We start from the raw sequence: 68,607 nt of genomic DNA, 5'->3' as shown, positions 1-68,607 counted from the left end.
CCAGGGTTTTTCAGTATTTGTACTATATACTACATTGTAGAATAATAGTGAAGACATCACAACTATGAAATAACACATCATGTAGTAACCAAAAAAAGTGTTAAACAATTTAACAAACATTTTATATTTGAGATTCTTCAAAGTAGCAAACCATTTGCCTTGATAAATAAAGGTTCCTTTTTAAAAAGTTAAAACAATTGATTTGCTTTGCACACTCTTGCATTCTCTCAACCAGCTTCATGAGGTAGTCACCTGGAATGCATTTCAATTAACAGTTGTTCATTAATTTGTGGAACGTATTTCCTTCTTAGTGTGTTTGAGCCAATCAGTTGTGTTGTGACAAGGTAGGGTGGTATACAGAAGACAGCCCTATTTGGTAAAAGACCAAGTCCATATTTTGGCAAGAACAGCTCAAATAGGCAAAGAGAAATGATAGTCCATCATTACTTTAAGACATGAAGGTCAGTCAATACGGAAAATTTCAAGAACCTTAAAAGTTTCTTCAGTTGCAGTCACAAAAACCATCAAGCGCTATGATGAAACTGGCTCTCATGAGGACCGCCACAGGAAAGAAAGACCCAGAGTTACCTCTGCTGCAGAGGATATGTTCATTAGAGTTAATTGCACCTCAGATTGCAGCCCAAATAAATGCTTCACAGAGTTCAAGTAACAGACACATCTCAACATCAACTGTTTAGAGGAGACTGAGTGAATCAGGCCTTCATGGTTGAATTGCTGCAAAGAAATCACTACTAAAGGACACCAATAATAAGAAGAGACTTGCTTGGGCCAAGAAACACGGGCAATGGACATTAGACCGGGGGAAATGTGTACTTGGTCTGATGAGTCCAAATTGGAGATTTTTGGTTCCAACCACAGTGTCTTTGTGAGACGCAGAGTATGATCTCCGCATGTGTGGTTCCCACCGTGAAGCATGGAGGAGGAGGTGTGATGGTATGGGGGTGTTTTGCTGGTGACACTGTCTGTGATTTATTTATAATTCAAGGCACATTTAACCAGCATAGCTACCACAGCATTCTGCAGCGATACGAGATCCCATCTGGTTTGAGCTTAGTGGGACTGTCATTTTGTTTTTCAACAAGAAATAAAAAACTGGAAGCTTCAAAAGGAGGATCATTGTTCTTCCTCTGTCAATCATGGTTACCTGCAAGGAAACATGTGCCGTCATCAATGCTTTGCACAAAAAGGGCTTCACAGGCAAGGAGTGTGGTTAGATTTTCGATTCCATTAGTCATGATAATTAGGCTTCTCCAAGTTCTGATGCTGCTGATGGCAATCAGAGCTTGGAGAAGCCTAATTACCACGACTAAATGGTCACATGGAATTTGACTGCCTTCGTGACTTGTGACCGTCAGTGTGGCTGAAATACGTTCACCGCAACAGCCTTGCTTGTGCCCATAGAAAAATAGACTTGGTGTGTGCGCGCGTAGTGGCGACGCGGGGATGTTCCCCAATGCTGCACCATACGATATCCAACAATTGCTGGCATCACCATATATTTTTTAGATGTTGTTTATGGGTTTAGAAAGCAGTTACCAAAGACCAATGCGTTGATTTAAAAAATAAAAACAAACCTGGTGATCAAGTCCCTATATGAAACAGCTGCTCTGTTCGACCGTCGAACTTGCTAATTATGAAGTGATATTGACGGTGGTAGCCAATCAGCTGGCTTCCTACATTAATTCAGCTGTTGATTCAACCGGCCACCATGGACTTGGAGTGGCTATGTCTTTTGCCAAGGAAGCTCCTCCCTCCTCTCCCCTTAACCCTGTCATCCCTCCACCCTCATTCAATAACCACACAATAGGCTCCAGCTGTGAGGTTGAAATCAGCTGCGCTGTGGTCAGCTAAAAAAAATAATAATCCAATCTCTCTTTCTCTCTCTCTGCTCTCTACATAGGCAACGATTTAATCTAGACATTTTGTCTCACCTTAGACTTGAGGAAAATACTTTATTTTATTGGTTTAATTATTTGTTTTATCCCCTTTTTACCATACCATTGCAAAAAAAGCATGCCAAGTATGCTGTGAAATGGTGCGACCACCATTTGCCTCTTGCAGCACGACACATCTCCTTTAGAGCGTTGGGCCAGTAACGTTGCAAGAGCAGGACCCCCGAGCTGACAATTTAAAAATCTGTCGTTCTGCCCCCTGAACAAGGCAGTTAACCCACTGTTCCTAGGCTGTCAATGAAAATAAGAGTTAATAACTGACTTGCCTTGTTAAATAAAGGTTAAATAAAACATTAAAAAAAAGGTTGCTTGTGAGCTTCAACTGTCAGTGAAGGAAAGTGTAAATATGGTCTTAAACACCCTGTCATGATGGAGTGTGCAGTGTAATTATATATTGATTAGAGAGCCGACCATTGATTGATTTAATCATATCTGCCCCACTTCAGTCAAAGCTCAAGACTAATGGTCAGGATAACGCTGTCCGATCATCTCTTTAGTATTCATTCATTTACAAATATGCTCTGTTTCAATTTAAAGGTTTCGTAATGCAGGTGAAATCAGTACAGGACCATCTGTTAAGGTTTGAATCAGAACCTCAACATCTCTACATGATGCTTTAATGCTGTGTAGAAACAGTTAAAGGGGTATTTGACTTTTAAAAATATAATAATGTCATTTTCAAAAGGAGTGCCTACATTATCCACCACCCTGTACAGTCCCTGGTGAAATCATTAAGACCTAACGGTGCTGTAACTCACACAGTCCAATACTGAGCTGCTGTTTATATATCTGTTTATAGTATTGTATCATCCACATTCATTCCCTGGTCAAATCTGGCTACTTATGTGCCCTGAATGTTAGTGTTGGGGAGACTAATCTGAAAATATAGTTTACTAAGCTACCCGTTACCTCACACCAGAAGAATTTAAGCTACACTAAAGCTACCCTTAAGAAAAATATAGTTTACTTAACTAAAGTTACTTTGATAAAGTAATTTACAAAATCCAAAGTACTTTGTGAAAAAGTATCGTATCCCAATCTGAAACGTCATAGAATACAAAATTAAAAGAACAGATCTGGAGTCAGATGTTAGCAGAATGTGTTATTGAGCTTAATAGAGAAAGGGAAAGGCGAGGATACCTAGTTAGTTGTCCAACTGAATGTATTCAACTGAAATGTGTCTTCCGCATAATCCATAATCGACACCCACGTAGTTAGCTACACCGCTACATGGTAAAACAGTAGTGTGTGTAGTTCCAGTAGTTAGCTACACCGCTACATGGTAAAACAGTAGTGTGTGTAGTTCCAGTAGTTAGCTACATGGTAAAACAGTAGTGTGTGTAGTTCCAGTAGTTAGCTACACCGCTACATGGTAAAACAGTAGTGTGTGTAGTTCCAGTAGTTAGCTACATGGTAAAACAGTAGTGTGTGTAGTTCCAGTAGTTAGCTACACCACTACATGGTAAAACAGTAGTGTGTAGTTCCAGTAGTTAGCTACACCACTACATGGTAAAACAGTAGTGTGTAGTTCCAGTAGTTAGCTACACCGCTACATGGTAAAACAGTAGCGTGTAGTTCCAGTAGTTAGCTACACCGCTACATGGTAAAACAGTAGTGTGTAGTTCCAGTAGTTAGCTACATGGTAAAACAGTAGTGTGTAGTTCCAGTAGTTAGCTACACCGCTACATGGTAAAACAGCAGTGTGTAGTTCCAGTAGTTAGCTACACCGCTACACCGCTACATGGTAAAACAGTAGTGTGTAGTTCCAGTAGTTAGCTACACCGCTACATGGTAAAACAGTAGTGTGTAGTTCCAGTAGTTAGCTACATGGTAAAACAGTAGTGTGTAGTTCCAGTAGTTAGCTACACCGCTACATGGTAAAACAGTAGTGTGTAGTTCCAGTAGTTAGCTACATGGTAAAACAGTAGTGTGTAGTTCCAGTAGTTAGCTACACCGCTACATGGTAAAACAGTAGTGTGTAGTTCCAGTAGTTAGCTACAGCGCTACATGGTAAAACAGTAGTGTGTAGTTCCAGTAGTTAGCTACATGGTAAAACAGTAGTGTGTAGTCCCAGTAGTTAGCTACATCGCTACATGGTAACACAGTAGTGTGTAGTTCCAGTAGTTAGCTACACCGCTACATGGTAAAACAGTAGTGTGTAGTTCCAGTAGTTAGCTACACCGCTACATGGTAAAACAGTAGTGTGTAGTTCCAGTAGTTAGCTACACCGCTACATGGTAAAACAGTAGCGTGTAGTTCCAGTAGTTAGCTACACCGCTACATGGCAAAACCGTAGCGTGTAGTTCCAGTAGTTAGCTACACCGCTACATGGTAAAACAGTAGCGTGTAGTTCCAGTAGTTAGCTACACCGCTACATGGTAAAACAGTAGCGTGTAGTTCCAGTAGTTAGCTACAGCGCTACATGGTAAAACAGTAGTGTGTAGTTCCAGTAGTTAGCTACATGGTAAAACAGTAGTGTGTAGTTCCAGTAGTTAGCTACATGGTAAAACAGTAGCGTGTAGTTCCAGTAGTTAGCTACATGGTAAAACAGTAGTGTGTAGTTCCAGTAGTTAGCTACATGGTAAAACAGTAGCGTGTAGTTCCAGTAGTTAGCTACACCGCTACATGGTAAAACAGTAGTGTATAGTTCCAGTAGTTAGCTACACCACTACATGGTCATTTAAAAAAAATAACTATTTGAAAACACGACCTAGATTTGAATTCAGTTCAACTACCACCAAGCTACATCAAAACAAAATTCAATTACTAGTTGAACTTTATGTAGATCACTACTCCCCAACACTGCTAAATGTTTTGTAAATTTGATCTTTATTTAACTAGGCAAGTCAGTTAAGAACAAATTCTTATTTTCAATGACGGCCCTAGGAAACAGTGGGTTAACTGCCTTGTTCAGGGGACAGAACGACAGATTTGTACCTTGTCAGCTCGGGGATTTGAACTTGCAACCTTTTGGTTACTAGTCCAACAATGCTCTAACCACTAGGATACCCTGCCAAATGGCACTGTGTGGAATTCATATAGAATTGACCAATATCGAGAGCAAAAGGAGAGATGAGTGTGCAACTTTTTTCTTTGTGTGTATAGTTTATTTTCCTTTAGTCAGCATCTCAGGGAAGGGGTGTGTTCTTTATTGCTCTATGTCATTGATTGGACCACATACTGCTAAAACAACACTGTCACTGTGTGGAGGCACAGCACAGTGACAAGGCTCCTTCCTCACTCTCAGGGTCAAGAGTCAGAGGTCAGGGGGTCAGGCTGGGCAAGGTCATGATCAATAGGAGTAAAGGTCATTAACATGTTATAAATACGGTGGAGGGCCTGGGAACGGAGAGACAAGACCAACAGACTTCTTCCTGATTGGTCGAGGGGATTTGTGTGGGGGAAGAGGGAGGCTCCTCCTCCCCAGTTACCCCAGGAGCAATCCAATGGGCTGACTTGACCTTTAACCTTTTGATGTGTAGGGGCTTGAGGTTGACCCCCAGCTCTGCCATATTGTCAACGCAAAAGAACAATCGGATACAACATCTACAGAGCATTCGAGAGTATTCAGACCCCTTGACTTTTTCCAGATTTTGTTACATTACAGCCTTATTCTAAAATGTATTTAAAGAAAAATGTTTCCTCATCAATCTACTCACAATACCCCATAGTGACATCACAATACCCCATAGTGACATCACAATACCCCATAATGACATCACAATACCCCATCATAACAAAGCACATTTTTGCAAATGTATGAAAAATAAAAAACTGAAATATCTTATTTACATAAGTATTCAGACCCTTTGCTATGAGACTCAAAACTGAGCTCAGGTGCATCCTGTTTCCATTGATCATCCTTGAGATGTTTTTACAGCTTGATTGGAGTCCACCTGTGGTAAATTCAATTGATTGGACATGATTTGGAAAGGCAGACACCTGTCTATAGAAGGTCCCACAGTTGAAAGTGCATGTCAGAGCAAAAACCAAAGCCATGAGGTCGAAGGTATTGTCAGTAGAGCTCCAAGACAGGATTGTGTCGAGGCACAGATCTGGGGAAGGGTACCAAAACATTTCTGCAGCATTGAAGGTCCCCAAGAACACAGTGGCCTCCATCATTCTTAAATGGAAGACGTTTGGAACCACCAAGACTCTCCTTAGAGCTGGCCGCCCGGTCAAACTGAGCAATCAGAGGAGAAGGGCCTTGGTCAGGGAGCTGACCAAGAACCCGATGGTCACTCTGACAGAGCTCCAGAGTTCCTCTGTGGAGATGGGAGAACCTTCCGGAAGGACAACCATCTCTGCATCATTTCACCAATCAGGCCTTTATGGTAGAGTAGCCAGACGGAAGACATTCCTCAGTAAAAGGCACATGACAGCCCTCTTGGAGTCTCAGACCATGAGAAACAAGATTCTCTGGACTGATGAAACCAAGATTGAACTCTTTGACCTGAATACCAAGTGTCACGTCTGGAGGAAACCTGGTACCATCCCTACGGTGAAGCATGGTGGTGGCAGCATCCCTACGGTGAAGCATGGTGGTGACAGCATCATGCTGTGGGTAGTTTTTCAGCAGCAGGGACAGGGATACTATTCAGGATCAAGGGAAAGATGGAAGGAGCAAAGTACAGAGAGATCCTTGATGAAAACCTGCTCCAGAGCGCTCAGGACCTCAGACTGGGGTGAAGGTTCACCTTCCAACAGGTCAACGACCCTAAGCACACAGCCAAGACTCCTCCTGCGTAGGAGTGGCGTCAGGACAAGTCTCTGAATGTCTTTGCGTGGCCCAGCCAGAGCTCGGACTTGAACCCAACTGAACATCTCTGGAGAGACCTGAAAATATCTGTGCAGCAACACTCTCCATCCAACCTGACAGAGCTTGAGAGGATCTGCAGTAAAGAATGGGAGAAACTCCCCAAATACAGGTGTGCCAAGCTTGTAGCATCATACCCAAGAAGACTCAAGGCTGTAATCACTACCAAAGGTGCTTCAACAAAGTACTGAGTAAAGGGCTTGAATACTTTTTAAAATAAAAAAAATAAAAAAATTGGCCAAATTTCTAAAAAAACTGTTTTTCCTTTGTCATTATCGGGTATTGTGTGTAGATTGATCGTGGGGGAAAAAACGATTTAATCCATTTGGGAATAAGTCTGTAACGTAACAAAATGTGGAAAGGGTCAAGGGTTATGAATACTTTACAAATGCTCTGTATAAAGAAAAACATTTAATACTTTGGATAAAATTCATTGCAAAAAAGACAAGGTATTTCTGTTAGTTCCTGTTCATCGTAGGGGACACTGAAAACCTTCTCAGTAGGCTATCATCAATAGTGTTGCCACTTGAGGCCAGTTGTTCATCAGTACCATATCTATGCGTTTGAAATAGAATACAGTGGATCTGTGTAGATCAACGTTACCATTTAGAAACGAAGCAAACACAATCAAGAGCAACATTCTATAAAAAAGTTTATTGGCTTTTAAAACCACTTTAAAAATCTCACCAGTGAGCACTTTCCATTGAAAAAGAAACATTACCGTTTTTGTTTTGGCCATATTAACAAGCTACTGTACATATGACACAGTACTCCAGACAACAACAGAGGGAGGGAGGGAGCTTCTTCTACTGGTAGGAATGAACAGGATAGATACGAGTCAAACTGAGTTGGTACTGGCTCAGGGTCAGTCGGAACTCACAGCGAGTCACTGCTAGACGGAACCTTAGAATCATAACAAGTCATTCTAATTCTATAGTTGGAACTTGTGTAAATCTAAAGATGGAGATGCATTTTCCTTCATTCAAAGATTAAATTCAAATATCAGTGCCTTATAGTATAATGCCACAAAAATCAATACATTTTTGTTAACAACTTCTTTCTTTTACAAATGCAAAAATAAAAAGAAGTATGCAAAAAAATAAAAAATAACAGTCAGTCATTAACGAAACATAGAGAATTATCTTAGCTTATATTAAGTAAACAGCCCACAATGTAAAGTAATGTAAATTACTGTAATTAAATTAACTACAGTAGCAACAACTGTAATTAAATTAACTACAGTAGCACTACACAGAACCTGCCCAACTTACTGTAATTCAGTTAACTACAGTAACACTGCCAGTGAGGTACACAGAACCTGCCCAACTTACTATAATTCAGTTAACTACAGTAACACTGCCAGTCAGGTACACAGAAGCCGCCCAACTTACTGTAATTAAGTTAACTACAGTAACACTGCCAGTCAGGTACACAGAACTTGCCCAACTTACTGTAATTAAGTTAACTACAGTAACACTGCCAGTCAGGTACACAGAACCTGCCCAACTTACTGTAATTAAGTTAACTACAGTAGCACTGCCAGTCAGGTACACAGAACCTGCCCAACTTACTGTAATTGAGTTAACTACAGTAACACTGCCAGTCAGGTACACAGAACTTGCCCAACTTACTGTAATTAAGTTAACTACAGTAACACTGCCAGTCAGGTACACAGAACCTGCCCAACTTACTGTAATTGAGTTAACTACAGTAACACTGCCAGGGAGGTACACAGAAGCCGCCCAACTTACTGTAATTAAGTTAACTACAGTAACACTGCCAGTCAGGTACACAGAACCTGCCCAACTTACTGTAATTAAGTTAACTACAGTAGCACTGCCAGTGAGGTACACAGAACCTGCCCAACTTACTGTAATTAAGTTAACTACAGTAACACTGCCAGTGAGGTACACAGAAGCCACCCTTACCATAACAGACAGTGGTTGCGCCCGAAATGGCACCCTATTCTCTATGTAGTGCACCGTATAGGGAATAAAATGCCATTTTGGTAAGCACTTAAGAATACAAAGTAGTAAAATAGAAATGATCAACACAGTCATTACAGTCATTCATCAACATAATGAAGCATGTCGGTTTTTAAAAGGGTTTTTAAACATGACATTTTTCCTCAAAATGTAAGATTATATTCTCGTGGATGAGAATGATTAAATCTCACTGAGATTATTATTATTATTATTAATGCACATGTTTGCTACAAGATAATTATAGTAGAGTCATTATCTACATGACATTTCATAAAATGTTCACTTTCTTTCTTATCTTAGATCATAAAAAATATTCTGTGTATTTTTTTGTTGTTGTTGTTACCGGGGCCTTCGTTCGTCATTCCATCGTTACATTTGTCCATTATAAGGTTTATGTGACAAAGCTGTGTTTCATATCATAAACATGTAGTGAAATCAAAGGGAACTTACAAAGTTTGTCTGTTGAGAACAGGGAACCTCATTGTCATGTCTTCCCTCATTGACATGTCTTCCCTCATTGTCATGTCTTCCCTCATTGACATGTCTTCCCTCATTCACATGTCTTCCCTCATTGCCATGTCTTCCCTCATTGACATGTCTTCCCTCATTCACATGTCTTCCCTCATTGACATGTCTTCCCTCATTGACATGTCTTCCCTCATTGACATGTCTTCCCTCATTCACATGTCTTCCCTCATTGTCATGTCTTCCCTCATTGACATGTCTTCCCTCATTGATATGTCTTCCCTCATTGACATGTCTTCCCTCATTGACATGTCTTCCCTCATTCACATGTCTTCCCTCATTGTCATGTCTTCCCTCATTGACATGTCTTCCCTCATTGACGTCTTCCCTCATTCACATGTCTTCCCTCATTGTCATGTCTTCCCTCATTGACATGTCTTCCCTCATTCACATGTCTTCCCTCATTGTCATGTCTTCCCTCATTGTCATGTCTTCCCTCATTGACATGTCTTCCCTCATTGTCATGTCTTCCCTCATTGACATGTCTTCACTCATTGATATGTCTTCCCTCATTGACATGTCTTCCCTCATTGACATGTCTTCCCTCATTCACATGTCTTCCCTCATTGTCATGTCTTCCCTCATTAACATGTCTTCCCTCATTGTCATGTCTTCCCTCATTGACATGTCTTTTCTCATTGTCATGTCTTCCCTCATTGTCATGTCTTCCCTCATTGACATGTCTTCCCTCATTGTCATGTCTTCCCTCATTGACATGTCTTCCCTCATTGTCATGTCTTCCCTCATTGACATGTCTTCCCTCATTGTCATGTCTTCCCTCATTGACATGTCTTCCCTCATTGATATGTCTTCCCTCATTGACATGTCTTCCCTCATTGACATGTCTTCCCTCATTCACATGTCTTCCCTCATTGTCATGTCTTCCCTCATTGACATGTCTTCCCTCATTCACATGTCTTCCCTCATTGTCATGTCTTCCCTCATTGACATGTCTTCCCTCATTGACATGTCTTCCCTCATTGACATGTCTTCCCTCATTCACATGTCTTCCCTCATTCACATGTCTTCCCTCATTGTCATGTCTTCCCTCATTGTCATGTCTTCCCTCATTGACATGTCTTCCCTCATTGACATGTCTTCCCTCATTGACATGTCTTCCCTCATTCACATGTCTTCCCTCATTGACATGTCTTCCCTCATTGACATGTCTTCCCTCATTAACATGTCTTCCCTCATTAACATGTCTTCCCTCATTAACATGTCTTCCCTCATTGTCATGTCTTCCCTCATTGACATGTCTTCCCTCATTGACATGTCTTCCCTCATTGTCATGTCTTCCCTCATTAACATGTCTTCCCTCATTGACATGTCTTCCCTCATTGACATGTCTTCCCTCATTAACATGTCTTCCCTCATTAACATGTCTTCCCTCATTGACATGTCTTCCCTCATTGTCATGTCTTCCCTCATTAACATGTCTTCCCTCATTAACATGTCTTCCCTCATTAACATGTCTTCCCTCATTGACATGTCTTCCCTCATTGACATGTCTTCCCTCATTGACATGTCTTCCCTCATTGACATGTTTTAACCAGTGTTTCCTCTTAAAAGGTTCTGAGCACAACGCCTGTAGAATCGATGACGGTCACAGAAATGTATGCAACCGGGCTAATATTTCCTACCACTACTCATCTGTTTTGTTCTTGTCAGTAAAACCATCCATGTTTTGTTGTCGTTCAAAGCACACATCAGAGACCTATTATTATAATTATCTTTTTGAAAAGAAAAGTCAAACGCAGCAGCAAACCGGAGACCAAACGGACAGCATTACTTTTACAAATACAGCGATGAGACTTACATTCCAACACACAATATCTTACCCATTATCTTCACTATTATAAATCTGCTTAGCTTTCTTTTCTCTTTTTTTTCTCAAATGGAACATAGATATTTATTAACTAGAATGATGGATATAATATAGCAAGTAGAGCCTTTTTCATCGTGACACAACACATTTCTATGTATCTATCCAAATGAATGAAGCTTTAGTTTGACTATGACTTTTACAACAATAGCCAAAGCAAATCCTCCGAACTGTTATAAATTGCATTCGGGAAAGTATTCAGACCCCTTGACTTTTTTTCACATTTTGTTTTACGTTACAGCTGTATACAAAAATGTATTTAATAGTCCCCCCCCCCACCCTCATCAATCTACCCACAATACCCCATAATGACATCACAATACCCCATAATGACATCACAATACCCCATAATGACATCACAATACCCCATAATGACATCACAATACCCCATAATGACATCACAATACCCCATAATGACAAAGCAAAAACAGTTTTTTTTTTTAGAAATGTTTGCTAATTTATACAAATAAAAAAACTGAAATATCACATTTACATAAGTATTCAGACCTTTTACCCAGTACTTTGTTGAAGTTCCTTTGACAGCGATTACAGCATTTCTGCAGCATTGTAGTGTCATACATGGGTATGACGCTACAAGCTTGGCACGCCTGTATTTGGGAAGGTTTTCCCATTGTTCTCTGCAGATTCTCTCAAGCTCTGTCAGGATGGATGGGGAGCGTTGCTGCACAGCTATTTTCAGCTCTCTCCAGAGATGGTTGATTGTGTTCAAGTCCGGGGTCTGGCTGGGTCACTCAAGGACATTCAGAGACTTGTCCCGAAGCCACTCCTGCGTTGTGTTGGAAGGTGAACCTTCGCCCCCAGTCTGAGGTCTTCAGCGCTCTGGAGAAGGTTTTCACCAATGATCTCTCTATACTTTTCTCCGTTCAACTTTTCCTCGATCCTGAATAGTCTCTCAGTTGTTGAGCAACTTCGAGGGTCTGAATACTTATGTAAATACTTGCAAGAAATTCTAAAAACCTGTTTTTGCTTTGCCATTATGGAGTATTGTGATGTCATTATGGGGTATTGTGATGTCATTATGGGGTATTGTGATGTCATTATGGGGTATTGTAATGTCATTATGGGGTATTGTGATGTCATTATGGGGTATTGTGATGTCATTATGGGGTATTGTGATGTCATTATGGGGTATTGTAATGTCATTATGGGGTATTGTGATGTCATTATGGGGTATTGTGATGTCATTATGGAGTATTGTGATGTCATTATGGAGTATTGTGTGTAGATTGCTTGTGGATGTGTTTAAAAATAATAATAATCTATTTTAGAATAAGGCTGTAATGTAACAAAATGTGGAAAAAGTCAAGGGGTCTGAATACTTTCCGAAGGCACTGTAACTGGCTGGCTGTGATTGTTTCAACAACATGCTCTCTGGCCCAGTGTTGCCTAAGCAACAACCTCAGCCATTTACATACTTTACATAGATTTTTGCAGCTTTTTGTCTTTTAAATTCATGCGTCCCAAATTGTATTCTATAATCAGTGGTTCCCAACTGCAGTATCCCCGCCAGGACATCTATCTGTTGTGGCCCCCAGGACAAGCCAAACTAAATCATCAAGCCCCTTGACAAGTTGAATCAGGTGGATTTTTGTCCTGGGCTACAATAACAATGTGTTGATGTTGGGAGTGCTGGAGGACCGGAGTTGGGTCACACTGGGCTATATAGTGCACTACTTTAGACCAGAGACCTATAGAACCCTATATAGTGCACTACTTTAGACCAGAGCCCTATAGAACCCTATTCCCTATATAGTGCACTACTTTAGACCAGAGCCCTATAGAACCCTATTCCCTATATAGTGCACTACTTTAGACCAGAGCCCTATAGAACCCTATTCCCTATATAGTGCACTACTTTAGACCAGAGACCTATAGAACCCTATTCCCTATATAGTGCACTACTTTAGACCAGAGCCCTATAGAACCCTATTCCCTATATAGTGCACTTCTTTAGACCAGAGCCCTATAGAACCCTATTCCCTATATAGTGCACTACTTTAGACCAGAGACCTATAGAACCCTATTCCCTATATAGTGCACTACTTTAGACCAGAGCCCTATAGAACCCTATTCCCTATATAGTGCACTACTTTAGACCAGAGCCCTATGGAACCCTATTCCCTATATAGTGCACTTCTTTAGACCAGAGACCTATAGAACCCTATTCCCTATATAGTGCACTACTTTAGACCAGAGACCTATAGAACCCTATTCCCTATATAGTGCACTACTTTAGACCAGAGCCCTATAGAACCCTATTCCCTATATAGTGCACTACTTTAGATCAGGGCCCTATAGAACCCTATTCCCTATATATAGTGCACTACTTTAGACCAGAGACCTATAGAACCCTATTCCCTATATAGTGCACTACTTTAGACCAGAGACCTATAGAACCCTATTCCCTATATAGTGCACTTCTTTAGACCAGAGCCCTATAGAACCCTATTCCCTATATAGTGCACTGCTTTAGACCAGAGACCTATAGAACCCTATTCCCTACATAGTGCACTGCCTTGGCTTGTTTTTATACAGGATGGATGCCTCAAGTGACACTGCAAATAAAAAGAGAATCATAATGAAAAAAGTATTGAAAACATTATCAGAGTTTAAACAGCTGCCTTGATATGAATGGTGAAGCTCTGGATGGTTCTAGAATTATAGCATCGGTTCTAGAATGTGCAGATTCTATGTACTACTATATAGTATTATATACAGTCTGTAGGGATGGCGTAAGGCCTTGGAAGATTGGAAAATAAGGCAGCCATGTTTGTTGTTGCTTCCCTTCCTAGGAGTGTCATATTGGTTCTTCACCAGATAAGACTACCAGCACTAGCGAATCCAGCTCCTCTTCCTCATCTTCAAAATCCCTCTCCATCTCTTCCTAATTGAACAGTACAAGTAGCATATATAGACTGACATTTAAACTGTTCAGATATGAACCAGTATGCCATTGATTTGGTTTCAATATGATGCATGATGGAGATGTCTTAAATTCAGCACCTGGTAGCTTGTGGACGCTACCCTTTCAGTGTTCGGACATGGCAGGCACATTTACTGCTCAAATGTCACGCGCTCGTTATTAAGTTGTCTTGAAATGTTGTATGTTTCTGTTTTGGATTCACTTTTGAAACACACTAAAACAGGATACTACATCCTACAGCAAACGCGTGATTGTGTGATCGTGTGATTATGTGATTATGTGATCGTGCGATCGTGTGATTATGTGAGTGTGATTATGTGATCGTGTGATTGTGTGATTATGTGAGTGTGATTATGTGATCGTGTGATCGTGTGATTGTGTGATTGTGTGATTATGTGAGTGTGATTATGTGATCGTGTGATTATGTGATCGTGTGATTGTGTGAGTGTGATTATGTGATCGTGTGATTATGTGATCGTGTGATTGTGTGATTATGTGAGTGTGATTATGTGATCGTGTGATTATGTGATCGTGTGATTGTGTGATTATGTGAGTGTGATTATGTGATTATGTGAGTGTGATTATGTGATTGTGTGATTATGTGAGTGTGATTATGTGATTATGTGATTGTGTGATTTTGCGCCAGATGTCCTATGTGTTAGATGATTTCTGAATAAAACTATTGCATTATTGAATGAGTACACACAACATGGGAAGATATGGTTTAACTGTGTGATGTTCATTATACTGTATCTTGGGAAATCTACCCCCTATAACAAGTCTGACACTGAAATGGACCCCTACTCCATATAGTGCAGTACTCTTGATCAGAACCCTAGGGTGGCATTTCAGACACAGAACATGTCTCACAGACCACGTCTCCCAGACCACGTCTCGCTGACCACGTCTCGCAGATCACGTCTCTCGGACCACGTCTCCCGGACCACGTCTCGCGGACCACGTCTCCCTGTCCACGTCTCGCGGACCACGTCTCGCGGACCACGTCTCGCGGACCACGTCTCCCGGACCACGTCTCCCAGACCACGTCTCCCGGACCACGTCTCCCGGACCACGTCTCCCAGACCACGTCTCACGGACCACGTCTCACAGACCACTTCTCCCAGACCACGTCTCACGGACCACGTCTCACGGACCACGTCTCCCGGACCACGTCTCCCGGACCACGCCTACTAGACCACGTCTCCCAGACCACGTCTCCCGGACCACGTCTCCCAGACCACGTCTCCCAGACCACGTCTCACGGACCACGTCTCCCAGACCACGTCTCCCGGACCACGTCTCACGGACCACGTCTCCCAGACCACGTCTCCCGGACCACGTCTCCCAGACCACGTCTCACGGACCACGTCTCCCAGACCACGTCTCCCGGACCACGTCTCACGGACCACGTCTCCCAGACCACGTCTCCCGGACCACGTCTCACGGACCACGTCTCCCAGACCACGTCTCCCGGACCACGTTTCCCAGACCACGTCTCACGGACCACGTCTCCCAGACCACGTCTCCCAGACCACGTCTCCCAGACCACGTCTCCCGGACCACGTCTTCCGGACCACGTCTCCCAGACCATATCTTCACTCACTTGAACTATACTCATTGATGATTTCATCGGAAGGTGAAATTAAGTGGTAATGTATTGTGACTCAGATATCTTAACAATAAAATAGATTTCCAGGTTAGGCTGGCACTTTTCCCTGGACAAACGGCCGAGAGTCCAGAAGTTTCTTTCTTCCCCTGACAAAACAATTAAAAAAACAAAAACCCATAAATATACGTATTTATTTTCAAGCCAGTCTGTATCTGAATTGACACACCCTAGTCCCTATATTGTACACTGCTTCTGACTAGGGCCAATAGGCAAAGACCCATAGTAAACTATATAAGGGAATGAGCTTCAATTCGTTCACACACACAATAACATCATTAGCCCAACATCTCTACGGTAGTAGGCTGGTCTTTGCACTCCAGCCAGTCGAACGAGGAGTTCACAGTATCACTACATATCTGCTGAAACAGAGGATCGTTCTTCAGCTCTTCCAGTGTGGCGTCTTCGTACTGTTCTTGCTGCTGATTGGACGGATCGAACAGGAGGTCGGCGTCCAATGTGTTCAGGTCTGTGATGCTACTGGAGAGGTCGGAGGTCAGCCTGATGTCGTCGGTGAAGTCGGACGCCACAGCGGCGTTGAGTTCCGAGGTCACCTGACCAACCAGCTGAGAGCTAGGGTTGAGGCCTTCAGCGTGGACGTTGAGGCCGTCGTCACCTAACAGGTCTTTGACAGTGCTGTTGAAGTCTAGCTGTTGTTGTGCCTTGTCTTCTTCATCCTGTTGTTGTTGCTGTTGCTGGGTGGTGATGGGCTGGAGGAGTTGGAACCCGGCCTGGGGACTCTGGAGCTGGGGACTCTGGAGCTGGGTGTGGGGAATCTGGAGCTGGGGACTCTGGAGCTGGGGAATCTGGAGCTGGGGACTCTGGAGCTGGGGGTGGGGACTCTGGAGCTGGGGGTGGGGAATCTGGAGCTGGGGACTCTGGAGCTGGGTGTGGGGACTCTGGAGCTGGGGAATCTGGAGCTGGGGACTCTGGAGCTGGGGGTGGGGACTCTGGAGCTGGGGGTGGGGAATCTGGAGCTGGGGACTCTGGAGCTGGGTGTGGGGACTCTGGAGCTGGGTGTGTGGACTCTGGAGCTGGGGACTCTGGAGCTGGGTGTGTGGACTCTGGAGCTGGGCCTGGGGAATGTGGAGCTGGGGGTGGGGACTCTGGAGCTGGGTGTGGGGACTCTGGAGCTGGGCACTCTGGAGCTGGGGACTCTGGAGCTGGGGACTCTGGAGCTGGGAACTCTGGAGCTGGGAACTCTGGAGCTGGGTGTGGGGACTCTGGAGCTGGGGACTCTGGAGCTGGGTGTGTGGACTCTGGAGCTGGGCCTGGGGAATGTGGAGCTGGGGGTGGGGACTCTGGAGCTGGGTGTGGGGAATGTGGAGCTGGGGACTCTTGAGCTGGGGACTCTGGAGCTGGGTGTGGGGAATCTGGAGCTGGTGCCTCTGGAGCTGGGGAATCTGGAGCTGGGGACTCTGGAGCTGGGGGTGGGGAATCTGGAGCTGGGGACTCTGGAGCTGGGTGTGGGGACTCTGGAGCTGGGTGTGGGGACTCTGGAGCTGGGGTCTTTGGAGCTGGGTGTGGGGACTCTGGAGCTGGGGACTCTGGAGCTGGGGACTCTGGAGCTGGGTGTGGGGACTCTGGAGCTGGGGACTCTGGAGCTGGGTGTGTGGACTCTGGAGCTGGGCCTGGGGAATGTGGAGCTGGGGGTGGGGACTCTGGAGCTGGGTGTGGGGAATGTGGAGCTGGGGCTGAGGACTCTGGAGTTGGGCCTGGGGAGTGTGGAGCTGGGGACTCAGGAGCTGGGGACTCAGGAGCACCCTAGCCTGGGTTTGTAGTAGCTGGAGATGGAGCTGTCCTGAGGCCTCCTGAAGCTCCTGGATCTGCTGTAGCTCCAGGTCCACATCCTCACCACCAGGGCCTGATTGTGCTTGGTTGAAGCTCATCTCCCCACCGCCTCCTCCGGTACTGGTGGAATAACCCCCGTGCTGCTGGAGCTCGAAAGAGGCAGGGCTTGAGATGACAGTCTGCAGCTGAGACTGGTGGGCGTTCCCCCCTCCTCCTCCATCTCCTCCAGTGGTGAAGCCCCCAGGGGCAGTCTGACTCTGAGACTGGGTCTCCAGCATCTGGGTGAGGTTCATGCGGGCGGTATAGTTGGAAGGGAGGTTGTTGATGCCCAGGCCCCTCACAGTGTCGTTCACGTCAGAGTCCATCTTACTCAGGAGGACGTTGGTGATCTTAGTGGCATTACTCTGGTTTTGCCCCTGGATGCCCTGCATCTCCACAACGCTCTGCATCATGATGTTTAAGGGCACCGATTGGCTGCGCTGGGCCATGCTGTGGAGGTTGCCGCCCACCGATTGGCTGTTGGACAGAATTATGAGTATTTCCTGTGAGGTCATGGGGGAACTAAACTGCGAGACAACCAATCGAGTGGTAGTGCCAGTGTCGGGGGTTGTGTCGGTACCAATGGTTGTGTCGGTACCGCTGAAGGTCATCTGACTCACGGCGGGGCTGACGCTGCGGCAACGGAACGCCCCGCCCCCTGATGACAAGGCTCCACCCTTGCTGTCCAAAGGGGCGGGCACAGCGAAGCTCTCGTCCTGTTTGATTGCCGTGTTGGTGGGTGTGGTCGATACGCTGGTCAACTGCTGTTGCGCCGGAGAGATGGGGGTGAGATGTCCAAAATGGCTGCCGTCCCGCTGTCTGGACTGGGCCTGGAAAGACTGGCCACTGTGGCCCGGGACAGCGAAGGCATGTGGCTTACGAAAATGGTCATCCACTAGATCCTGGTAACTAGGCAGGAGTCCACCAAGGCTGTGGTTAGAGATGGATAACCCGGACCCGGAACCTGCTCCGACTCCTCCAGTAGCTTCAGTACCACTACTGTTGTAGCGGTTGTTGATCCACTCGAGTTTAGCCTTATCAGGGTGCGTGGCCATGGGTCTCTGCATGGGCTTGATGGGACTGGAGGAGACAGACACCACAGAGGCATTGTGGTAACCCCCTGCCATGCTGGAGTTGATAGGGGTGAAGGCAAACGGGTTCCTGCACTCCACCGGGCTGGCAGGGATGCCGCTAGAACAGTTAGACAGAGCGCTTATAGGGGTGTGTCGGCCTCCTAGAGGCGTGATAGGGGCCATGCTGTGATGGCAACAGGGGCTCTCTCTGGTCAGCTCGTCCCCACCGAGAGTCATCTCCGTGGGGGTAGGGGTTGGAGTCAGGGTAGGGGTCTGGATGGGGGTAATGCTGCTATGGGCAGACTGGTAGAAAGAGGAACTATCCTCCTGGTGGTGAGGGTTGAGGATGGGCCCCTGGGGGCCCCCAGGCTGGCCCTGGAGAGAGATATTATCCACACAGCTACTGAACAACGGCTGGAGGCCCTTCAGCTTCATCTGTTCTTCCATCTGAACCAGTTCCTCCACTATGCTGTCCTGGGTCATATCGTCATCATTAAAGGAGAAGTAGTCCATGGTGGAGCCGTGCTGGGAGGCTGAGGAGGCAAAGTCCACCATCTCCTGGTGAAGGCCAGATAACTGATCAGAGGAGTCTGAGGTCTGGGACATGATGTTTGGGAGTTGGTGTTGGTTCATGGTGGAGCCGTGCTGGGAGGCTGAGGAGGCAAAGTCCACCATCTCCTGGTAAAGACCAGATAACTGATCAGAGGAGTCTGAGGTCTGGGACATGATGTTGGAGAGTTGGTGTTGGTCGGTAGAACCCAGGGCCTGCTGCTTGGTGTGGTCTGCTGCGATCTAGAACAGAATGAAATAGAACATAACTTTATTGACAATCAAAAGGAGGAGGGACAATGTTTTATTGGTATTACCCAACAAGGATGATTTCAAAAAACATCAAATGACATTTTAATAAGAAATGTGTCCGGTCAATTGTTATAATATCGTGGAATGACACTTTAACAAACGATGGTAAACTACACAAATGAAAAATAGTTAGCCTGATATACTGTACTAGAGACCCATAGAGACCCATGTACTAGAGACCCATAGAGACCCAATGTACTAGAGACCCATAGAGACCCATGTACTAGAGACCCATAGAGACCCATAGAGACCCATGTACTAGAGACCCATAGAGACCCATAGAGACCCATGTACTAGAGACCCATAGAGACCCATGTACTAGAGACCCATAGAGACCCATAGAGACCCATAGAGACCCATGTACTAGAGACCCATAGAGACCCATGTACTAGAGACCCATAGAGACCCATGTACTAGAGACCCATAGAGACCCATGTACTAGAGACCCATAGAGACCCATAGAGACCCATGTACTAGAGACCCATAGAGACCCATGTACTAGAGACCCATAGAGACCCATGTACTAGAGACCCATAGAGACCCATAGTAGGTCATAATAAGCACTCACGGTCTGAGTGAAGGCCTGTTTCTGCAGCTCCTCCACATATCCTGCGGCTGACTCTTCCAACATTGTGCTTTTCATGCTCCCCATCGCAGAGACAGAGTGTTGTTGTGCTTCTACTGCCATCACAGAGACAGAGTGTTGCTGTGCTCCTACTGCCATCACAGAGACAGAGTGTTGCTGTGCTCCTACTGCCATCACAGAGACAGAGTGTTGCTGTGCTTCTACTGCCATCGCAGAGACAGAGTGTTGCTGTGCTCCTACTGTCCCTGCTGTGATCTGCTGTAGTAAGGCCTGTTGCTGTTGTTGCTGTTGTTGCTGTTGTTGTTTCTGCTGTTGTTGCTGTTGTTGCTGCTGCTGCTGCTCAGACACTGCGGTGGTGGTTGTACCAGAGGCTTCAGTGCTGCTGGTGTGACTGCTGACAGTGCTGAGACGTAGAGTTAGAGAGGACTGGTCTTCCTGTTTAACTAGCAGCAACAAGGAGGACTGGGGCTTCACACTGACAGTCTGAGAGGAGAAGGAGGAGATCTCTGCGTTCGCGACGGGCGAGTCAGACGGCGCCAGGATCTGCGTGGGCACTAGGCGTTGTTTCACCGTCACTCGACAGGGGGCGCTCTCCGGTCGGGCCGGCGTGCTTTGTCTGGCTGGGACCCTCTTGACAGCGGCGGTAACCACTGATTTGGGGTCAAAGGTCACACCTAAAGGTTGCTGGGAGATGAAGACACGCTTCACAGGGATCACGTGGGAGGAGTCCAGACCAGGGCCGGTTCGCTTCTGGGGACTCATAGAACGTGACGCACAGGAGGAGGAGTCTCTAGCAGACAATAGGCTAACAGCCGATAAGCCATTGGACGAGGAGGACTTTCCGCTGATGCTAGGAGTGTTCCGATTGGCCGAGGGTACAACAGTCAGATAAAAAGGACTTTCTTGGTGACAGTTGGCGGTGCTGCTGTTGTTATTGCTGTCCTGCTTGGTCTCTACCCTAATAGTCGCTGCATTGGTGGCAGAGGTGGGAGGGGAGCTAGAGGAAGGGTAGCTTTTGCTCCTGGCGGCAACTCTTTCAGGTCCTGGGGAGCATATGACCAGGAGCGAGGGTTCGCTGGACGCTCGGTACTTAGTGGCCCTCTCTGGACGATTGGACCCACCGGGGGTCTTCTGTATGGTGCTCAGTTTATCAGAGTTAACGCCCGGGTTATTGTCAGTGATGATGGCCTCAGGAGCCACTGTGGAGACTGGGGCCCCAGGCCGTACTGCAGGGCATTGTGGGGTGGCTGTGGGGCGTCCCTGGCTCTGTCCCTGTTGCTGGACCTCCTCTAGGGCAGTGATGGTGGTAAAGGTGGTGGTGGTTCCCACCCCGGCCGAGGCTGAAGCTGGCCTGAGGACCATACTTTTACAGCTGGTACTGTTAGTGTTGCTCGGGGTCAGGGAGATGGCGGTCATCTTGACCACGTTGACGTGGGAGCTGAGCTGGGGCTGGATCACGTGGTGGGTTTTCATGGGGCTGTTGGTGATGAGCAGGGTGGGGGGCGAACGCAGGGTGATGGCCCCCGTGGCAGAGGGCTTGGGGAGGATCTGGGGGTACCTGTGGCGTCAGGAGATGGAAAGAATTTATTAACACAAACAAAGGCAACTGAACTTTATAGGGCTGGTTTCTTGGACTAAAAAACACGCTCAATGGAGAATGTTCATTGAATTAGCTTTTTAGCTACAAGGGCTATGATTGAGGGATGCTACTGCATCTAGAACCTGAAAGGGTTCTTCGGCTGTCCACATAGGAGAACCTTTTGAAGAACCTTTTTTGGTTGAAGTTAGAACCTCCAGTTAGAACTCTTTTGGTTCCAGTTAGAACCTCCAGTTAGAACCCTTTTGGTTCAAGTTAGAACCCTTTTGGTTCCAGTTAGAACCCTTTTGGTTCCAGTTAGAACCTCCAGTTAGAACCCTTTTGGTTCAAGTTAGAACCCTTTTGGTTCCAGTTAGAACCCTTTTGGTTCCAGTTAGAACCCTTTTGGTTCCAGTTAGAACCTCCAGTTAGAACCCTTTTGGTTCAAGTTAGAACCCTTTTGGTTCCAGTTAGAACCCTTTTGGTTCCAGTTAGAACCCTTTCCACAGAGGGTTGTAAGAATATTCTGAAGATAAATACACAACGCAGAGGACCAGAGGTCAATAGGGTACTAAAGGTCAAGAGGACCAGAGGTCAATAGGGTACTAAAGGTCAAGAGGACCAGAGGTCAATACAGTACTAAAGGTCAAGAGGACCAGAGGTCAATAGGGTACTAAAGGTCAAGAGGACCAGAGGTCAATAGGGTACTAAAGGTCAAGAGGACCAGAGGTCAATACAGTACTAAAGGTCAAGAGGACCAGAGGTCAATACAGTACTAAAGGTCAAGAGGACCAGAGGTCAATACAGTACTAAAGGTCAAGAGGACCAGAGGTCAATAGGGTACTAAAGGTCAAGAGGACCAGAGGTCAATACAGTACTAAAGGTCAAGAGGACCAGAGGTCAATACAGTACTAAAGGTCAAGAGGACCAGAGGTCAATACAGTACTAAAGGTCAAGAGGACCAGAGGTCAATACAGTACTAAAGGTCAAGAGGACCAGAGGTCAATACAGTACTAAAGGTCAAGAGGACCAGAGGTCAATACAGTACTAAAGGTCAAGAGGACCAGAGGTCAATACAGTACTAAAGGTCAAGAGGACCAGAGGTCAATACAGTACTAAAGGTCAAGAGGACCAGAGGTCAATAGGGTACTAAAGGTCAAGAGGACCAGAGGTCAATAGGGTACTAAAGGTCAAGAGGACCAGAGGTCAATACAGTACTAAAGGTCAAGAGGACCAGAGGTCAATACAGTACTAAAGGTCAAGAGGACCAGAGGTCAATACAGTACTAAAGGTCAAGAGGACCAGAGGTCAATACAGTACTAAAGGTCAAGAGGACCAGAGGTCAATACAGTACTAAAGGTCAAGAGGACCAGAGGTCAATACAGTACTAAAGGTCAAGAGGACCAGAGGTCAATACAGTACTAAAGGTCAAGAGGACCAGAGGTCAATACAGTACTAAAGGTCAAGAGGACCAGAGGTCAATACAGTACTAAAGGTCAAGAGGACCAGAGGTCAATACAGTACTAAAGGTCAAGAGGACCAGAGGTCAATACAGTACTAAAGGTCAAGAGGACCAGAGGTCAATACAGTACTAAAGGTCAAGAGGACCAGAGGTCAATACAGTACTAAAGGTCAAGAGGACCAGAGGTCAATACAGTACTAAAGGTCAAGAGGACCAGAGGTCAATACAGTACTAAAGGTCAAGAGGACCAGAGGTCAATACAGTACTAAAGGTCAAGAGGACCAGAGGTCAATACAGTACTAAAGGTCAAGAGGACCAGAGGTCAATACAGTACTAAAGGTCAAGAGGACCAGAGGTCAATACGGTACTAAAGGTCAAGAGGACCAGAGGTCAATACGGTACTAAAGGTCAAGAGGACCAGAGGTCAATACAGTACTAAAGGTCAAGAGGACCAGAGGTCAATAGGGTACTAAAGGTCAAGAGGACCAGAGGTCAATACAGTACTAAAGGTCAAGAGGACCAGAGGTCAATACGGTACTAAAGGTCAAGAGGACCAGAGGTCAATACAGTACTAAAGGTCAAGAGGACCAGAGGTCAATAGGGTACTAAAGGTCAAGAGGACCAGAGGTCAATACAGTACTAAAGGTCAAGAGGACCAGAGGTCAATACAGTACTAAAGGTCAAGAGGACCAGAGGTCAATACAGTACTAAAGGTCAAGAGGACCAGAGGTCAATACAGTACTAAAGGTCAAGAGGACCAGAGGTCAATACAGTACTAAAGGTCAAGAGGACCAGAGGTCAATACAGTACTAAAGGTCAAGAGGACCAGAGGTCAATACAGTACTAAAGGTCAAGAGGACCAGAGGTCAATACAGTACTAAAGGTCAAGAGGACCAGAGGTCAATACAGTACTAAAGGTCAAGAGGACGAGAGGTCAATACAGTACTAAAGGTCAAGAGGACCAGAGGTCAATACAGTACTAAAGGTCAAGAGGACCAGAGGTCAATACAGTACTAAAGGTCAAGAGGACGAGAGGTCAATACAGTACTAAAGGTCAAGAGGACCAGAGGTCAATACAGTACTAAAGGTCAAGAGGACCAGAGGTCAATACAGTACTAAAGGTCAAGAGGACGAGAGGTCAATACAGTACTAAAGGTCAAGAGGACCAGAGGTCAATACAGTACTAAAGGTCAAGAGGACCAGAGGTCAATAGGGTACTAAAGGTCAAGAGGACCAGAGGTCAATAGGGTACTAAAGGTCAAGAGGACGAGAGGTCAATACAGTACTAAAGGTCATTGGAAATAGTGTTGTTTTTTTATGTAATAGGGGATTAATGATCAATGGGTCAGAGACATGAGAGGAATTTCAGTCCGGGACTCATAGCTACATGGTAAGTTCTCATTGGTATACATTGAGCCTGAAATAGGATACTTGTTATTTGGCCATTGGCCCAGTTTTATTGCAAGGAATTCTAATTGGTCAACCACAGGCTGGGGTTGGGTTATAAAACTAGATCCTGTCACTTTGTTCACTGGAGATAGTCACTGAGAGAGAATCACTGAGAGGGAATCACTGTGGAAAGAATCACTGAAGAGAATCACTGAGAGAGAATCACTGAGGAGAGAATCACTGAGGAGAGAATCACTGTGGAAAGAATCACTGTGGAAAGAATCACTGAAGAGAATCACTGAGAGAGAATCACTGAGGAGAGAATCACTGAGGAGAGAATCACTGTGGAAAGAATCACTGAGAGAGAATCACTGTGGAAAGAATCACTGAAGAGAATCACTGAGAGAGAATCACTGTGGAAAGAATCACTGAGAGAGAATCACTGTGGAAAGAATCACTGAAGAGAGAATCACTGAGAGAGAATCACTGAGAGAGAATCACTGAGAGAGAATCACTGAGAGAGAATCACTGAGAGAGAATCACTGAGAGAGAATCACTGAGAGAGAATCACTGAGAGAGAATCACTGAGGAAAGAATCACTGAGAGAGAATCACTGAGAGAGAATCACTGAGGAGAGAATCACTGAGGAGAGAATCACTGTGGAAAGAATCACTGAGAGAGAATCACTGAGGAGAGAATCACTGAGGAGAGAATCACTGTGGAAAGAATCACTGAGAGAGAATCACTGTGGAGAGAATCACTGAGGAGAGAATCACTGTGGAAAGAATCACTGTGGAAAGAATCACTGAGGAGAGAATCACTGTGGAGAGAATCACTGAGAGAGAATCACTGTGGAAAGAATCACTGAAGAGAATCACTGAGAGAGAATCACTGTGGAGAGAATCACTGTGGAAAGAATCACTGTGGAAAGAATCACTGTGGAGAGAATCACTGAGGAGAGAATCACTGTGGAAAGAATCACTGAAGAGAGAATCACTGAGAGAGAATCCCTGAGGAGAGAATCACTGTGGAAAGAATCACTGTGGAAAGAATCACTGAGGAGAGAATCACTGTGGAAAGAATCACTGAAGAGAGAATCACTGAGAGAGAATCCCTGAGGAGAGAATCACTGTGGAAAGAATCACTGAAGAGAATCACTGAGGACAGGGGAGAATTAATACCTACCTTTCAGGATAACATCCATGATTTGTCTTCTTTGAATAATTGTTTTTTTTTCTCCCCTGATTTGCTTTGGGGTCTGTGTCCTTGAAGAGTAACATCAACTGCTAACAGGGTTCTACATGGAACCCAAAAGGGTTCTACCAGGAACCAAAAAGGGTTATCATATGGGGACAGCTGAGGAACCCTTTTGGAATCCTTTTTACTAAGAGTGTAGGGTGGGCTTAATCTGTGTCCGGAAAACCATAAATGGTGATGATGATTCTCATTATTACCTGTGCCTAGCCAGGCGGTCTCCCACGGGGCTGGCTGAGATGTTCTGGGGCGTTTTAGGGGACTGTCTGTGGGTCAGAGACTGGGTGTGGGTGACCACCTGGAAGTTAACCGTTGGTATGACCTTCCCCTCGGCGGACCCCACCGGGCTAGGGGATGTCATCAGCTGCCTGCTCCTCTGGACCTGCCGGGAGAAACACACAGTGGGAACATGTTAGACGACGGCCGCTTGTAAATGCCAAGGGTCAGGGGTTCGATTCCCGAGGCCACCCATACGTAAAATGTATTCAGTGTGACTGTAAGCATCTGTTAAAAGATCTAGATGACTTATTATTATTATTACTGGTGAAGGAGGAAGTAACACTCCTCAGGCATAGAATATGGGCCCAAGGTCATGTAGATCTGGGCCCAAGGTCATGTAGATCTGGGCCCAAGGTCATGTAGATCTGGGCCCAAGGTCATGTAGATCTGACCAAATAGCAGAATTGTTCAGGAGCTATCCATCGCAGCGACATTCTTGACATTCAATAAATTGTTGCCTTATCTTTCCTTTTAAAACTGAGCATGTCGTCTAAAACCAGTATCAATCTGGTCTGATCTGTGTGTGTGTGTATCTGTGCGTGTGTATCTGTGCGTGTATCTGTGTGTGTGTGTGTATATGTGTGTGTGTGTATCTGTGTGTGTGTGTGTGTGTATCTGTGTGTGTGTGTGTGTGTGTATCTGTGTGTGTGTATCTGTGCGTGTGTATCTGTGCGTGTATCTGTGTATGTGTGTGTATCTGTGTGTGTGTGTATCTGTGTGTGTGTGTGTATCTGTGTGTGTGTGTGTGTGTGTATCTGTGTGTGTGTATCTGTGTGTGTGTGTATCTGTGTGTGTGTGTGTTTCTGTGTGTGTGTGTGTGTATCTGTGTGTGTGTGTGTGTATCTGTGTGTGTGTGTATCTGTGTGTGTGTATCTGTGTGTGTATCTGTGTGTGTGTGTCTGTGCATACATTAGTTATCCCATCGTACCGTGATGGGGCTGGGGACGGCTGCCACCACAATACCAATGGTAGGTTGTGGTGAAAGCAAAGCAGGACTTCCACAGGGGATAGCTGGCCCTGGGGTGATGGCCTCGGTCCTCCTGGCCTGGTTCTGTCCCTGGGCCTCTCCAGGCAGGGGGGACTGGAGCTTCTGCTCCTGCTGTTTCTTCTGGATCTTCCTCTGGAGCTGCTGCTTGGCGTCTACCGAGGGAGAGGCCAGCGTCTTCACCTGCGGCTGGAAGGAAGAGGCCTCGGACGTGGGCACGAACGCAGAGGTTGGCGTGGGAGTCTTCAGACCTGGTGAGATATACAGATGAGAAAAGAGATTTCTCAACACGCCTGAGAAATGGGTTTTAAAAAATGTGTTGAACCAACTACAGCTTGACACACGAGCAAGACACAACTTTGTTCCCATCAACAGCCCGACACCTAGCCCCGTTACCTGTGGTTGTCTGCTTAGCGTTGCCACGGACTTGGTGCCAATGTAGTGACCGTTGAGTGACTATTGACTGAGCCCCCTGTTGACTGTGGCCATCAACAACACCCAATACCGTCTCTACCACCATCCCCATTAGCCATGCCTATCTGTACCTTCCATACCACCATCCCCATTAGTCATGCTTACCTCTACCTTCCATACCACCATCCCCATTAGCCATGCCTACCTGTACCTTCCAACCCACCATCCCAATTAGCCGTGCCTACCTGTACCTTCCAACCCACCATCCCCATTAGTCATGCTTACCTCTACCTTCCATACCACCATCCCCATTAGCCATGCCTACCTGTACCTTCCAACCCACCATCCCCATTAGCCATGCCTACCTGTACCTTCCATACCACCATCCCAATTAGCCATGCCTACCTGTACCTTCCATACCACCATCCCCATTAGCCATGCCTACCTCCCATACCACCATCCCCATTAGCCATGCCTACCTGTACCTTCCAACCCACAATCCCCATTAGCCGTGCCTACCTGTACCTTCCATACCACCATCCCCATTAGTCATGCCTACCTCCCATACCACCATCCCCATTAGCCATGCCTACCTGTACCTTCCATACCACCATCCCCATTAGCCATGCCTACCTGTACCTCCCATACCACCATCCCCATTAGCCATGACTACCTGTACCTTCCATACCACTATCCCCATTAGCCATGCCTACCTGTACCTTCCATACCACCATCCCCATTAGCCATGCCTACCTGTACCTTCCATACCACCATCCCCATTAGTCATGGCTACCTGTACCTTCCAACCCACCATCCCCATTAGCCATGCCTACCTGTACCTTCCAACCCAACATCCCCATTAGCCATGCCTACCTGTACCTTCCAACCCACCATCCCCATTAGCCATGCCTACCTGTACCTTCCATACCACCATCCCCATTAGTCATGCCTACCTCCCATACCACCATCCCCATTAGCCATGCCTACCTGTACCTTCCATACCACAATCCCCATTAGCCATGCCTACCTGTACCTTCCAACCCACCATCCCCATTAGCCATGCCTACCTGTACCTTCCATACCACCATCCCCATTAGTCATGCCTACCTGTACCTTCCAACCCAACATCCCCATTAGCCATGCCTACCTGTACCTTCCAACCCACCATCCCCATTAGCCATGCCTACCTGTACCTTCCAACCCACCATCCCCATTAGCCATGCCTACCTGTACCTTCCATACCACCATCCCCATTAGTCATGCCTACCTCCCATACCACCATCCCCATTAGCCATGCCTACCTGTACCTTCCATACCACCATCCCCATTAGCCATGCCTACCTCCCATACCACCATCCCCATTAGCCATGCCTACCTGTACCTTCCAACCCACCATCCCCATTAGCCATGCCTACCTCCCATACCACCATCCCCATTAGCCATGCCTACCTGTACCCTCCAACCCACCATCCCCATTAGCCATGCCTACCTCCCATACCACCATCACCATTAGCCATGCCTACCTGTACCTTCCAACCCACAATCGCCATTAGCCATGCATACCTGTACCTTCCAACCCACCATCCCCATTAGCCGTGCCAACCTGTACCTTCCATACCACCATCCCCATTAGTCATGCCTACCTCCCATACCACCATCCCCATTAGCCATGCCTACCTGTACCTTCCATACCACCATCCCCATTAGCCATACCTACCTGTACCTTCCATACCACCATCCCCATTAGCCATGCCTACCTGTACCTTCCAACCCACCATCCCCATTAGCCATGCCTACCTCCCATACCACCATCCCCATTAGCCATGCCTACCTGTACCTTCCAACCCACAATCCCCATTAGCCATGCCTACCTGTACCTTCCAACCCACCATCCCCATTAGCCGTGCCTACCTGTACCTTCCATACCACCATCCCCATTAGTCATGCCTACCTCCCATACCACCATCCCCATTAGCCATGCCTACCTGTACCTTCCATACCACCATCCCCATTAGCCATGCCTACCTGTACCTTCCATACCACCATCCCCATTAGCCATGCCTACCTGTACCTTCCAACCCACCATCCCCATTAGCCATGCCTACCTGTACCTTCCATACCACCATCCCCATTAGCCATGCCTACCTGTACCTTCCATACCACCATCCCCATTAGCCATGCCTACCTGTACCTTCCATACCACTATCCCCATTAGCCATGCCTACCTCCCATACCACCATCCCCATTAGCCATGCCTACCTGTACCTTCCAACCCACAATCGCCATTAGCCATGCCTACCTGTACCTTCCATACCACCATCCCCATTAGCCATGCCTACCTGTACCTTCCATACCACCATCCCCATTAGCCATGCCTACCTCCCATACCACCATCCCCATTAGCCATGCCTACCTGTACCTTCCAACCCACCATCCCCATTAGCCATGCCTACCTCCCATACCACCATCCCCATTAGCCATGCCTACCTGTACCTTCCATACCACCATCCCCATTAGCCATGCCTACCTCCCATACCACCATCCCCATTAGCCATGCCTACCTGTACCTTCCAACCCACAATCCCCATTAGCCATGCCTACCTGTACCTTCCAACCCACCAGCCCCATTAGCCGTGCCTACCTGTACCTTCCATACCACCATTTCCATTAGTCATGCCTACCTCCCATACCACCATCCCCATTAGCCATGCCTACCTCCCATACCACCATCCCCATTAGCCATGCCTACCTGTACCTTCCAACCCACAATCCCCATTAGCCATGCCTACCTGTACCTTCCAACCCACCATCCCCATTAGCCGTGCCTACCTGTACCTTCCATACCACCATCCCCATTAGCCATGCCTACCTGTACCTTCCATACCACCATCCCCATTAGCCGTGCCTACCTGTACCTTCCATACCACCATTAGCCATGCCTACCTGTACCTTCCATACCACCATCCCCATTAGCCATGCCTACCTGTACCTTCCATACCACCATCCCCATTAGCCATGCCTACCTGTGGGAGCCCCAGTCATGACGGTGAGGGCAGCCATAGACTTGGTTCCTATGTAGTGACTGTTGAGCAGGAAGCGAGCCAGGTCCTCCACGGCATCAAACTGTCTGCTGAGGACCTTCTGAGCCCACTCACACACCAAGCCACAGGCCGCTGAGCGCATCTCATCCTCCGCACTGGGAGACTGGCCCGACGACGGCTCCATCGGCTCACACTGGGAAGAAGAGGGTTAATTAAGTAGGGGAAGAGTTCAGATATGATATCATGTCTGGAGTTTGGGGAAGAGGTCATTCAGATATGATATCCTGTCTGGAATTTAGGGAAGAGGTCATTCAGATATGATATCCTGTCTGGAGTTTGGGGAAGAGGTCATTCAGATATGATATCCTGTCTGGAGTTTAGGGAAGAGTTCATTCAGATATGATATCCTGTCTGGAGTTTATGGAAGAGGTCATTCAAACTTGATATCCTGTCTGGAGTTTAGGGAAGAGGGTCATTCAGATATGATATCGTCTGGAGTTTGGGTGGATTTACTAGGAATGAGGTCAATTCCATTTAAATTCAGATCTAAACTGAAATTCAAATTTTCCTCAACTTGCTTCTCAGTGAGATTTGGAATTGGATTATCAGTTTACTTCCTCAATTGAAATGGAACTGACCCCAACCCTGATGAAATGGAACTTAACCCAACCCCGATGAAATGGAACTGACCCCAACCCTGATGAAATGGAACTGACCCCAACCCCGATGAAATGGAACTGACCCCAACCCTGATGAAATGGAACTGACCCCAACCCTGATGAAATGGAACTGACCCCAACCCCGATGAAATGGAACTGACCCCAACCCTGATGAAATGGAACTGACCCCAACCCTGACGAAATGGAACTGACCCCAACCCTGACGAAATGGAACTGACCCCAACCCTGATGAAATGGAACTGACCCCAACCCCGACGAAATGGAACTGACCCCAACCCTGACGAAATGGAACTGACCCCAACCCCGATGAAATGGAACTGACCCCAACCATGATGAAATGGAACTGACCCCAACCCCGATGAAATGGAACTGACCCCAACCATGATGAAATGGAACTGACCACAACCCTGATGAAATAGAACTGACCCCAACCTTGATGAAATGGAACTGACCCCAACCCTGATGAAATGCAACTGACCCCAACCTTGACGAAATGGTACTGACCCCAACCCTGACGAAATGGAACTGACCCCAACCCTGACGAAATGGAACTGACCCCAACCCTGACGAAATGGAACTGACCCCAACCCTGATGAAAGGGGAACTGACCCCAACTCTGATGAAATGGAACTGACCCCAACCCCGACGAAATGGAACTGACCCCAACTCTGACTAAATGGAACTGACCCCAACCCTGACGAAATGGAACTGACCCAAACCCTGACGAAATGGAACTGACCCCAACCCTGACGAAATGGAACTGACCCCAACCATGATGAAAGGGGAACTGACCCCAACCCTGATGAAATGGAACTGACCCCAACTCTGACGAAATGGAACTGACCCCAACTCTGACGAAATGGAACTGACCCCAACTCTGATGAAATGGAACTGACCCCAACTCTGATGAAATGGAACTGACCCCAACCCTGATGAAATGGAACTGACCCCAACCCTGATGAAATGGAACTGACCCCAACCCTGATGAAATGGAACTGACCCCAACCCTGATGAAATGGAACTGACCCCAACCCCGACGAAATGGAACTGACCCCAACTCTGACTAAATGGAACTGACCCCAACCCTGACGAAATGGAACTGACCCCAACCCTGACGAAATGGAACTGACCCCAACCCTGACGAAATGGAACTGACCCCAACCATGATGAAAGGGGAACTGACCCCAACCCTGATGAAATGGAACTGACCCCAACTCTGACGAAATGGAACTGACCCCAACTCTGACGAAATGGAACTGACCCCAACTCTGATGAAATGGAACTGACCCAAACTCTGATGAAATGGAACTGACCCCAACCCTGATGAAATGGAACTGACCCCAACCCTGATGAAATGGAACTGACCCCAACCCTGATGAAATGGAACTGACCCCAACCCTGATGAAATGGAACTGACCCCAACCCTGATGAAATGGAACTGACCCCAACCCTGAAGAAATGGGAACTGACCCCAACCCTGATGAAATGGGAACTGACCCCAACCCTGATGAAATGGAACCGACCCCAACCCTGACGAAATGGAAACAACCCCAACCCTGACGAAATGGAACTGACCCCAACCCTGATGAAAGGGGAACTGACCCCAACTCTGATGAAATGGAACTGACCCCACCCCGATGAAATGGAACTGACCCCAACCCCGACGAAATGGAACTGACCCCAACTCTGACGAAATGGAACTGACCCCAACCCTGACGAAATGGAACTGACCCCAACCCTGACGAAATGGAACTGACCCCAACCCTGACGAAATGGAACTGACCCCAACCCTGACGAAATGGAACTGACCCCAACCCTGACGAAATGGAACTGACCCCAACCCTGACGAAATGGAACTGACCCCAACCCTGACGAAATGGAACTGACCCCAACCCTGATGAAAGGGGAACTGACCCCAACTCTGATGAAATGGAACTGACCCCACCCCGATGAAATGGAACTGACCCCAACCCCGACGAAATGGAACTGACCCCAACTCTGACGAAATGGAACTGACCCCAACCCTGACGAAATGGAACTGACCCCAACCCTGACGAAATGGAACTGACCCCAACCCTGACGAAATGGAACTGACCCCAACCCTGACGAAATGGAACTGACCCCAACCCTGATGAAAGGGGAACTGACCCCAACTCTGATGAAATGGAACTGACCCCACCCCGATGAAATGGAACTGACCCCAACCCCGACGAAATGGAACTGACCCCAACTCTGACGAAATGGAACTGACCACAACCCTGACGAAATGGAACTGACCCCAACCCTGACGAAATGGAACTGACCCCAACCCTGACGAAATGGAACTGACCCCAACCCTGACGAAATGGAACTGAACCCCAACCCTGACGAAAGGGGAACTGACCCCAACTCTGATGAAATGGAACTTACCCCAACCCTGATGAAATGGAACTGACCCCAACTCTTGACGAAATGGAACTGACCCCAACTCTGACGAAATGGAACTGACCCCAACTCTGACGAAATGGAACTGACCCCAACTCTGACGAAATGGAACTGACCCCAACTCTGATGAAATGGAACTGACCCCAACCCTGATGAAATGGAACTGACCCCAACCCTGATGAAATGGAACTGACCCCAACCCTGATGAAATGGGAACTGACCCCAACCCTGATGAAATGGGAACTGACCCCAACCCTGATGAAATGGAACCGACCCCAACCCTGACGAAATGGAAACAACCCCAACCCTGACGAAATGGAACTGACCCCAACCCTGATGAAAGGGGAACTGACCCCAACTCTGATGAAATGGAACTGACCCCACCCCGATGAAATGGAACTGACCCCAACCCCGAAGAAATGGAACTGACCCCAACTCTGACGAAATGGAACTGACCCCAACCCTGACGAAATGGAACTGACCCCAACCCTGACGAAATGGAACTGACCCCAACCCTGACGAAATGGAACTGACCCCAACCCTGACGAAATGGAACTGACCCCAACCCTGACGTAATGGAACTGACCCCAACCCCGATGAAATGGAACTGACCCCAACCATGATGAAATGGAACTGACCCCAACCCCTATGAAATGGAACTGACCCCAACCATGATGAAATGGAACTGACCCCAACCATGATGAAATGGAACTGACCCCAACCCCAATGAAATGGAACTGACCCCAACCATTATGAAATGGAACTGACCCCAACCCCGATGAAATGGAACTGACCCCAACCATGATGAAATGGAACTGACCCCAACCATGATGAAATGGAACTGACCCCAACCCCAATGAAATGGAACTGACCCCAACCATTATGAAATGGAACTGACCCCAACCCCGATGAAATGGAACTGACCCCAACTCTGATGAAATGGAACTGACCCCAACTCTGATGAAATGGAACTGACCCCAACCCTGATGAAATGGAACTGACCCCAACCCTGATGAAATGGAACTGACCCCAACCCTGATGAAATGGAACTGACCCCAACCCTGATGAAATGGAACTGACCCCAACCCCGACGAAATGGAACTGACCCCAACTCTGACTAAATGGAACTGACCCCAACCCTGACGAAATGGAACTGACCCCAACCCTGACGAAATGGAACTGACCCCAACCCTGACGAAATGGAACTGACCCCAACCATGATGAAAGGGGAACTGACCCCAACCCTGATGAAATGGAACTGACCCCAACTCTGATGAAATGGAACTGACCCCAACTCTGATGAAATGGAACTGACCCCAACTCTGATGAAATGGAACTGACCCAAACTCTGATGAAATGGAACTGACCCCAACCCTGATGAAATGGAACTGACCCCAACCCTGATGAAATGGAACTGACCCCAACCCTGATGAAATGGAACTGACCCCAACCCTGATGAAATGGAACTGACCCCAACCCTGATGAAATGGAACTGACCCCAACCCTGAAGAAATGGGAACTGACCCCAACCCTGATGAAATGGGAACTGACCCCAACCCTGATGAAATGGAACCGACCCCAACCCTGACGAAATGGAAACAACCCCAACCCTGACGAAATGGAACTGACCCCAACCCTGATGAAAGGGGAACTGACCCCAACTCTGATGAAATGGAACTGACCCCACCCCGATGAAATGGAACTGACCCCAACCCCGACGAAATGGAACTGACCCCAACTCTGACGAAATGGAACTGACCCCAACCCTGACGAAATGGAACTGACCCCAACCCTGACGAAATGGAACTGACCCCAACCCTGACGAAATGGAACTGACCCCAACCCTGACGAAATGGAACTGACCCCAACCCTGACGAAATGGAACTGACCCCAACCCTGACGAAATGGAACTGACCCCAACCCTGACGAAATGGAACTGACCCCAACCCTGATGAAAGGGGAACTGACCCCAACTCTGATGAAATGGAACTGACCCCACCCCGATGAAATGGAACTGACCCCAACCCCGACGAAATGGAACTGACCCCAACTCTGACGAAATGGAACTGACCCCAACCCTGACGAAATGGAACTGACCCCAACCCTGACGAAATGGAACTGACCCCAACCCTGACGAAATGGAACTGACCCCAACCCTGACGAAATGGAACTGACCCCAACCCTGATGAAAGGGGAACTGACCCCAACTCTGATGAAATGGAACTGACCCCACCCCGATGAAATGGAACTGACCCCAACCCCGACGAAATGGAACTGACCCCAACTCTGACGAAATGGAACTGACCACAACCCTGACGAAATGGAACTGACCCCAACCCTGACGAAATGGAACTGACCCCAACCCTGACGAAATGGAACTGACCCCAACCCTGACGAAATGGAACTGAACCCCAACCCTGACGAAAGGGGAACTGACCCCAACTCTGATGAAATGGAACTTACCCCAACCCTGATGAAATGGAACTGACCCCAACTCTTGACGAAATGGAACTGACCCCAACTCTGACGAAATGGAACTGACCCCAACTCTGACGAAATGGAACTGACCCCAACTCTGACGAAATGGAACTGACCCCAACTCTGATGAAATGGAACTGACCCCAACCCTGATGAAATGGAACTGACCCCAACCCTGATGAAATGGAACTGACCCCAACCCTGATGAAATGGGAACTGACCCCAACCCTGATGAAATGGGAACTGACCCCAACCCTGATGAAATGGAACCGACCCCAACCCTGACGAAATGGAAACAACCCCAACCCTGACGAAATGGAACTGACCCCAACCCTGATGAAAGGGGAACTGACCCCAACTCTGATGAAATGGAACTGACCCCACCCCGATGAAATGGAACTGACCCCAACCCCGACGAAATGGAACTGACCCCAACTCTGACGAAATGGAACTGACCCCAACCCTGACGAAATGGAACTGACCCCAACCCTGACGAAATGGAACTGACCCCAACCCTGACGAAATGGAACTGACCCCAACCCTGACGAAATGGAACTGACCCCAACCCTGACGAAATGGAACTGACCCCAACCCCGATGAAATGGAACTGACCCCAACCATGATGAAATGGAACTGACCCCAACCCCTATGAAATGGAACTGACCCCAACCATGATGAAATGGAACTGACCCCAACCATGATGAAATGGAACTGACCCCAACCCCCATGAAATGGAACTGACCCCAACCATTATGAAATGGAACTGACCCCAACCCCGATGAAATGGAACTGACCCCAACCCTGACGAAATGGAACTGACCCCAACTCTGACGAAATGGAACTGACCCTAACCCTGACGAAATGGAACTGACCCCAACCCTGACGAAATGGAACTGACCCCAACCCTGACGAAATGGAACTGACCCCAACCCTGACGAAAAGGGAACTGACCCCAACCCTGATGAAATGGAACTGACCCCAACTCTGATGAAATGGAACTGACCCCAACTCTGACGAAATGGAACTGACCCCAACTCTGACGAAATGGAACTGACCCCAACTCTGATGAAATGGAACTGACCCCAACCCTGATGAAATGGAACTGACCCCAACCCTGATGAAATGGAACTGACCCCAACCCTGATGAAATGGAACTGACCCCAACCCTGATGAAATGGAACTGACCCCAACCCCGACGAAATGGAACTGACCCCAACTCTGACTAAATGGAACTGACCCCAACCCTGACGAAATGGAACTGACCCCAACCCTGACGAAATGGAACTGACCCCAACCCTGACGAAATGGAACTGACCCCAACCATGATGAAAGGGGAACTGACCCCAACCCTGATGAAATGGAACTGACCCCAACTCTGACGAAATGGAACTGACCCCAACTCTGACGAAATGGAACTGACCCCAACTCTGATGAAATGGAACTGACCCCAACTCTGATGAAATGGAACTGACCCCAACCCTGATGAAATGGAACTGACCCCAACCCTGATGAAATGGAACTGACCCCAACCCTGATGAAATGGAACTGACCCCAACCCTGATGAAATGGAACTGACCCCAACCCTGATGAAATGGGAACTGACCCCAACCCTGATGAAATGGGAACTGACCCCAACCCTGATGAAATGGAACCGACCCCAACCCTGACGAAATGGAAACAACCCCAACCCTGACGAAATGGAACTGACCCCAACCCTGATGAAAGGGGAACTGACCCCAACTCTGATGAAATGGAACTGACCCCACCCCGATGAAATGGAACTGACCCCAACCCCGACGAAATGGAACTGACCCCAACTCTGACGAAATGGAACTGACCCCAACCCTGACGAAATGGAACTGACCCCAACCCTGACGAAATGGAACTGACCCCAACCCTGACGAAATGGAACTGACCCCAACCCTGACGAAATGGAACTGACCCCAACCCTGACGAAATGGAACTGACCCCAACCCTGACGAAATGGAACTGACCCCAACCCTGACGAAATGGAACTGACCCCAACCCTGATGAAAGGGGAACTGACCCCAACTCTGATGAAATGGAACTGACCCCACCCCGATGAAATGGAACTGACCCCAACCCCGACGAAATGGAACTGACCCCAACCCTGACGAAATGGAACTGACCCCAACCCTGACGAAATGGAACTGACCCCAACCCTGACGAAATGGAACTGACCCCAACCCTGACGAAATGGAACTGACCCCAACCCTGACGAAATGGAACTGACCCCAACCCTGATGAAAGGGGAACTGACCCCAACTCTGATGAAATGGAACTGACCCCACCCCGATGAAATGGAACTGACCCCAACCCCGACGAAATGGAACTGACCCCAACCCTGACGAAATGGAACTGACCCCAACCCTGATGAAATGGAACTGACCCCAACCCTGATGAAATGGAACTGACCCCAACCCTGATGAAATGGAACTGACCCCAACCCTGATGAAATGGAACTGACCCCAACCCTGATGAAATGGGAACTGACCCCAACCCTGATGAAATGGGAACTGACCCCAACACTGATGAAATGGAACCGACCCCAACCCTGACGAAATGGAAACAACCCCAACCCTGACGAAATGGAACTGACCACAACCCTGATGAAAGGGGAACTGACCCCAACTCTGATGAAATGGAACTGACCCCACCCCGATGAAATGGAACTGACCCCAACCCCGACGAAATGGAACTGACCCCAACTCTGACGAAATGGAACTGACCCCAACCCTGACGAAATGGAACTGACCCCAACCCTGACGAAATGGAACTGACCCCAACCCTGACGAAATGGAACTGACCCCAACCCTGACGAAATGGAACTGACCCCAACCCTGACGAAATGTAACTGACCCCAACCCTGACTAAATGGAACTGACCCCAACCCTGACGAAATGGAACTGACCCCAACCCTGATGAAAGGGGAACTGACCCCAACCCTGATGAAATGGAACTGACCCCAACTCTGACGAAATGGAACTGACCCCAACTCTGACGAAATGGAACTGACCCCAACTCTGATGAAATGGAACTGACCCCAACTCTGATGAAATGGAACTGACCCCAACCCTGATGAAATGGAACTGACCCCAACCCTGATGAAATGGAACTGACCCCAACCCTGATGAAATGGAACTGACCCCAACCCTGATGAAATGGAACTGACCCCAACCCTGATGAAATGGGAACTGACCCCAACCCTGATGAAATGGGAACTGACCCCAACCCTGATGAAATGGAACCGACCCCAACCCTGACGAAATGGAAACAACCCCAACCCTGACGAAATGGAACTGACCCCAACCCTGATGAAAGGGGAACTGACCCCAACTCTGATGAAATGGAACTGACCCCACCCCGATGAAATGGAACTGACCCCAACCCCGACGAAATGGAACTGACCCCAACTCTGACGAAATGGAACTGACCCCAACCCTGACGAAATGGAACTGACCCCAACCCTGACGAAATGGAACTGACCCCAACCCTGACGAAATGGAACTGACCCCAACCCTGACGAAATGGAACTGACCCCAACCCTGACGAAATGGAACTGACCCCAACCCTGACGAAATGGAACTGACCCCAACCCTGACGAAATGGAACTGACCCCAACCCTGATGAAAGGGGAACTGACCCCAACTCTGATGAAATGGAACTGACCCCACCCCGATGAAATGGAACTGACCCCAACCCCGACGAAATGGAACTGACCCCAACTCTGACGAAATGGAACTGACCCCAACCCTGACGAAATGGAACTGACCCCAACCCTGACGAAATGGAACTGACCCCAACCCTGACGAAATGGAACTGACCCCAACCCTGACGAAATGGAACTGACCCCAACCCTGATGAAATGGAACTGACCCCAACCCCGACGAAATGGAACTGACCCCAACTCTGACGAAATGGAACTGACCCCAACCCTGACGAAGTGGAACTGACCCCAACCCTGATGAAATGGAACTGACCCCAACCCTGATGAAATGGAACTGACCCCAACCCTGATGAAATGGAACTGACCCCAACCCTGATGAAATGGAACTGACCCCAACCCTGATGAAATGGGAACTGACCCCAACCCTGATGAAATGGGAACTGACCCCAACACTGATGAAATGGAACCGACCCCAACCCTGACGAAATGGAAACAACCCCAACCCTGACGAAATGGAACTGACCACAACCCTGATGAAAGGGGAACTGACCCCAACTCTGATGAAATGGAACTGACCCCAACCCTGACGAAATGGAACTGACCCCAACCCTGACGAAATGGAACTGACCCCAACCCTGATGAAAGGGGAACTGACCCCAACTCTGATGAAATGGAACTGACCCCACCCCGATGAAATGGAACTGACCCCAACCCCGACGAAATGGAACTGACCCCAACTCTGACGAAATGGAACTGACCCCAACCCTGACGAAATGGAACTGACCCCAACCCTGACGAAATGGAACTGACCCCAACCCTGATGAAATGGAACTGACCCCAACCCTGATGAAATGGAACTGACCCCAACCCTGATGAAATGGAACTGACCCCAACCCTGATGAAATGGGAACTGACCCCAACCCTGATGAAATGGGAACTGACCCCAACACTGATGAAATGGAACCGACCCCAACCCTGACGAAATGGAAACAACCCCAACCCTGACGAAATGGAACTGACCACAACCCTGATGAAAGGGGAACTGACCCCAACTCTGATGAAATGGAACTGACCCCACCCCGATGAAATGGAACTGACCCCAACCCCGACGAAATGGAACTGACCCCAACTCTGACGAAATGGAACTGACCCCAACCCTGACGAAATGGAACTGACCCCAACCCTGACGAAATGGAACTGACCCCAACCCTGACGAAATGGAACTGACCCCAACCCTGACGAAATGGAACTGACCCCAACCCTGACGAAATGTAACTGACCCCAACCCTGACGAAATGGAACTGACCCCAACCCTGACGAAATGGAACTGACCCCAACCCTGATGAAAGGGGAACTGACCCCAACCCTGATGAAATGGAACTGACCCCAACTCTGACGAAATGGAACTGACCCCAACTCTGACGAAATGGAACTGACCCCAACTCTGATGAAATGGAACTGACCCCAACTCTGATGAAATGGAACTGACCCCAACCCTGATGAAATGGAACTGACCCCAACCCTGATGAAATGGAACTGACCCCAACCCTGATGAAATGGAACTGACCCCAACCCTGATGAAATGGAACTGACCCCAACCCTGATGAAATGGGAACTGACCCCAACCCTGATGAAATGGGAACTGACCCCAACCCTGATGAAATGGAACCGACCCCAACCCTGACGAAATGGAAACAACCCCAACCCTGACGAAATGGAACTGACCCCAACCCTGACGAAATGGAACTGACCCCAACCCTGACGAAATGGAACTGACCCCAACCCTGAAGAAATGGAACTGACCCCAACCCTGACGAAATGGAACTGACCCCAACCCTGACGAAATGGAACTGACCCCAACCCTGATGAAAGGGGAACTGACCCCAACTCTGATGAAATGGAACTGACCCCACCCCGATGAAATGGAACTGACCCCAACCCCGACGAAATGGAACTGACCCCAACTCTGACGAAATGGAACTGACCCCAACCCTGACGAAATGGAACTGACCCCAACCCTGACGAAATGGAACTGACCCCAACCCTGACGAAATGGAACTGACCCCAACCCTGACGAAATGGAACTGACCCCAACCCTGATGAAAGGGGAACTGACCCCAACTCTGATGAAATGGAACTGACCCCACCCCGATGAAATGGAACTGACCCCAACCCCGACGAAATGGAACTGACCCCAACTCTGACTAAATGGAACTGACCCCAACCCTGACGAAATGGAACTGACCCCAACCCTGATGAAATGGAACTGACCCCAACCCTGATGAAATGGAACTGACCCCAACCCTGATGAAATGGAACTGACCCCAACCCTGATGAAATGGAACTGACCCCAACCCTGATGAAATGGGAACTGACCCCAACCCTGATGAAATGGGAACTGACCCCAACACTGATGAAATGGAACCGACCCCAACCCTGACGAAATGGAAACAACCCCAACCCTGACGAAATGGAACTGACCACAACCCTGATGAAAGGGGAACTGACCCCAACTCTGATGAAATGGAACTGACCCCACCCCGATGAAATGGAACTGACCCCAACCCCGACGAAATGGAACTGACCCCAACTCTGACGAAATGGAACTGACCCCAACCCTGACGAAATGGAACTGACCCCAACCCTGACGAAATGGAACTGACCCCAACCCTGACGAAATGGAACTGACCCCAACCCTGACGAAATGGAACTGACCCCAACCCTGACGAAATGTAACTGACCCCAACCCTGACGAAATGGAACTGACCCCAACCCTGACGAAATGGAACTGACCCCAACCCTGATGAAAGGGGAACTGACCCCAACTCTGATGAAATGGAACTGACCCCACCCCGATGAAATGGAACTGACCCCAACCCCGACGAAATGGAACTGACCCCAACTCTGACGAAATGGAACTGACCCCAACCCTGACGAAATGGAACTGACCCCAACCCTGACGAAATGGAACTGACCCCAACCCTGACGAAATGGAACTGACCCCAACCCTGACGAAATGGAACTGACCCCAACCCTGATGAAAGGGGAACTGACCCCAACTCTGATGAAATGGAACTGACCCCACCCCGATGAAATGGAACTGACCCCAACCCCGACGAAATGGAACTGACCCCAACTCTGACGAAATGGAACTGACCCCAACCCTGACGAAATGGAACTGACCCCAACCCTGACGAAATGGAACTGACCCCAACCCTGACGAAATGGAACTGACCCCAACCCTGACGAAATGGAACTGACCCCAACCCTGACGAAATGGAACTGAACCCCAACCCTGACGAAAGGGGAACTGACCCCAACTCTGATGAAATGGAACTTACCCCAACCCTGATGAAATGGAACTGACCCCAACTCTTGACGAAATGGAACTGACCCCAACTCTGACGAAATGGAACTGACCCCAACTCTGACGAAATGGAACTGACCCCAACTCTGACGAAATGGAACTGACCCCAACTCTGATGAAATGGAACTGACCCCAACCCTGATGAAATGGAACTGACCCCAACCCTGATGAAATGGAACTGACCCCAACCCTGATGAAATGGGAACTGACCCCAACCCTGATGAAATGGAACCGACCCCAACCCTGATGAAATGGAACCGACCCCAACCCTGACGAAATGGAAACAACCCCAACCCTGACGAAATGGAACTGACCCCAACCCTGATGAAAGGGGAACTGACCCCAACTCTGATGAAATGGAACTGACCCCACCCCGATGAAATGGAACTGACCCCAACCCCGACGAAATGGAACTGACCCCAACTCTGACGAAATGGAACTGACCCCAACCCTGACGAAATGGAACTGACCCCAACCCTGACGAAATGGAACTGACCCCAACCCTGACGAAATGGAACTGACCCCAACCCTGACAAAATGGAACTGACCCCAACCCTGACGAAATGGAACTGACCCCAACCCCGATGAAATGGAACTGACCCCAACCATGATGAAATGGAACTGACCCCAACCCCTATGAAATGGAACTGACCCCAACCATGATGAAATGGAACTGACCCCAACCATGATGAAATGGAACTGACCCCAACCCCAATGAAATGGAACTGACCCCAACCATGATGAAATGGAACTGACCCCAACCCCGATGAAATGGAACTGACCCCAACCCCGACGAAATGGAACTGACCCCAACTCTGACGAAATGGAACTGACCCCAACCCCGATGAAATGGAACTGACCCCAACCATGATGAAATGGAACTGACCCCAACCCAGATGAAATGGAACTGACCCCAACCCCGACGAAATGGAACTGACCCCAACTCTGACGAAATGGAACTGACCCTAACCCTGACGAAATGGAACTGACCCCAACCCTGACGAAATGGAACTGACCCCAACCCTGACGAAATGGAACTGACCCCAACCCTAACGAAAGGGGAACTGACCCCAACCCTGATGAAATGGAACTGACCCCAACTCTGACGAAATGGAACTGACCCCAACTCTGACGAAATGGAACTGACCCCAACTCTGATGAAATGGAACTGACCCCAACTCTGATGAAATGGAACTGACCCCAACCCTGATGAAATGGAACTGACCCCAACCCTGATGAAATGGAACTGACCCCAACCCTGATGAAATGGAACTGACCCCAACCCTGATGAAATGGAACTGACCCCAACCCCGACGAAATGGAACTGACCCCAACTCTGACTAAATGGAACTGACCCCAACCCTGACGAAATGGAACTGACCCCAACCCTGACGAAATGGAACGGACCCCAACCCTGACGAAATGGAACTGACCCCAACCATGATGAAAGGGGAACTGACCCCAACCCTGATGAAATGGAACTGACCCCAACTCTGACGAAATGGAACTGACCCCAACTCTGACGAAATGGAACTGACCCCAACTCTGATGAAATGGAACTGACCCCAACTCTGATGAAATGGAACTGACCCCAACCCTGATGAAATGGAACTGACCCCAACCCTGATGAAATGGAACTGACCCCAACCCTGATGAAATGGAACTGACCCCAACCCTGATGAAATGGGAACTGACCCCAACCCTGATGAAATGGGAACTGACCCCAACCCTGATGAAATGGAACCGACCCCAACCCTGACGAAATGGAAACAACCCCAACCCTGACGAAATGGAACTGACCCCAACCCTGATGAAAGGGGAACTGACCCCAACTCTGATGAAATGGAACTGACCCCACCCCGATGAAATGGAACTGACCCCAACCCTGATGAAAGGGGAACTGACCCCAACTCTGATGAAATGGAACTGACCCCACCCCGATGAAATGGAACTGACCCCAACCCCGACGAAATGGAACTGACCCCAACTCTGACGAAATGGAACTGACCCCAACCCTGACGAAATGGAACTGACCCCAACCCTGACGAAATGGAACTGACCCCAACCCTGACGAAATGGAACTGACCCCAACCCTGACGAAATGGAACTGACCCCAACCCTGACGAAATGGAACTGAACCCCAACCCTGACGAAAGGGGAACTGACCCCAACTCTGATGAAATGGAACTTACCCCAACCCTGATGAAATGGAACTGACCCCAACTCTTGACGAAATGGAACTGACCCCAACTCTGACGAAATGGAACTGACCCCAACTCTGACGAAATGGAACTGACCCCAACTCTGACGAAATGGAACTGACCCCAACTCTGATGAAATGGAACTGACCCCAACCCTGATGAAATGGAACTGACCCCAACCCTGATGAAATGGAACTGACCCCAACCCTGATGAAATGGGAACTGACCCCAACCCTGATGAAATGGAACCGACCCCAACCCTGATGAAATGGAACCGACCCCAACCCTGACGAAATGGAAACAACCCCAACCCTGACGAAATGGAACTGACCCCAACCCTGATGAAAGGGGAACTGACCCCAACTCTGATGAAATGGAACTGACCCCACCCCGATGAAATGGAACTGACCCCAACCCCGACGAAATGGAACTGACCCCAACTCTGACGAAATGGAACTGACCCCAACCCTGACGAAATGGAACTGACCCCAACCCTGACGAAATGGAACTGACCCCAACCCTGACGAAATGGAACTGACCCCAACCCTGACGAAATGGAACTGACCCCAACCCTGACGAAATGGAACTGACCCCAACCCCGATGAAATGGAACTGACCCCAACCATGATGAAATGGAACTGACCCCAACCCCTATGAAATGGAACTGACCCCAACCATGATGAAATGGAACTGACCCCAACCATGATGAAATGGAACTGACCCCAACCCCAATGAAATGGAACTGACCCCAACCATGATGAAATGGAACTGACCCCAACCCCGATGAAATGGAACTGACCCCAACCCCGACGAAATGGAACTGACCCCAACTCTGACGAAATGGAACTGACCCTAACCCTGACGAAATGGAACTGACCCCAACCCTGACGAAATGGAACTGACCCCAACCCTGACGAAATGGAACTGACCCCAACCCTGACGAAAGGGGAACTGACCCCAACCCTGATGAAATGGAACTGACCCCAACTCTGACGAAATGGAACTGACCCCAACACTGAAGAAATGGAACTGACCCCAACTCTGATGAAATGGAACTGACCCCAACTCTGATGAAATGGAACTGACCCCAACCCTGATGAAATGGAACTGACCCCAACCCTGATGAAATGGAACTGACCCCAACCCTGATGAAATGGAACTGACCCCAACCCTGATGAAATGGAACTGACCCCAACCCCGACGAAATGGAACTGACCCCAACTCTGAATAAATGGAACTGACCCCAACCCTGACGAAATGGAACTGACCCCAACCCTGACGAAATGGAACTGACCCCAACCCTGACGAAATGGAACTGACCCCAACCATGATGAAAGGGGAACTGACCCCAACCCTGATGAAATGGAACTGACCCCAACTCTGACGAAATGGAACTGACCCCACCCCGATGAAATGGAACTGACCCCAACCCCGATGAAATGGAACTGACCCCAACTCTGACGAAATGGAACTGACCCCAACCCTGACGAAATGGAACTGACCCCAACCCTGACGAAATGGAACTGACCCCAACCCTGACGAAATGGAACTGACCCCAACCCTGACGAAATGGAACTGACCCCAACCCTGACGAAATGGAACTGACCCCAACCCCGATGAAATGGAACTGACCCCAACCATGATGAAATGGAACTGACCCCAACCCCTATGAAATGGAACTGACCCCAACCATGATGAAATGGAACTGACCCCAACCATGATGAAATGGAACTGACCCCAACCCCGATGAAATGGAACTGACCCCAACCATGATGAAATGGAACTGACCCCAACCCAGATGAAATGGAACTGACCCCAACCCTGACGAAATGGAACTGACCCCAACCCTGACGAAATGGAACTGACCCCAACCCTGACGAAATGGAACTGACCCCAACCCCGATGAAATGGAACTGACCCCAACCATGATGAAATGGAACTGACCCCAACCCCTATGAAATGGAACTGACCCCAACCATGATGAAATGGAACTGACCCCAACCATGATGAAATGGAACTGACCCCAACCCCGATGAAATGGAACTGACCCCAACCATGATGAAATGGAACTGACCCCAACCCAGATGAAATGGAACTGACCCCAACCCCGACGAAATGGAACTGACCCCAACTCTGACGAAATGGAACTGACCCTAACCCTGACGAAATGGAACTGACCCCAACCCTGACGAAATGGAACTGACCCCAACCCTGACGAAATGGAACTGACCCCAACCCTAACGAAAGGGGAACTGACCCCAACCCTGATGAAATGGAACTGACCCCAACTCTGACGAAATGGAACTGACCCCAACTCTGACGAAATGGAACTGACCCCAACTCTGATGAAATGGAACTGACCCCAACTCTGATGAAATGGAACTGACCCCAACCCTGATGAAATGGAACTGACCCCAACCCTGATGAAATGGAACTGACCCCAACCCTGATGAAATGGAACTGACCCCAACCCTGATGAAATGGAACTGACCCCAACCCCGACGAAATGGAACTGACCCCAACTCTGACTAAATGGAACTGACCCCAACCCTGACGAAATGGAACTGACCCCAACCCTGACGAAATGGAACTGACCCCAACCCTGACGAAATGGAACTGACCCCAACCATGATGAAAGGGGAACTGACCCCAACCCTGATGAAATGGAACTGACCCCAACTCTGACGAAATGGAACTGACCCCAACTCTGACGAAATGGAACTGACCCCAACTCTGATGAAATGGAACTGACCCCAACTCTGATGAAATGGAACTGACCCCAACCCTGATGAAATGGAACTGACCCCAACCCTGATGAAATGGAACTGACCCCAACCCTGATGAAATGGAACTGACCCCAACCCTGATGAAATGGGAACTGACCCCAACCCTGATGAAATGGGAACTGACCCCAACCCTGATGAAATGGAACCGACCCCAACCCTGACGAAATGGAAACAACCCCAACCCTGACGAAATGGAACTGACCCCAACCCTGATGAAAGGGGAACTGACCCCAACTCTGATGAAATGGAACTGACCCCACCCCGATGAAATGGAACTGACCCCAACCCCGACGAAATGGAACTGACCCCAACTCTGACGAAATGGAACTGACCCCAACCCTGACGAAATGGAACTGACCCCAACCCTGACGAAATGGAACTGACCCCAACCCTGACGAAATGGAACTGACCCCAACCCTGACGAAATGGAACTGACCCCAACCCTGACGAAATGGAACTGACCCCAACCCTGACGAAATGGAACTGACCCCACCCCTGATGAAAGGGGAACTGACCCCAACTCTGATGAAATGGAACTGACCCCACCCCGATGAAATGGAACTGACCCCAACCCGACGAAATGGAACTGACCCCAACTCTGACGAAATGGAACTGACCCCAACCCTGACGAAATGGAACTGACCCCAACCCTGACGAAATGGAACTGACCCCAACCCTGACGAAATGGAACTGACCCCAACCCTGATGAAAGGGGAACTGACCCCAACTCTGATGAAATGGAACTGACCCCACCCCGATGAAATGGAACTGACCCCAACCCCGACGAAATGGAACTGACCCCAACTCTGACGAAATGGAACTGACCCCAACCCTGACGAAATGGAACTGACCCCAACCCTGACGAAATGGAACTGACCCCAACCCTGACGAAATGGAACTGACCCCAACCCTGATGAAAGGGGAACTGACCCCAACTCTGATGAAATGGAACTGACCCCACCCCGATGAAATGGAACTGACCCCAACCCCGACGAAATGGAACTGACCCCAACTCTGACGAAATGGAACTGACCCCAACCCTGACGAAATGGAACTGACCCCAACCCTGACGAAATGGAACTGACCCCAACCCTGACGAAATGGAACTGACCCCAACCCTGACGAAATGGAACTGACCCCAACCCTGATGAAAGGGGAACTGACCCCAACTCTGATGAAATGGAACTGACCCCACCCCGATGAAATGGAACTGACCCCAACCCCGACGAAATGGAACTGACCCCAACTCTGACGAAATGGAACTGACCCCAACCCTGACGAAATGGAACTGACCCCAACCCTGACGAAATGGAACTGACCCCAACCCTGACGAAATGGAACTGACCCCAACCCTGACGAAATGGAACTGACCCCAACCCTGACGAAATGGAACTGAACCCCAACCCTGACGAAAGGGGAACTGACCCCAACTCTGATGAAATGGAACTTACCCCAACCCTGATGAAATGGAACTGACCCCAACTCTTGACGAAATGGAACTGACCCCAACTCTGACGAAATGGAACTGACCCCAACTCTGACGAAATGGAACTGACCCCAACTCTGACGAAATGGAACTGACCCCAACTCTGATGAAATGGAACTGACCCCAACCCTGATGAAATGGAACTGACCCCAACCCTGATGAAATGGAACTGACCCCAACCCTGATGAAATGGGAACTGACCCCAACCCTGATGAAATGGGAACTGACCCCAACCCTGATGAAATGGAACCGACCCCAACCCTGACGAAATGGAAACAACCCCAACCCTGACGAAATGGAACTGACCCCAACCCTGATGAAAGGGGAACTGACCCCAACTCTGATGAAATGGAACTGACCCTACCCCGATGAAATGGAACTGACCCCAACCCCGACGAAATGGAACTGACCCCAACTCTGACGAAATGGAACTGACCCCAACCCTGACGAAATGGAACTGACCCCAACCCTGACGAAATGGAACTGACCCCAACCCTGACGACATGGAACTGACCCCAACCCTGACGAAATGGAACTGACCCCAACCCTGACGAAATGGAACTGACCCCAACCCCGATGAAATGGAACTGACCCCAACCATGATGAAATGGAACTGACCCCAACCCCTATGAAATGGAACTGACCCCAACCATGATGAAATGGATCTGACCCCAACCATGATGAAATGGAACTGACCCCAACCCCGATGAAATGGAACTGACCCCAACCATGATGAAATGGAACTGACCCCAACCCCGATGAAATGGAACTGACCCCAACCCCGACGAAATGGAACTGACCCCAACTCTGACGAAATGGAACTGACCCTAACCCTGATGAAATGGAACTGACCCCAACCCTGACGAAATGGAACTGACCCCAACCCTGACGAAATGGAACTGACCCCAACCCTGACGAAAGGGGAACTGACCCCAACCCTGATGAAATGGAACTGACCCCAACTCTGACGAAATGGAACTGACCCCAACTCTGACGAAATGGAACTGACCCCAACTCTGATGAAATGGAACTGACCCCAACTCTGATGAAATGGAACTGACCCCAACCCTGATGAAATGTAACTGACCCCAACCCTGATGAAATGGAACTGACCCCAACCCTGATGAAATGGAACTGACCCCAACCCTGATGAAATGGAACTGACCCCAACCCCGACGAAATGGAACTGACCCCAACTCTGACTAAATGGAACTGACCCCAACCCTGACGAAATGGAACTGACCCCAACCCTGACGAAATGGAACTGACCCCAACCCTGACGAAATGGAACTGACCCCAACCATGATGAAAGGGGAACTGACCCCAACCCTGATGAAATGGAACTGACCCCAACTCTGACGAAATGGAACTGACCCCAACTCTGACGAAATGGAACTGACCCCAACTCTGATGAAATGGAACTGACCCCAACTCTGATGAAATGGAACTGACCCCAACCCTGATGAAATGGAACTGACCCCAACCCTGATGAAATGGAACTGACCCCAACCCTGATGAAATGGAACTGACCCCAACCCTGATGAAATGGAACTGACCACAACCCTGATGAAATGGAACTGACCCCAACCCTGATGAAATGGGAACTGACCCCAACCCTGATGAAATGGGAACTGACCCCAACCCTGATGAAATGGAACCGACCCCAACCCTGACGAAATGGAAGCAACCCCAACCCTGACGAAATGGAACTGACCCCAACCCTGACGAAATGGAACTGACCCCAACCCTGATGAAAGGGGAACTGACCCCACCCCGATGAAATGGAACTGACCCCAACCCCGACGAAATGGAACTGACCCCAACCCTGACGAAATGGAACTGACCCCAACCCTGACGAAATGGAACTGACCCCAACCCTGACGAAATGGAACTGACCCCAACCCTGACGAAATGGAACTGACCCCAACCCTGACGAAATGGAACTGACCCCAACCCTGACGAAATGGAACTGACCCCAACCCTGACGAAATGGAACTGACCCCAACCCTGACGAAATGGAACTGACCCCAACCCTGATGAAAGGGGAACTGACCCCAACTCTGATGAAATGGAACTGACCCCACCCCGATGAAATGGAACTGACCCCAACCCCGACGAAATGGAACTGACCCCAACTCTGACGAAATGGAACTGACCCCAACCCTGACGAAATGGAACTGACCCCAACCCTGACGAAATGGAACTGACCCCAACCCTGACGAAATGGAACTGACCCCAACCCTGACGAAATGGAACTGACCCCAACTCTGACGAAATGGAACTGACCCCAACCCTGACGAAATGGAACTGACCCCAACCCTGACGAAATGGAACTGACCCCAACCCTGACGAAATGGAACTGACCCCAACCCTGACGAAATGGAACTGACCCCAACCCTGACGAAATGGAACTGACCCCAACCCTGACGAAATGGAACTGACCCCAACCCTGACGAAATGGAACTGACCCCAACCCTGACGAAATGGAACTGACCCCAACCCTGACGAAATGGAACTGACCCCAACCCTGACGAAATGGAACTGACCCCAACCCTGACGAAATGGAACTGACCCCAACCCTGACGAAATGGAACTGACCCCAACCCTGATGAAAGGGGAACTGACCCCAACTCTGATGAAATGGAACTGACCCCACCCCGATGAAATGGAACTGACCCCAACCCCGACGAAATGGAACTGACCCCAACTCTGACGAAATGGAACTGACCCCAACCCTGACGAAATGGAACTGACCCCAACCCTGACGAAATGGAACTGACCCCAACCCTGACGAAATGGAACTGACCCCAACCCTGACGAAATGGAACTGACCCCAACCCTGACGAAATGGAACTGAACCCCAACCCTGACGAAAGGGGAACTGACCCCAACTCTGATGAAATGGAACTTACCCCAACCCTGATGAAATGGAACTGACCCCAACTCTTGACGAAATGGAACTGACCCCAACTCTGACGAAATGGAACTGACCCCAACTCTGACGAAATGGAACTGACCCCAACTCTGACGAAATGGAACTGACCCCAACTCTGATGAAATGGAACTGACCCCAACCCTGATGAAATGGAACTGACCCCAACCCTGATGAAATGGAACTGACCCCAACCCTGATGAAATGGGAACTGACCCCAACCCTGATGAAATGGGAACTGACCCCAACCCTGATGAAATGGAACCGACCCCAACCCTGACGAAATGGAAACAACCCCAACCCTGACGAAATGGAACTGACCCCAACCCTGATGAAAGGGGAACTGACCCCAACTCTGATGAAATGGAACTGACCCCACCCCGATGAAATGGAACTGACCCCAACTCTGAATAAATGGAACTGACCCCAACCCTGACGAAATGGAACTGACCCCAACCCTGACGAAATGGAACTGACCCCAACCCTGACGAAATGGAACTGACCCCAACCATGATGAAAGGGGAACTGACCCCAACCCTGATGAAATGGAACTGACCCCAACTCTGACGAAATGGAACTGACCCCAACTCTGACGAAATGGAACTGACCCCAACTCTGATGAAATGGAACTGACCCCAACTCTGATGAAATGGAACTGACCCCAACCCTGATGAAATGGAACTGACCCCAACCCTGATGAAATGGAACTGACCCCAACCCTGATGAAATGGAACTGACCCCAACCCTGATGAAATGGGAACTGACCCCAACCCTGATGAAATGGGAACTGACCCCAACCCTGATGAAATGGAACCGACCCCAACCCTGACGAAATGGAAACAACCCCAACCCTGACGAAATGGAACTGACCCCAACCCTGACGAAATGGAACTGACCCCGACCCTGATGAAAGGGGAACTGACCCCACCCCGATGAAATGGAACTGACCCCAACCCCGACGAAATGGAACTGACCCCAACCCTGACGAAATGGAACTGACCCCAACCCTGACAAAATGGAACTGACCCCAACCCTGACGAAATGGAACTGACCCCAACCCTGACGAAATGGAACTGACCCCAACCCTGACGAAATGGAACTGACCCCAACCCTGACGAAATGGAACTGACCCCAACCCTGACGAAATGGAACTGACCCCAACCCTGACGAAATGGAACTGACCCCAACCCTGATGAAAGGGGAACTGACCCCAACTCTGATGAAATGGAACTGACCCCACCCCGATGAAATGGAACTGACCCCAACCCCGACGAAATGGAACTGACCCCAACTCTGACGAAATGGAACTGACCCCAACCCTGACGAAATGGAACTGACCCCAACCCTGACGAAATGGAACTGACCCCAACCCTGACGAAATGGAACTGACCCCAACCCTGACGAAATGGAACTGACCCCAACCCTGACGAAATGGAACTGAACCCCAACCCTGACGAAAGGGGAACTGACCCCAACTCTGATGAAATGGAACTTACCCCAACCCTGATGAAATGGAACTGACCCCAACTCTTGACGAAATGGAACTGACCCCAACTCTGACGAAATGGAACTGACCCCAACTCTGACGAAATGGAACTGACCCCAACTCTGACGAAATGGAACTGACCCCAACTCTGACGAAATGGAACTTACCCCAACCCTGATGAAATGGAACTGACCCCAACTCTTGACGAAATGGAACTGACCCCAACCCTGATGAAATGGAACTGACCCCAACCCTGATGAAATGGGAACTGACCCCAACCCTGATGAAATGGAACCGACCCCAACCCTGACGAAATGGAAACAACCCCAACCCTGACGAAATGGAACTGACCCCAACCCTGATGAAAGGGGAACTGACCCCAACTCTGATGAAATGGAACTGACCCCACCCCGATGAAATGGAACTGACCCCAACCCCGACGAAATGGAACTGACCCCAACTCTGACGAAATGGAACTGACCCCAACCCTGACGAAATGGAACTGACCCCAACCCTGACGAAATGGAACTGACCGCAACGAAATGGAACTGACCCCAACCCCGATGAAATGGAACTGACCCCAACCATGATGAAATGGAACTGACCCCAACCCCTATGAAATGGAACTGACCCCAACCATGATGAAATGGAACTGACCCCAACCCTGATAAAATGGAACTGACCCCACCCCGATGAAATGGAACTGACCCCAACCCCGACGAAATGGAACTGACCCCAACTCTGACGAAATGGAACTGACCCCAACCCTGACGAAATGGAACTGACCCCAACTCTGACGAAATGGAACTGACCCCAACCCTGACGAAATGGAACTGACCCCAACCCTGACGAAATGGAACTGACCCCAACCCTGACGAAATGGAACTGACCCCAACCCTGACGAAATGGAACTGACCCCAACCCTGACGAAATGGAACTGACCCCAACCCCGATGAAATGGAACTGACCCCAACAATGATGAAATGGAACTGACCCCAACCCCTATGAAATGGAACTGACCCCAACCATGATGAAATGGAACTGACCCCAACCCTGATAAAATGGAACTGACCCCAACCCCGATGAAATGGAACTGACCCCAACCATGATGAAATGGAACTGACCCCAACCCCGATGAAATGGAACTGACCCCAACCCTGACGAAATGGAACTGACCCCAACCCTGACGAAATGGAACTGACCCCAACCCTGACGAAATGGAACTGACCCCAACCCTGACGAAATGGAACTGACCCCAACCCCGATGAAATGGAACTGACCCCAACAATGATGAAATGGAACTGACCCCAACCCCTATGAAATGGAACTGACCCCAACCATGATGAAATGGAACTGACCCCAACCCTGATAAAATGGAACTGACCCCAACCCCGATGAAATGGAACTGACCCCAACCATGATGAAATGGAACTGACCCCAACCCCGATGAAATGGAACTGACCCCAACCATGATGAAATGGAACTGACCCCAACCCCGATGAAATGGAACTGACCCCAACCCCGACGAAATGGAACTGACCCCAACTCTGACGAAATGGAACTGACCCTAACCCTGACGAAATGGAACTGACCCCAACCCTGACGAAATGGAACTGACCCCAACCCTGACGAAATGGAACTGACCCCAACCCTGACGAAAGGGGAACTGACCCCAACTCTGATGAAATGGAACTGACCCCAACCCTGAGGAAATGGAACTGACCCCAACTCTGACGAAATGGAACTGACCCCAACCCTGACGAAATGGAACTGGCCCCAACCCTGACGAAATGGAACTGACCCCAACCCTGATGAAATGGAACTGACCCCAACTCTGATGAAATGGAACTGACCCCAGCTCTGACGAAATGGAACTGACCCCAACTCTGATGAAATGGAACTGACCCCAACCCTGATGAAATGGAACTGACCCCAACCCTGATGAAATGGAACTGACCCCAACCCTGATGAAATGGAACTGACCCAACCCTGATGAAATGGAACTGACCCCAACCCCGATGAAATGGAACTGACCCCAATCATGATGAAATGGAACTGACCTCAACCCCGATGAAATGGAACTGACCCCAACCATGATGAAATGGAACTGACCCCAACCCTGAAGAAATGGAACTGACCCCAACCCTGACGAAATGGAACTGACCCCAACCCTGACGAAATGGAACTGACCCCAACCCTGACGAAATGGAACTGACCCCAACCCCGATGAATTGAACTGACCCCAACCCCGATGAAATGGAACTGACCCCAACCCTGAAGAAATGGAACTGACCCCAACACTGACGAAATGGAACTGACCCCAACCATGACGAAATGGAACTGACCCCAACCCTGACGAAATGGAACTGACCCCAACCCTGACGAAATGGAACTGACCCCAACCCTGACGAAATGGAACTGACCCCAACCCTGACGAAATGGAACAGACCCCAACCCTGACGAAATGGAACAGACCCCAACCCTGACGAAATGGAACTGACCCCAACCCTGACGAAATGAACTGACCCCAACCCTGACGAAATGGAACTGACCCCAACCCTGACGAAATGGAACTGACCCCAACCCTGACGAAATGGAACTGACCCCAACCCTGACGAAATGGAACTGACCCCAACCCTGATGAAATGGAACTGACCCCAACCCTGATGAAATGGGAACTGACCCCAACCCTGATGAAATGGAACTGACCCCAATCCTGATGAAATGGTACTGACCCCAACCCTGATGAAATGGAACTGACCCCAACCCAGACAAAATGGAACTGACCCCAACCCTGACGAAATGGAACTGACCCCAACCCTGACGAAATGGAACTGACCCCAACCCTGACGAAATGGAACTGACCCCAACTCTGATGAAATGGAACTGACCCCAACCCTGATGAAATGGAACTGACCCCAACCTTGATGAAATGGAACTGACCCCAACCCTGATGAAATGGAACTGACCCCAACTCTGAAATCTACATGTACTTGTTCTGAAATTATTATGGTCACTTCCTGGCAACAAAAAAAAACAACCCATCATGTAAACTTACCCCGACGCCTGATTTTTGTAAGTCCAGGTTGGGCAGAGAAGGCATGTGAACAAAAGCTTTCTTCCTCAGTCCACTATAACAGTATTTAGATTTGCCTCTCATGCCCAGGCGGCGAGCCTTCATGTTGGGAAACACGTTCTTCATGATCTTTCCAAAGTCTGCAGCACTCAGTGGGTGGTAGGCAAGACTGTCACAGTAGCTCCTGAAACACAATCACAACATGATAGACATGGCTTACAATACAATCTGTACATGTTGAGTTGTTCCTAACCACTGTGCTCTGCCCCTGCATTGCTTGCCATCTCTGAGGGTGAAAAGGGCTTTAGAAAATACATTTGATTGACAGAAAGAAACACACTAAAGTTAGATGATTCTCTAGTGAATATAAGATAAACAAATATAATAAATGTAAACATGGCAAATAAAACCTAAAACTTTTTTGAACTAGAACTTGGGAGGATTTTTTTTTCCTATCGACGATTTTGGCACAAGGCACATTCATCAATCCATTCCTTCAACCGGACAAACCCCTACTACTAGACTCAACGGCCGCTGTCCCAGACACAGTCCAGGAGGCACTTTCGATGGAGATTCTGTACTGAGAACCCAGGTAGGGTTGCCAAATTCCAGTACCTTTCCTCAAAAAATAATTTTCCAGAAATCCTGGTTGGAGGATTTAAGATCGTTTTGCTTTATTCCTTTTTTGATTCCTGGAATCTTCTAACCAGGATTTCTGGAAAACCTTTTTTTTAACCCTATGTACAGGCCATACTCACTTGTACTCGTCGTACACCTCTTGCTTAGGCAGTGATGTCTCAGGGTGCTCCTCTAGGTGATTGCGGATCCAGTTGAAAGCGTACATCTGCTGTGTTCGGCTGGACGACATGCCACTGTGGTCACTGAAACGGGTTCAAGTTACAACGACACAAACAGGTTAGTGGTGAAACAACCCTCCAACCTGAAAACGGTCTTGTGACGTGTTTTGATCTTAGAGAAAAAAACAACGGCAGTTTGGTTTGGATTTCTTTCAGGGAATAGTGTGTGTGTGTGTGTGTAATGTAGTAAGTACCATAGTCCCGGAGTGGAGGCTCTCTGGTTCTCAGTCCTAGCGATGCTGCGGTGTTGAAGAGTTGAGGGTGACGGATAGATAAAGATGGCGTAACAAATTCAGAAAAAGGAAAGCTGGATATAATAGCAAATCAATCGTTATACTGGTATCGCTTCATCATCGTACAAATAAACATAACCCTAACCACAATACAGAGAGTGCAGTGTTGAATATTGATGCAAAGGAATTGTGGAGAAAGTTTTTTTTCTCTCGAATGAATGCGTCCTGCTTGTAGAGCCCTGCACGAGAATTCATTTTAAGCCCCGCCCACCCATGCCTGGGAAGTTCAGGCCATACCCTACCCATGCCTGGGAAGTTCAGACCATACCCTACCCAGGCCTGGGAAGTTCAGACCATACCCTACCCATGCCTGGGAAGTTCAGACCATACCCTACCCAGGCCTGGGAAGTTCAGACCATACCCTACCCAGGCCTGGGAAGTTCAGGCCATACCCTACCCAGGCCTGATTACTTCTGCCAAATTTAAGGCCCTGCCCGAAATCCGAAATCCATGAGCTGCTCCTCTGTCTGTCACTAGCTCCCTGCGCACAGCTCGCTCGCTCTGCATGCGCTCTGCTCATGGCGGCTCTGAGTCTGTGAGTAACCATAGCAACGGCTCCGCTTGGGCTCTGCTCTGCTCGACGAAGAGACACCAGAAAGCAGTTAGCTACTTTTCATTACTCTGACACAAAATGATCTCTCCTGTCTTGTATTTGATGAGGTTGAAGCACTTCTGACACCATGTTATGATCTTAGTCAGATGGGACTGTACTGCAGCAGCAGAGCCCGAGAAAATGGCTCAGCTTCAAAATGTTACCCTAGTTAATGATGAGACAACAGGCCCTACCGTACCCTAGTTAATGATGAGACAACAGACCCTACCGTACCCTAGTTATTGATGAGACAACAGACCCTACCATACCCTAGTTATTGATGAGACAACAGACCCTACCGTACCCTAGTTATTGATGAGACAACAGACCCTACCATACCCTAGTTATTGATGAGACAACAGATCCTACCGTACCCTAGTTATTGATGAGACAACAGACCCTACCGTACCCTAGTTATTGATGAGACAACAGACCCTACCGTACCCTAGTTATTGATGAGACAACAGACCCTACCGTACCCTAGTTATTGATGAGACAACAGACCCTACCGTACCCTAGTTATTGATGAGACAACAGACCCTACCATACCCTAGTTATTGATGAGACAACAGATCCTACCCGGTCCTAGTTATTGATGAGACAACAGATCCTACCGTACCCTAGTTAATGATGAGACAACAGACCCTACCATACCCTAGTTAATGATGAGACAACAGACCCTACCGTACCCTAGTTATTGATGAGACAACAGACCCTACCGTACCCTAGTTATTGATGAGACAACAGACCCTACCGTACCCTAGTTATTGATGAGACAACAGACCCTACCCGGTCCTAGTTAATGATGAGACAACAGACCCTACCCGGTCCTAGTTATTGATGAGACAACAGACCCTACCGTACCCTAGTTATTGATGAGACAACAGACCCTACCGTACCCTAGTTATTGATGAGACAACAGACCCTACCGTACCCTAGTTATTGATGAGACAACAGACCCTACCGTACCCTAGTTAATGATGAGACAACAGACCCTACCGTACCCTAGTTATTGATGAGACAACAGACCCTACCGTACCCTAGTTATTGATGAGACTACAGACCCTACCGTACCCTAGTTAATGATGAGACAACAGACCCAGCTTCAATGGTAAATTGTCCTGTATGGCTCAGTTGGTAGAGCAAGGCCCTTACAATGCCTGGACTGCGGGTTTGATTCCAGGGGGCCACCAATACAAAACATTTAGTCTCCTTGGGATAAAAGCATCTGCAACATGACATATATATATATTATTAATAAATGAGAGAAAAAGGAAAAACAAGAAGTTACCTTTTATCATTGCCATTGCTGGGACCAGAAGGCAACTTCAAGTAGAGGTAGAGTTTTTCGATGTCTGTAAACTTCTCAACATCTTGCTGTAAAATGAGAGGTAGTAGAGGAAAGGTAAACAAAACATTTAGTACTAACATACTATATTGCTATGACCATGGGAACCAACCTGCTTCACTGTTGCCAGTTACTACCTACTTTAGTGGAATGTACTGCTTGTAGTTTCAGGTAAGTGCCAAAATAAAGGAAACTCCAACATTAGAGTGTCTTAATAGGGTGTTGGGGGGCCACTACGAGCCGCCAGAACAGATTCAATGCTCATTGACATGGATTCCACAAGTGTCTGGAACTCTATTGGAGGGATGAGACACCATTCTTCCAAGAGAAATTGTATAATTTGGTGATTTGTTGATGGTGGTGGAAAACGCCGTATCAGGCACCGCTGCAGTATCTCGGCAGGTAGCCTAGCGGTTAGAGCGTTGGCCCAGTAACCAAAAGGTTGCTAGATCGAATCCCTGAACTGACAAGGTAAACATCTGTTTTTGGGGGCATTGTCATCCGACAGGGCCATAACCACGGTAGCCAAAATAATCAACTTCCCAGCTATTTTTATACATGACCCGGAGCATGATGGGATGTTAATTGTTCAATTAACCCAGGACCAACACCTGTGTGGAAGCACCTGCTTTCAATATACTTTGTGAGTGTTGCCAGTTACCTGTCAGTCTTTCTAGATAAGACTGATGTAATGTAAATGTGGCTATTATGATAATCAAAACACTACACATGTTGCTGGCTCACTTGTTAGCCGACGCCCGCTTGTTAGCCGTTGTTAGCCGTCGCCCGCTTGTTAGTCGTCGCCCGCTTATTAGCCGTCGCCCGCTTGTTAGCCGTCGCCCGCTTGTTAGCCGTCGCCCGCTTGTTAGCCATTGTTAGCCGTCGCCCACTTGTTAGCCGTCACTCTCTTGTTAGCCGTCGCCTTCTTGTTAGCCGTCGCCCGCTTGTTAGCCGTCGCTCTCTTGTTAGCCGTCGCCTTCTTGTTAGCCGTCGCCCTTTTGTTAGCCGTCGCCCGCTTGTTAGCCGTTGTTAGCCGTCGCCCGCTTGTTAGCCGTTGTTAGCCGTCGCCTGCTTGTTAGCCGTCGCCCGCTTGTTAGCCATCTACCGCTTGTTAGCCGTCGCCCCCTTGTTAGCCGTTGTTAGCCGTCGCCTGCTTATTAGCCGTCGCCTGCTTATTAGCCGTCGCCTGCTTGTTAGCCGTCGCCTGCTTGTTAGCCGTCGCCCGCTTGTTAGTCATCTACCGCTTGTTAGCCGTCGCCCCCTTGTTAGCCGTTGTTAGCCGTCGCCCGCTTGTTAGCCGTTGTTAGCCGTCGCCTGCTTGTTAGCCGTTGTTAGCCGTCGCCCGCTTGTTAGCCGTCGCCTGCTTGTTAGCCATCTACCGCTTGTTAGCCGTCGCCCCCTGTTTAGCCGTTGTTTGCCGTCTCCCGCTTGTTAGCCGTCTCCCGCTTGTTAGCCGTTGTTAGCCTTCGCCCGCTTGTTAGCCGTCGCCCGCCACAATTTAGGCTAGTCTATAGTCTTTCATTCTATTAGGATTGGCACAAGTAGGTCATACATATTAAATGGGTCATCATATCAGTAAGGCTTATTACCAGGATTGTGTTCATTAAGCACCCAAATGGACCGACATTATAAGGAACTACCTGGACTTGTCCGATAAGAATCGAATGCATTTCGTTGAAACACCACTTTGCTTTGGTTGTGCCCTGATGAACACGACCAAGGTTAAGACTTTGTGTCTGATGACGACACAGCGTAACATTATCAAGCCAACACCAGACCAGACAGAGACATGACAGAATCTTAGCACAGCCACTCATTACTCTGAGACACGGGGTGACAGGTTGAACAGACCAGACAGAGAGACTCTCTGTCACGCTCTCTAAGTTGACACAGACAAGCTACTGTAGATATAATAATAATAACACATTCAGTGATCCCTTCAGGGTTGGGGTCAATTCCATTTCAATTACAGTGAATCCAGAAAGTATACAAAATTCCAATTCTAATACCAAAATGTCTTCATTGAAAAGCATTAAAAAGAATTTGAAATTTCAGTGTCCTTCCTGAATTAGAATTTAAATGGAATTGACACCAAACTTCGAAAGCTTTATCAGCCTTATGACATTATGAAAGCTCATAACTACATGCTTATAACCTGCATTATAACGGCGTAATTTAGAAAAGTGTTACTGAAACACAGTTGTACTAGCAATTTCTGGTATTTCTATGCCATATTCTTCAAAAACCCACAAGGAAATCTAAAGTATCACTAGTTTGGTGCATTCTGGTAGATGTGCACCTTTAAACTAGTCTAAAGTCTTGTTTTTTCACTCTGCATCTAAAACATAAGCTGATATCTATCTATGGCAATCACAATTACTCACCAATATGTTGTCCACTTTTGACTGGACAGATTTGCTACAATGAGAGAGAGAGAGAAAAATAGAGAGAGAGAGAGAGAGAGAGAGAGAAGGGGGGGGGGGAATAGAGAGAGAGAGAGAGGGGGGGAGAGGGGGGAATAGAGAGAGAGAGAGAGAGAGAGAGAGAGAGAGAGAGAGAGAGAAGGGGGGAGAGAGGGGGGAATAGAGAGAGAGAGAGGGAGAGAGAGAGAGAAGGGGGGAGAGAGGGGGGAATAGAGAGAGAGAGAGAGAGAGAGAGAGAGAGAGAGAAGGGGGGAGGGGGGAATATAGAGAGAGAGGGGGAGAGAGAAAGGGAGAGAGAGAGAGAGAGAGAGAAGGGGGGAGAGGGGGGAATATAGAGAGAGAGAGGGGGAGAGAGAGAGAAGGGGGGAGGGGGGAATATAGAGAGAGAGAGGGGAGAGAGAAAGGGAGAGAGAGAGAGAAGGGGGGGAAGAGGGGGGAATATAGAGAGAGAGGGGGGAGAGAGAGAGAAGGGGGGGAGGGGGGAATATAGAGAGAGAGAGGGGGAGAGAGAATGGGGGGGAATAGAGAGAGAGAGAGAGAGAGAGAGAGAGAGAGAGAGAGAGAGGGGGGGAGAGAGAAAGGGAGAGAGACAGTGGAAAAAGGCAGTAGCATAACAAACATGTTCTCAGGTCAGTACAAGCCCTCAATCCACACAACAGCATGTTGCGTTTACATCATAGCAATAGAATCTAGAAAGGGCCCCCGAGGCCCTATGGCCTACCTACACCCTGTTCACGTGTGATAGGATATGATGTGATAGGATATGATAGCATATGATGTGATAGGATATGATGTGATATGATAGGATATGATAGGATATGATTTGATAGGGTATGATGTGATAGGATATGATAGCATATGATGTGATAGAATATGTGATAGAATATGACAAGATATGATACGATATGATAGGATAAGATTTGACAGGATATGATGTGATAGAATATGACAAGATATGATAGGATATGATAGAATATGACAAGGTATGATATGATAGAATATGATAGGATAGAATATGATATGATAGAATATGATAGGATATGATAGAATATGATATGATAGAATAGAATATGATAGGATATGATAGAATATGGTATGATAGAATATGATAGGATATGATAGAATATGATAGATAGGATAGGATAGAATATGATAGGATATGATAGAATATGATATGATAGAATATGATAGGATATGATAGAATATGATATGATAGAATAGAATATGATAGGATATGATAGAATATGATATGATAAAATATGATAGGATATGATAGAATATGATAGGATATGATAGAATATGATAGATAGGATATGATAGGATAGAATATGATAGGATATGATATAATATGATAGAATAGAATATGATAGGATATGATAGAATATGATATGATAGAATAGAATATGATAGGATATGATAGAATATGACAGATAGGATATGATAGGATAGAATATGATAGGATATGATAGAATATGATAGGATATGATAGGATAGAATATGATAGAATATGATAGGATATGACAGAATATGATATGAAAGGATATGATAGGAAAGAATATGATAGGATAGGATATGATAGGATATGATAGAATATGATATGATAGAATATGATACGATAGGATATGATAGAATATGATATGATAGGATATGATAGAATATGATATGATAGGATATGATAGAATATGATATGATAGGATATGATAGAATATGATATGATATAATATGATAGGATATGATAGAATATGATATGATAGGATATGATAGGATAGAATATGATAGGATATGATAGAATATGATAGGATATGATAGGATATGATAGAATATGATATGATAGAATATGATATGATAGAATATGATATGATATGATAGAATATGATATGATAGGATATGATAGAATATGATATGATAGGATATGATAGGATATGATAGAATATGATAGGATATGATAGGATATGATAGAATATGATAGGATATGATAGGATATGATATGATATGATAGAATATGATATGATAGGATATGATAGGATATGATAGAATATGATAGGATATGATAGGATATGATAGAATATGATATGATAGGATATGATAGGATATGATAGGATATGATAGAATATGATAGGATATGATATGATAGGATATGATAGAATATGATATGATAGGATATGATAGAATATGATAGGATATGATATGATAGGATATGATATGATAGAATATGATATGATAGGATATGATAGAATATGATATGATAGGATATGATATGATAGGATATGATAGGATATGATAGAATATGATAGGATATGATAGGATATGATAGAATATGATAGGATATGATAGAATATGATAGGATATGATAGAATATGATAGGATAGAATATGATAGAATATGATAGGATATGACAGAATATGATATGAAAGGACATGATAGGAAAGAATATGATAGGATATGATAGGATATGATAGAATATGATATGATAGAATATGATACGATAGGATATGATAGAATATGATATGATAGGATATGATAGAATATGATATGATAGGATATGATAGAATATGATATGATATAATATGATGGGATATGATAGAATATGATATGATAGGATATGATAGGATAGAATATGATAGGATATGATAGGATATGATAGAATATGATAGGATATGATAGAATATGATATGATAGAATATGATATGATATAATATGATAGGATATGATAGAATATGATATGATAGAATATGATATGATAGGATATGATAGGATATGATAGAATATGATAGGATATGATAGAATATGATAGGATATGATAGAATATGATAGGATATGATAGAATATGATATAATATGATATGATAGAATATGATATGATAGGATATGATAGGATATGATAGAATATGATATGATAGGATATGATAGGATATGATAGAATATGATATGATAGGATATGATATGATAGAATATGATAGGATATGATAGGATATGATAGAATATGATAGGATATGATAGGATATGATAGGATATGATAGGATATGATAGAATATGATAGGATATGATAGGATAGAATATGATAGGATATGATAGGATATGATAGGATATGATAGAATATGGTATGATAGGATATGATAGGATAGAATATGATATGATAGAATATGATAGAATATGATAGGATATGATAGGATATGATAGGATATGATAGGATATGATAGAATGTGATAGGATATGATAGAATATGATATGATAGAATATGATAGGATATGATAGGATATGATAGAATATGATATGATAGAATATGATATGATAGGATATGATAGAATATGATATGATAGGGTATGATAGGACATGATAGAATATGATAGGATATGATAGAATATGCTATGATAGGATATGATAGAATATGATATGCTAGGATATGATAGGATATGATAGAATATGATATGATAGGATATGATAGGCCTAAGCAAAGTGGTGTATATCCCACCTAGCCAAGGTAGTTAGTTGTATTATTATATAGGACAGGTCTCATCAACAAGAATACGGAACAAGTCCATGCTGTGCCCAAACACTGGATTCAATGGCATCATGGGTAATTTATGTCATGGACATATAGCTGGCTAAAATTTACTGCAGGTTTATGACTATCATTAGGCCTCCCTTGGCTATGCATGCATACATGTAGCTAGCTAGCTATTACACACACATGACATTATCAATGTTAGCTAGCTAGTTGTCATGTTGTAGCTAGCAAGCTACAGAGTGTGTGTGTGAACAGACAGCTATTTCACTGTCTGGAAAAGAGGCTAGCTATCTAGGCTAACTAGCAGCAATCATTTCACAACCAGCCCCACAGCCCTAGCAAGGAGAGATTACCAATATTAGCTAGTTAGCTAGCTAACAAACTAAACGCAATTAATATTCTACTACTAGCTAGTTAAAAACACATCATTTTAGTTTGCTATTAGCTAGCTACATATTGATTAGCTAACGAATCCAACATCTAAATGAGAGCGAGCTCCTGATCTGTCATCACGTTGTACCTGTGCAGCACTGTGGCTAATTTATAAGCGAGTGAAGTGTGTGTGTGTGTGTGTGTGTGTGTGTGCATTGGTCTTTGAATGCATTGCTACATGTCTTACCAAATTGAATTCTTAATTTTGTACTGCAACGCATTGGCCTCAGGGCCCTGGAGTTCTGGTACTAGTGTTGGAAAAGAGCCCAATACCGAGTTGAGCTTCAGCTGACCATGTTGTTGTTGTTCATCTTCAACGGCCATCACGACGATATTCTCGTTGAGGGGTGGTGGTTTGGTCGGGGGGGAGGGGGAGTTTAACAAGTAAGGCCTGATTCTATATGCCTTGATATAGCGCTGCATCCCTGGCTGTGTGGCTGTGCATGACGCCGGAGCGGAGTACCCACCGTTTGGTGATGAGGAGCGTATAATCTCTGAATAACCATCCACCCCTTTAGCTAGGAGAACCTACTGGATCGACGATAGACCATGTCGGTTAAGGCTATGATTTGACAGCACTTGAAATGTATAAAAGAAAAGAAAACAGCATGCGGGAATAAATAAATAAATAAAAAAGTGATTATTTTGCAGAGAGAAGCTGACCACTGCCGCAATCAGCGAGCGCGCCTGCAGCAGGCTCCGGCTCCAGAGGCGCATGCGCGGTAACTGATGGAATGGAATGAAGTTGACAATATCATTCCGCCCAGATACAGCATCAATATTTCGTTTATTAAATTGATAATAACAGTATAGTAGCTGTATAATAACTAACTTGCCTAGTTAAATAAAGGTTAAATTAAAAAATCATATATTTGATCATGACACTGGTGAGGAGGAGAGAGTCCTTGTTAAACAAAGTAGACTGATAAATAGCACAATATTTTTCATCTGAGTATTTGTTATAGTCAAAAACGAGTTGTATGAGCTCAGGTCAATGAGGCATACAGGTCATAAATAGCAAAAAGAAGTTCAAACTTGTAATGTTCACAAGAACTTAAATTGCTAAAACGATGTAACACAACATTAGGTAATAATATATGTATTATTATGGATTTATAATCAGCTATAATGGGGCGGTCATTTTGGACCTGAAACACAGAATTAATTAACACCAAACGAACACAACAGGAGGGTTAATAGAAAAAAAGTAAAGTAAAGTAAAAGAGAGTCACCCAGGACAATCGTACTTGAGTAAAAGTTTTTAAAAGTATTTGGTTTCAAATATACTTAAGTATCAAAAGTAAAAGTATAAATCATTTCAAATTCCTTATGTTAAGCAAACAAGACGGCACCATTTTCTTGTTTTTCTTTATTTAAGAACTTAGTTCACAAACAAAGCATTTGTGTTTAGTGAGTCTGCCAGATCAGATGCAGTAGGGATGACCAGGGATTTTCCTGTCCCGTTAAGCATTCAAAATGTAACTAGTGCTTTTTTGGTGAAAAGGAAAATGTATCGAGTAGAAAGTGCATTCTTTTCTTTAGGAATGTAGTGGAGTAAAAGTTGTCAAAAATATAAATAGTGAAGTAAAGTACAAATACCCCAAAACACTACTTAAGTAGTACTTTAAAGTCATTTTTCTTTACACCACTGGTCTTTACTCAACCCAAGCTAAAGTGCAACCAACAATTATTTTCCGCTAGTTCTTGAATGTTTTGCGAACAGAATTAGGACTGCCGTAATGTTACGGGAATTATATTGTAATCGATTCAATTCAGTACACGTGACGGCTACTGAAAAAAAAATATATACGTTTTATTCACACTGAAATTCAAGTATTACTAACTTTACTGTCAATAAATGTAGCTCGGCAGGCTGAGCTAATTACATATTTTACTTGTCCAATATTGCCATCTTCTTGTCAACTCTGGTGTTGCAGTTTTTTTCCTTTATTGTCATTATTACAGTGGGCCAGTAGGGGGCACTATTCCCCCAAATTAGACCCTAGT

At 47.2% G+C, this 68,607-nt stretch overlaps 1 protein-coding gene across 1 annotated transcript; it reads right to left on the bottom strand.

Annotated features, from left to right (window-relative positions):
* Positions 1-15,984: 15,984 nt before the first annotated feature.
* Positions 15,985-66,924, bottom strand: LOC139383238 (DNA-binding protein RFX7-like). Its single transcript, XM_071127686.1, has 13 exons — positions 66,788-66,924; positions 62,623-62,656; positions 60,182-60,267; positions 58,200-58,235; positions 57,907-58,029; positions 57,131-57,332; positions 30,527-30,737; positions 27,033-27,340; positions 26,026-26,207; positions 20,127-21,702; positions 19,456-19,489; positions 17,541-19,350; positions 15,985-16,547 (listed from the first exon to the last, which is right to left on the bottom strand). The coding sequence occupies exons 1-13, from the start codon at positions 66,922-66,924 to the stop codon at positions 16,073-16,075; spliced, it is 5,214 nt and encodes a 1,737-aa protein (XP_070983787.1). The 3' UTR covers positions 15,985-16,072.
* Positions 66,925-68,607: the final 1,683 nt, after the last annotated feature.

This window comes from Oncorhynchus clarkii, chromosome 2, assembly GCF_045791955.1.
Source record: "Oncorhynchus clarkii lewisi isolate Uvic-CL-2024 chromosome 2, UVic_Ocla_1.0, whole genome shotgun sequence".
Classification (NCBI taxonomy): domain Eukaryota; kingdom Metazoa; phylum Chordata; class Actinopteri; order Salmoniformes; family Salmonidae; genus Oncorhynchus; species Oncorhynchus clarkii.
Note: the sequence above shows the minus strand (reverse complement) of the source record. Positions and strands in the feature narration are given on the sequence as shown.

Bases quoted from the DNA above. Each gene is read 5' to 3' on its own strand.
- LOC139383238 (XM_071127686.1), bottom strand. From the start codon at position 66,924: ATGGCCGTTGAAGATGAACAACAACAACATGGTCAGCTGAAGCTCAAC. The intron at 57,333-57,906 runs GTGAGTATGGCC...ATTGTGTTTCAG, and splicing joins GAGGTGTACGACGAGTACAA to GAGCTACTGTGACAGTCTTG. The intron at 30,738-57,130 runs GTAAGTTTACAT...TCTTCTTCCCAG, and splicing joins TACAAAAATCAGGCGTCGGG to TGTGAGCCGATGGAGCCGTC.